The following is a 72,089-nucleotide window of genomic DNA, read 5'->3' as shown; positions in this document are numbered from 1 at the left end:
TCATCCTAACCCACAAAACCCTCAAGTTAAACAGGCAGATTGGCAAACTGTAACTACTTTGAATGAGTGCAAACATTATTAAGAGAGTAAAAGCTTTATATTCTTCTTGTTTTTTATGTTCACTGGATCTTTACCTTTATCTTGAATTATATGTACACTGAATTTGGTGTCCATGTTGTAAACGCCAAAAAGATATACCAAGTAGTTTAACTCACTTTAAATTGAAGAATCCTCACTTATTATTCATTTCCAAACAACAAAATGGTCAAGAAAACTTAGTTGTTCCCTATAAACATGAATTAAATATATTGCATTCAAATTTTGTAGGAGAAATTTCGTGATAATTCAATTTTGTTTTGTCACTTCCGTGGTTAAAGCCTATTTGCAAATTTTTTAAACTCTAAAATCACCACGACTCAAATTCAGAATAAACCTGAAAAAATGAGAATGCAATAGAAAGATCATTAGCACAGCCTTCGAAAGTCAAGATTACCTAATATTCGTGTCATGCAAATTCCATTAAAATACAAGGAAATCAATTAGCGACACGCTTAAAATAATTTCTAGTGTTACTTGTTTCCATTGGAATAAGGCGGATGAAGAACCTTGATCACTGAAATTGGTATTTCAAGAACAGAATCAGTAAGTAAAAGGTGAGAGAGGTGGGGAAAATCACCCAGGAGTGGCAAAAACACATCTTTTAAAGAGCTTATTAAGAAATAAGAAGTGACATTGTTGATGATGATATGATGAAAATCAAATAATCATTCAATAACCCAACAATTACAAGACAGCAACAAACATTACAAGAACATTTGAACAAAAATTTTAGAAATTAAAAGGAAGAAGAAAAACCAAGCATTCAGCAACCAGAGCAAAATTAAAAGGAAGAAGCGGAGGCGAAGAATTGAAAGCAGGGACACTAACCTTCGACAGAGATACAACGGCAACCGGCGAGAAGACGGCAAGAGCAGAGATGACGGCAAGCGGTGACCCGATGGCGAGCTACTCCAAGGCACGAACAGAGAAGCCATCAAGAATGTGGACGACATGCCAAGCTACCTGGGTTCCAGACAGGGGGAAGAGGAAGAAGCGGAAGCGCTGATAACCTGGGGACGGCGGCGGCAAAGAACCTAGGGCTAAGGTTTTACCGTTTTAATTTGGGTCTTTCATTACTTTGCTTCAGCGGGAGGGCACGAATGATTGGGGGAGATTGAATGAAATTGAGAGCAATGTGAGAAGACGAAAAACGATCAAAGAACAATTTTGATTTTTTGTTTTTTGATATGTTTTTGTTTTGTTGTTTAAATTATTTGAAACTATAAAATTAGTATTAGTTGAATTTTAAAATTTGATTAATTTAAAAGGTTATTTTTGTCTAATCAAATAAAGTAAGGATGTTTAAGACTTTTTATAAAATTGGATAAAAAATATTTTTTTATTTTTATTTAATTAAATAGGTGTATTAGTAAATGTGGTGATATAATATATATTTTAAAATAGAAAATTAAATGCTTATGTGAAAAATAAATTTTATGTGGCTTGTTATTACTTGTTCATATTTTAAACATATCGGTACGTATAAATTTATCATCGTACTGTAGCAAATACCAAAAAAAATTAACCATCTAAAAGCAGCTAATATAGGATGCTAATCTCTTTTCTGAATTCAAATTATAGTAAGATAGATTTTTCTCATTTTTCAACATTCAATTAGTCATTCCATTATAAAAAAATTAATTGGCGGCAACTCTAAATCTGATCTAATAGCATAATTTCTTTTAAGAAAACAATGAATATCATTTTCGAATCGATCGTCTACTCCGAATTGCACGGTCCCAGATGGAAACGTTACGATACTTTCTGGCTCATTTGTCACCATTAGTAGAAAAATCAATAATGAACAAACTCACGAACTTCTCTGATAATATAATTTCACAAGTGGTGAAAGAATCACTCTTCTCTGCAAGCTTTCATACTCAACGCACTATAGTGATGAGGCAAAAGCTCACACCTTGTGAGAAGGAGAAGCTCAAAAAATGAGAGTGGAAGATCCAAACTCTCCATCATTCATGTACATGCATGCCTTTAGCGGCATTGCTTATGAAGGGAATATGCTAACTGATTTCTGTTCGAACTAACTATACACGTCAACAAATAAAATTTACTGCTAAATCCCTATTAGATTTTCTAGTTCCTATTTTCGTATATCTATATATCACACTTTTAGTCACCTATATGAATAACACTATATACACACAACTTTTTGTTAAAAAATTATCCTAAAAAAATGAAAGCTTAAATTTTGTTCATGAGTTTAAAATAAATAAAAAATAAGTTTGTTTGGCTTAATAAATATTTTTATAATTTTATCCTTTATAAAAATATTAGAAATTAAAATTTAAATGGTAATAAAATAATTTATTATGAATTTTATAGTTTAATAAGATAGGGCTAATTAAAACAAGAATTTTGACACTAATTTTAAAGAATTTGACCCAAGATTGGGCAAAACGGGCCAAGCCGAGCCCAAAATAGGCCCAAGGCCCAACCCATCAGCCCAATAACTTAAAGAAGAGTCATTCTTCTTCCTCCATTCAGCCAAAAACACGCTGAAGCATGTCCATGGAGAGAAAAGAGCTTCCAAAAACACAAATTCTCACTCAATAATTCAGTCTCACATAACTTTTGATCCAGAGCTTTGACCACCGCACTATTTGCAGCCACGCATTCATCGCAACGAACTCTACAAAATCCATAGAACAATTTGAAAGTAACTCATTATTCTCTTTTCAGCCATTCTCCCCTAATTTTGAAAATAAATGAGTGTATGTGTTTAGATTTGGTTAAATTGTGATGTTTATGCTTAAGCTAGCTTGAGGAAAACGCTTAATCTATCTTGCTATATTAGTGCTTGAGTAAGGTGAGAATCTTTGAACCCTAGTAATTTTTTCTTGTTCATTATGTTTAAATAATTATTGGTATACTTGGATGTGGCAATATGAACTAGGTAGTGTATATATGTGAATTGGAGTTAAATTGTGAATGTTGGATGCTTGGTGGAGTCTTTGGTGCTGTTAGCTTGAGGATTGAGAACCTTGGGGACAGGTTTTGTGCCAACTTATGGTGCCTTTGACTTAGGAGAGAAATCGGCTAAAGTATGGTTTTGGTTTCTCATATATAATATATAATATTTTGTAAAAACTTAGGCTAGATGACCTTAGGATAGGTTGAAATGCATGATTGTGTTAAATATTTAGTATCCTTGATGAAAATTGTTGAATTGGGTTGACTATGAATTATGGCAATTGATATTTGTGGTGAAAATTAAATATATTGAGTCATGATGATTTTAATGATGAATGATGAGGATGCTGGGATTGAATATATATGTGATGAACTATTGATGAGTTTGTTGGTTTATTTGAGAAGTTCATGTATGAGATTGTTTAAAATTAACGTATGATTGGTTGTGGTAGGATGTGGGGCTGTGTTTCTATAATATGGTATGTTTTGGTGTTGTTTATGAGCATAGAAAGTTGGTTTTTGAATGGTGAATTGTTGAAAATAGAGGTTAGAGTATTTTTGTGAAAATCTTATTTTTGGCCAAATTTCAGTGAGCCATAACTCAGGTTCCGAACCCCCAAAGTATTTCAAACTTATTTCATATGAAAATTTGGTCCATGAAGTTTACGCCATTCGAAGAACGGATGAAAAATGTTTTAAAACGAGAAAGTTATGCGTGTCAGAAGTTCGGTATGTAAATTGAAATTATGTAAACTTAACCATTTTTTACTAATCTGCAATGCATGCGTACGCAAACCCCTCCATATGCAGATGAGCGTTTCTATTTGGCATGCATGCGTACGTGGGCATGTGCTGCGTACACATCATGGGCGAACAAAGACCCTTGCGTACGTGAGCATGGGGCTTTATACGCGGACGTTTGATTCTGTTGAGCGTACCTGCGTACGCAGACGAGGTAATGCGTACGCGAGCATGGAAAATTGCATGCCTACGTGTACGCATGGCCCCTATTTTAGCAAACATGAATTTTTGTTTTAAAGCTTAATTTCAAACATCTAAACCTCTATTTTCATTTTTTTAGCCCTAGATCTTAATAGTATGCCTAGTAATGAGATGAAGCTAGGAAGAGGTGATATTTTAGGAGTGAAGTAAGATTTTAAATGATGAATTATGTACAAAACTACAAAAATATGAGGTATATGTGTGATGCCATGGCTATAAGAAATGATTGTAAAGGAATGATGATGATGAATTTTGAGAATAAATGGATATAATGATGATATTGATGTGTTGGATGCGGGGAAGGTGGTAGGATGCTAATCCCTGGATTTTTTTTCCCCACATTCCTTGTGATTGTGTTTTGTGAGATGTGGGGAAAGTGATAAGGCGCTAATCCCTCAATTCATTTATTGTGATTGTGTTTTGTCGGATGTGATGAAGATGGTAGGGCACTAATCCCCTGACGTATTTTCTCATATTCTTTCTCTCTCTGTCTGCAAGGTAGTATGACACTAATCCCTCGACCAGTATGGAACGACCTCACTAGGGAAAGGTGGCAGGGCATTAATCCTCTGATTTATTCCCCATGGTAAAGTGCTAAAGAGGAGGGTGTATCAGCCACAGATATTTATGAAGTGTGTGGTTCATGACATGTTGAGATAGGTGCAACACGCGTGGTAATTACACCAAGCCTTGATCTTAGAACGGAAGAGGAGGAAGGAAAAGATGGAAAAGAAGACTGTGAAGGTGAAGAAGGCTAGTATGAATGTTAGATTTATGTGAGATATGATGAAAATTAGGAAAGAATAATGTTGTTTTTGAACAAAGGGGTCAGGGATCATTTTGTCCCTTATTAGAGTTGTGAGGGATCATTTTGTCTCTTATTAGAGTTGTCAGTGACAATTTTGTCTTTCGTTAGAGTTGACGGAGCTAAGGATCTAAGTGACTGACGGAATTAATTGTTAAGGATCAATTGAATAATTAATTTTAATTGAGAACTGAAGTATTTAGTCCAAAATTTTTTAGGATAAAAATGGATAAATACTCCAATTTTTAAAAATTTCAGTCTTATATATCTTTACCTTTTAAAAGTACTAAAAAAATTGATATTTTATGTCTCAAAATTAAAATTTTATTTAATTTTAATTTTTAACCACCAAACATAATATTAAATCTTAATCTCAATCTTAAAGATATCATATCAAACACACCAATATAGACATAGATATAAAACAAGGAGCTTTCTAGGATGGTAAAAGTATATTTGGGTGCTTAAAGGACTAAAAAAAATTAATAGAATTGGAGATAATGTTGGGGTTCTCTAAAAAATACAGATTTTTTAGCTTTTTATAATTTTATCATACGAACCCAAACTTTTGGTGACAGTCCACAACATTACAGCTTTATACGCAAATTTTTGTGTGCTCAAATCAATAATGATTTTTACTTGTATGTGTTATTGAGTCTCAATAATTTTTATCATTTTAAAAAAAAAAGTCTTATTATAGTCTAATGTTTTTTCAATAATTCAACTAAAAAATATGAGTATACAAATTAATTACGAGATATTTTATTCTTTTTAAAATTAAATTACAATTTTTAATATAATTAAATTTAAGATAAATTCTAATAAAATTATTTTAGTCTTTTAATGGTTAATTTTTTCATTTCTAATATAATCAAACAATTTTAATTAATTCTGTAAGAATAATTTAGTCGTTTTCATATTAAAGGATATTTTAGTATTCTAAATATAAACTACAAAGTATTTTAGTTTTTTTTAATTATATTTAAATTTTTAAATTCTAATACAATCAAATAGTATAGATTAATCTTATGATGATATTTTAATATTTTTTTTCAAATTAAGCTTCAAAGATTGTTTTATTCTCTTAAACATTAATCATATGAGTATTTTAGTTTTTTTAAAAATTTAAATTTATAATTCTTAGTATATATTAAACAAGTTTCATTATAAAAGCATATTTTAGTCATTTAAGATTAATCCTAAAAAGGTTAATTTAATCTTTTAAAAGTTTAGCATACGGTTATTTGAGTTTTTTTTTATAAAAAATTTCTAATTTCTAATACAATCATAGAATATGAATTAATAACTTCATTAATTTAGTCTTTTTAAAATTAATATTAAAAAGTTTTTTAATCTCTTAAAATAAATTCTATGAAAAATTTATTTTTTATAATAAAATTTAAATATTAATTTTCAAATACAATTAAACATCCTTAGACCTGAAGGGTTAGTATTTTTTAAAATTAATACCAAAAATTTATTTTTGTTTGAGTTTTAAAGATGATACCTTAATTAGTCATTTAAATTAAACTAAAAACATATTTTAGTCTTGTAAAAAGGGACAGGAACAACAAATAGAGACTAGTTATAATTAAATTAAATTTATCCGTCAGTTATAATTTATTTATAATTTGTAATATAATATTTAGTTCAACCAACAAAAATACTTACAATTAATTTATCATAAAATATTGAAATAAGCATATATACATAAAAAATTAGTTATCAATATATATTATATATTAAAATATAAAATACATATTAAAAATATATTTATACACACATATATTATGAATAATTTTATGATTGAACTTTTAAATACACATAGCTTTTTTTTTTTCAAAAAATATCCTTAAAAATTATATGCTCAAATCTTGTTCAAGAGTTTTAAATAAATAAGAAATAAAAGTTTGTATGACTTAATAAATATTTTTATAATTTTATTCTTTATTATTATAATATCAGAAATTAAAATTTAAATGGTAATATAATAATTTTTTAGAAATAAAAATATAATTTATATTTAGTTCTCATGAAACCTTCGATTTGGAGAAATTGAAAATTAAATGAAAAGTTTGAATGATTAATAAAAATAAACTTTCTATCTATTAGTTTTTTTTTTTAGATTCTGTTAGAATTATATTTATCAAAATAGTGACTGGATATTTTTTTTTCTTGAGCGTTTCTATTCTGTTATTTATAAAAAAAATAAAAAAACAAATAAAAATTTTCAATCTCTTTGTCTTCAGAATAATAACATTTATAAATACCGTTTAAATATTCAAAGTCCTTCATTCCCCTCCCAGCTCCTATCCAGCAAATTCCTCTAAATTCAAACTATTAAATGCAATTTTAATACGTATCTTAGGATAGTATTATCTATTTTCAATATCTAATTAATTCTGGTCTTCTTCTTTAAATATAATTTAAATGGTTCATTCTTTAATTTCTTAACATTTTTGGGAAAACAAAATAATTTTTTAGCAATAATTAATTTTATAGTAATTCTCCCAATAATAATTTTTCAGTCAAAATTATCTTATATAGTCTCAATTTTTTATTTTAAAAATTGATGCATTATTGACCAATTATATTTTAAAATTTGAAAATTCCTCACATTAAAAATACATGCACTGATCATAAAAAATAGTATCGACTCTTTAAAATCAAACGTTGGTCATGTTTTTCGGTAAAAAAATAGTATTAAATTAATTATTCTTTCTTAATAATTTCGATAAAAAAATTTTTATAATAACAGAAGGTTGAAAAATATCAAATTTGAAAAATATTTGTATGTTCTCAAATTTTGATTTTAAATATTGATAAATTTATAATATTTTAAAATTTGGAAATATGAGGAGTCTGTGATGATCACTAATTTATATGATCCTTTCACCTTGCAAATAACTTCTTATCACATTATAAAATAATAGCAAATTAGATATAGTTATATTTATATTAGCACCTCATTAAATGGGTCATATAGCTCATAATTAATTACTTGTTTTTCACGAATATTAAAAATTGACTATGAATAATATATTTAAATTTTATCATCTTTCCATCAAAAGAGAAACCCCAAGGTGATAAAGTTTTCCTATATAAGTAGATGATTGGAGCATTACTAACACATCAATTTGAAAAATGGAATTCACTCAACTTTTGTTTCATATCATTATTTGCTTTTTTTTTCTGTCACTTATTTACGACACTATAGATGCTACTAAACTTAATAACCCTGAGGTAGGTCTCAATCATGATTTTTTAGTTGGTCTCGACCATAAAGTTCCATCTGGTCCAAATCCAATCGGTAATAGAAGTCCTCCTCCTACAAAATATTCTTTTTCAAAAGATATAGGTCTCGACCGTATCGTCCCAGTTGGTCCAAATCCAACTCATAATGACGTGCCAACGCTGCCAAATCCAAATGGACCTCCTCCCAAAAAATATTACTCTTTCTCAAACGATATAGGTCTTGACCGTACCGTCCCAAGTGGTCCAAATCCAATCCATAATGGATTGCCGCCGCCGCCGCCGCCAAATGGACCTCCTCCCAAAAAATACTCTTTCTCAAAGATTATAGGTCTCGACCGTATCGTTCCAGTTGGTCCAAATCCAATTCATAATGACGTGCCGACGCTGCCAAATCCAAATGGACCTCCTCCCAGAAAATACTCTTTCTCAAAGATTATAGGTCTCGACCGTATCGTTCCAGTTGGTCCAAATCCAATTCATAATGACGTGCCAACACTGCCAAATCCAAATGGACCTCCTCCCAGAAAATACTACTCTTTCTCAAACGATATAGGTCTTGACCGTACCGTTCCAAGTGGTCCAAATCCAATCCATAATGGATTGCCACCGCCGCCGCCGCCAAATGGACCTCCTCCCAGAAAATACTCTTTCTCAAAGATTATAGGTCTTGATCGTATCGTTCCAGTTGGTCCAAATCCAATTCATAATGACGTGCCGACGCTGCCAAATCCAAATGGACCTCCTCCCAGAAAATACTCTTTCTCAAAGATTATAGGTCTCGACCGTATCGTTCCAGTCGGTCCAAATCCAATTCATAATGACGTGCCGACGCTGCCAAATCCAAATGGACCTCCTCCCAAAAAATAATCTTTTTCAAAAGATATAAATCTCAATCATGATATTCCATCTGATCCAAACCGAATTGATAATCCAGCACCACAAAATTATCCTCTAGAAATATAAATCATGACCATAATATTTCCAGTATTGCAATACTGGAAGGTCCTCCTTTCAGATATTTTCTTTGAAGAATATGTAGATCACCACTATATATATAGTTGAATAATGTCCACTGTAAGTATAATGCAACTATGCACGTTTATTAATAAATTTCCAGGTTATATTTTATTCGCATCTGTCTTACATTTTAGTTTTAATATATCGTTATGATCGAGTATGAGACTTTAATTTATTGTTGTTCTTATATATATTGCGTGATTATTTTATATTTAACATATTAAAACAACAAACTGGATCTAAAACAAACCACCATTTAATTTGTATGCCAAAATTTTTATAAATTTTTTCCAGGTTAGATCAGTTTCACGTATATATGACAATAACAGTAGAACCAACAAAATTTTCATGAATTTTATGCTTAATTTGTTTCTTAAAAGTCGTTCTCTTCTTTACTCATACGTATATATAGTACTACTACTCATATTATTATTATTATTATTATTATTATTATTATTATTATTATTATTATTATTATTATTGAGAATTCAAAAAATAAAAAAAACTCAGAGATCAACATCATCAAAATACAATTTAGAAGAGGCATGAAATTATAAAATAAATTTGGTAGATTCTACGATACTGAAATCTATTTTCTTCCTCAGCTGTAGAATTATAGTGACTCACTTTTATTAATTGCAACACATGTCCATGTAAAGCACTAAATTTTATATATGCAGTTTCTTACTAGAATTAGATTATTGACACTAATTAGAAATACTAATTATAGTATTAAAGATAAAAATTTTATAATTGAGAAATTAAAAATATTTATTTTATTTATTTTAAATCTTACATTGTTGATGTGTAAAAAAAATATGCTATATATCTAAAGTTCAAACCAAAGACAATAAAGATAGCTTGTGCATTAATTTCCGCTATGCTATTACATATTTTTATGAGTTCATGCGAATATATATATTCAATCACTTTAATGATTATTATGCTTAAATAAAATAATATATAATACATATTTTCTAATAATTTTTTTTAAATTTTATTGTTTTATATTTTTCAAGGAGTATTATTGTAAAAAATAATATATTATCATAATTATAAACATATATTATTATCATTTAATATACTTTATAAATTTTTAAATTGACTTATGATAGAAATTAGAAGAAGATTAAAGTATCAATTAAAACTATCATATTTCTTTTGTTCTAATATTTTTAAAGTTATATTCTAAGTTTCAATTATGAGCATTTGATTAAATTTATTTTTTATAACAAAAATAATAATAGTATAAAATAACTATTTTTTTTTTAAAATTGTTAAAATATAATATATTACTTCTCGCAAATTATATTAACAAATTTAGTTATCAAAATAACAAAAATACGAAAAGAATACACATATTTTTTTAAGGAAGATCAATAAAATAAAATTCACAAATAATAATGGATAAAAAATAAATGTTTAAGACATTTTTTTAGTAAGATTTAATATTTTCGAACAGATAATGGAACCACAACACAATAATAAAATTGTTTAATCCAAAAATCTTAGTAGCTATCATTAATTAACACTACTATTAATAAGGGAGGAGATAAAATTATCTTAATGAAGAAAAAGAATGATAATTATTCAATTGCAACCAGTTATCGGACAACATTTTAATTTAATCACCTATCAATTGAATACCTCCCTGAATTATTCCAAAATAAATAAATGTGGTTGAATCTCTGAAAATTGAAGTGCCAACTAAAAATAAAAAATTTTATTTAAAATATACTACACGAAAGTGTACCTGTTAAATAGAAGCTCCACACCAAGACCCCAGATGCAATTTGGTGGAGGAAACGGTTGTTCATTGCATCTGGATATGTGCAGACTTCGCAGAAGCCAGCCGGGATATTTCTGGAATCACAGTGCCGACCTACAAAAAAGAAGCATGAAAATGGTGGTTAGCAACCCAAAACAGAAGCAATCAAACAAGGCTTGCGAATGAAAGAAAGGAACTAGCAGCAAATTTATGCTAGCTGCTATGGAAAGCGAGGAACGAAATAGTATTTGAACAGGAACACATATCTCCATTGCACTATGTGAAGAAAAGCTCGAACATAAGTGAAAAAGATAGAACTTACAAGATGATTTTTTTTTTCAATTTTGATTGTACCCCTGTTCGAAGAGGACTTCCTTTAGTTATATTGGTGGATCATTTTCTAATCTATTTTTTTTATGCTTTCCAATTGGACCTTATTGCAATGAAATTTACTATCTTAGCAAAAAAAAGGTGTTTGTTATGGTATGATGATAAATTCATACGTACTGATATGTTTAAAATATGGACAAGTAATAACAAGCCACGTGAAATTTATTTTTCACATCAACATTTAATTTATTTTTTTAAATATATATTATATCACCACTTTTACTAATACACTCCTTTAATTAAATAAAAATAAAAAATATTTTTTATTTAATTTTATAAAAAGTCTTAAACATTCTTACTTTATTTGATTAGACAAAAATAACCATTTAAATTAATCAAATTTTAGAATTCAATTAATCCTAATTTTATAGTTTCAAATAATTTAAACAACAAAACAAAAAATATAAAAAAACAAAAAACTAAAATTGTTCTTTGATCGTTCTTCATCTTCTCAAGTTACTCTCAATTTCATTCAATCTCCCCTAATCATTCGTGCCCTCCCCCCCTCTCTGAAGCAAAGCAGTGAAAGACCCAAACCAAAACGGCAAAACCCTAGCACTATGTTATTTGCCGTCGCCGTCCCCAGGTTCTCAGCGCTTCTGCTTCTTCCTCTTTCCCATATCTGGAATCCAGGTAGCTCGGCACGTCGTTCCCATCCTTGCTGGCTTCTCTGTACGTGGCTTGGAGCAGCTCGCCGTCGTCTTTGCTCTCGACAATTGCCATCGTGTCTCCGTCGAAGGTTAGTGGCCCTGCTCTGACAAAAAATGCATTTTTCAATGAAACGATTGGTAAAAGGTGTTTCGATTATGGAAATTGAGATGCTTTTCATGATGTAGGTATATATATCTTGGGCTATTCGACAGCGAAGTAGAAGCTGCAAGGTATTAGTGATACGTGAATTACATTCTACCTGCACTGAATTTATTACCCTGAATTTTCAAGCTCACTAGGGCTCCAATCCAACATGTGTATCCCTTTTGATTTTCTGGAATTCAAGGCTTATGACAAGGCTGCTGTCAAATGCAATGGAAGGGAAGCAGTGACTAACTTTGAGCCAAGTACATATGAAGGAGAGATGAAATCTCTAGCCATTAATAAAGGTATAACAATTATCTATTTTGCTCCTCTTAATGTACAAGTGACTAATGTCACTGTAAAATTGAATTTGTGTTTGTTTTTTACAGGTGCAGTCTTAATCTTGAACTTAATTTGGACATAGCAACTCCAGGACATGGTCTGAAAGAAAACAAGGGGCAACTCTAGTTCCCCTGGGCCCCTTACAACATGCATGCTGGAAGAACAATGGTATAGTTGAACATCAAATCTACATTTTTTTTAATGTTCATTCAAAATTATGCTTTCACAAGCCTTCATTCAAATATGGCTTTCTCTTATTGAAGGTTTGTTGTATAGTTCTATTAATTCTTCACGTCTTTGTCCTACCTAGTGATCATAACATGTCGGGCTCACTTTCGTTTATAGGTGGAAACCAATGTTAATTCGGTAATTGGTAATCCATCTCTAGAAAGGCTGGTTGCAACTGAAGAGCATCTTTCTCCGTGAAATGGCGTGAATCCTAGTTTCTTTCCCAATCAGGTAAATTTGCTATCTGATATCTCGTTTTAGAATTGGAGTTGATTGCACATTTCCTTCAAGTTCTTCACATTAATGCGTTTGAATGATACCTAAAATTAGAAGTTGATTTTTATGTTCAGGTATAAGTAATGAATTTTGTGAAATTTTGGCCAAACGATCTTGTTATAATAAAGGAATCTTGTTAAAGGGCACAAGGTCATTAGTTTTCAATACGTAGATATTACATCTCATATTCATACTTTCATACTGTAAACTATGGTTAGCTAGGGTTAAAATAATACTTTATGAATAAATTTACTATGGCAGTTAGTCAATCCAGTCAAATTAGTAGAATGGAAGCTTAAGGCAAAAAATTAGTTTGATATGAGACATCTAAATTAGTTTGATATCAAGTTTATTTATCTTGAATCATGGGAACCCCAGGGAAAATTTTTCTCTCAATGGAAAACTATAAAGAGCATAATAAAATCAAAGCGCAAGTCATGGTTTAATTGTTTTCGCACCAATACCTAACATTGGAATAAAATTTCTGTCCTATGGGACCAACACACCTTCAGCAGGTGCCATGGAAATTTTTTTAATTTTCTTTCCAAACAAGATATGTATTGCAGCACATTGAACACATGCCTTCAAGTTTTATGTTAGCTTACTATTCCGAGGGTTACCTGAAACTGAAGGTCGATCTCAGATGAGATCTTTGGTTGTGGCCGGAGCTGTTACGTCCGACTTATTGGATATGGTAGTGTTGCTGATCCTTGATCACCGAAGGTTTTTTGTGTAGAATCAGAGTGTGAGTTATACCTGGTGCTCCAGTGTATTTATAGTAGTGTGGAGTGACCTCCCTTGAGATAAGTTAGTTATCTTATCTTATCTTTGTTAAGATCATCTATCTTGTAGCTAACCACCTCTGAGGTGGACTGTGTCCTTCTGTCCTGGGCCCGTTTTGGGCCTCAGGTGACTTGGCCGAACTCTTTAGGGAGAGGTCGGTAATGACCAACTTACAAGAGGTCGGTCGCTTTAACGTCATCCAAGCAGGGTAATGCAGCTCGGTCCAGGGTATGAACAGTGTCCTTGCTTGAGTTCGGACCTTTTCCATGAGATCGTGCTTTTTAGAGCTTCGATCTCTTTGGGAAAGTCATGCTCAAGCATCTTGGTTCAGTCCGTGTTTGCGAGTTTTTTGAACGCGAAGCGTTTTGTTTTTCAACTCCTTTATTGTCACGTTCGTTTCTTGAGGGGGGTTACTTCCTTGGGAACATGCACGCACTTTAAATGCTTCTTGATTGTGCCTTTATTTTGCCGTTTCTCTTTCCCTCTTTTGCAAAAGGATTTGAATTTTACCCCTTTCTTCCTCTTTTGCTTTCAATTCAGGAAAAAGAATCACTTTTGCCTCAAATCTTTCCTTCATTCTCTGAGTTTTTTTCTCTTGGACCATGCGTGCCTAGTAAAAAGGAGCTTCCTTTCTGCTTTTCCCTGGCCCAAGATTGCCTCTTTTTGGCGTTCTTTTTTAGGCAGCAGTTGTGTCTTGTGGCTTCGTGCGTTTTATCTTTCTGCCTTTTTTTTTCCAGGTTTGTTTTGAGCTTTCTTACATTATTTTCCTAATTTTACCTTCGATGATAGCTGTTGCATGGGTTGTTATGCGCTTGAGCTTTGATTTTGCTGAGCTTCTTTTTAGAAGTAATAGAACGAAGCTTTCTTTTTGGTGATCACTGTATGCTTTTGCTTTCTGAAAATTGTAATCTTTTTACTTGTCTGTTGTTGGTATTTGAGCTTCTGTTGTCTTCTATTTGAGAGAGTTTAGGGTTTGTGTCCTGTTTTATTGTCTCCAGAGGATGCCCCTGGACTTCTGGCATTTTGATCTCTATTGCCTTTGTGCGAATTCTAGGGTGTCTTTTGCTGCTGTGGTTTATTGTTTTACTGGTTGTTCCCCCACTTTTTGTTTCTGTCCGAGTTACATCTTAGTGACCTTTTATTTTTCTCTTTTTGTAGGGATAGTTGGTTTATGTCTTCGCGTAAAAACCTTGTCGAGATGTCCACCCGAGTTCCTGCCGGCATGGCCGATTGGCTAGATTCGATAGTCTTGATGTGTGTGACTGTGGCTGATCCCGAATACTGTAAGAGGCTTAGAACGTTCCATAGAATTTTTAGTAATAGAGAGGACGAGAAGAATTATGAGCTGGTGTTGCCCGATCCTGAGGAGAGGGTCAGTTTCCCTCCCTTAACTCGGGTAGAGCGTCCTTTATTCTATGTTTACGATTACTTCTTCAGCCAACTTGGTATTACTCTTCTATTTACTGCTTTTGAGACTGGCCTTTTGTGGTCTTGTAATGTGGCCCCTTCCCAGCTTCATCTGAATTCTTGGGGTTTTATAAAGATCTTTCAGCTGTTGTGTCGAGAATTGGATGTCCGACCTACCAAAACTCTTTTTCTTTATCTTTTTGTGTTGACTAAGCCCGGGGTGGCTAAGAAGAAAACCTCTTGGATTTCTTTCTGAGCTACCCAAGGGAGGAAGGTGTTTTTCATGTTTGATGAATCTTTCCGAGATTTTAAGAACTACTATTTTAAAGTCCAAGCTGTTGAGGGTACTCGTCCTTTTTTCTTGGATGAGAATGATGAGCCTACCTTCCCTTTATGGTGGCAAAAAGATGTATTAGTGGTCAACTATCCTTGGGAGAGTCTAAGTGAAGTAGAACAAACTTTTGTAGGTGTCATAGAGGAACATTGGGGGGAGCCTCCTCCGTGCTGAACTAGGTAGCGTCCGACTTCTTTCTGATAGTTTTCTTTACATTTATTTGTGATTTTATCCCTTTCTATTATTGTAACTTGTTTTCCTAGCTTCCTTTTCAGAGATGGTGAAATCTTCTGACTCCATGAAGGCCTTTCGGAAGGCTAAGAAGGCGACGGCTGCCCAAAATTTGACGGCAAAGACACTGGGGGAGGGATCTTCTCAGGTGCCCCCGAAGAAGCCAACTTCTGATTCTCAAAGCCCAAGAAAGATAATCCCGACCCCTAGAGTTTAGATAGTTTCTTCTGACCTTCCTGTCGATACTTCTGGTGCTACCTCTTCCCCTACCTCTGCTGGTCCTGTTCCTAAGAAGCAGAAGACCGTTGGGACTTACGATCTGAACGATAAAGACTTTGATGGCGTGGGTTTTGCTACCGAGTTGATAGCTCCTTATGGCAAAGTTCCTTTGAATGATGTGTCCATCCTTCATCATCTGGATTTTATTACTAGTAATAGTATTTCAGATGGCCAACCTGGGTGCGGCCCTATCTCGTGCTATCCGGGATTCTCCAGTTCATGCGACTAAGGCCTTTATAGAAGACGCCAAGTCTGAATTTGATAGAATTAAGGGTTTGAAGGATGAGCTAGATGCTAGGGTGGTTAAGTTGGAGTTTGATGTGGAGAAGGAGAAGTCTCGAGCTACTGCTGCTGAGGCAGTTGCAAACCTGGCTGAGGAGACGGCAAAAAAGTATAAGGAGAGCTACACCCGTACCTATGGCGAGCTGCTAGAAACTAGGGAGAGACTTCAGTTTGCCCATGCTGACTATGCCGAGCTCCAAGGTCATATGGTGGACAGTGTGACTGATGCGTATGAGAATCTGAAGGCCCAGGTCGGAGTTCTTATCCTTGAGCTCGACCTTACTTTATTTAGTCTAGATAATGTGGTGGAGGACGGCAAGATCGTGCCTGCCCTAGATGACAAGGATAAGGGTCCTCTTTTTGTGCCACCGACAAAGGCTTCTGTAGCTTCAGCCTCTTCAACTCCTTCTGCCAAGGTGGTTCCTCCTGGGTCCGATCCTGTTGTGGAAGTATTGAATGGCCTAGATGGGGTTGTCAATGCCACCCCTCTCGCAACCAGGCTGCCTTCTCCTAAAGATGTAGCTGTCGAGGCGACTTCGGATCCTTGATGACTCTTTATTATGCTTGTGTATTTGTATAGTCCGACCTGTGGACTTTTGCTGAACTTGTTGTTTTGTGGATGATTTCCTTGACACTTAGTTGCTTCTTAGCAACTTTTATTTTGAAAAACACTTTTAAATTTCTTGGGCTGCCCCTCAGCAGCCTTTGAGTCTTTTAATGTTTTAATTTGAAGGATGTGTTTCGCTGGTACGCTAGTCAAATGTGTTACCTTTGCGATCCCTGCGAATTTTTTAGAGATTTGGTACTTTTCAGTCCGACCTCTTTTGAGTGGCGATGTGGGTTTTCTACCTTCGCCCTTGTAGATTATGCCTTGCTTTGACTTGGTTTTGTCAACTCTTTGCTTTATTATCTTTGTAGCTAGGTGTCCGGGCTTTTGTCCGACGACTTTTTAGCGTTTCTTTATATAGAACCTTTTTAGTTTCACGCGACTTTTGTAGCCCTGTTTCGAGATTGTACTTTTGAGTGGGTCTTTATCCCTTTTTAGCCAAGCACTTGTTGAGCCTTAAGTTATTTTTTTTCAACCTTTTGGCGTTTGCTTCTTCGGGCTTCTTAGCCGGTCCTAGCGACTTTTATAAATAGTGTTAGGATCCTTTCTTGATCGTTTGTTGGGACGACCTTCTAGCTCTGTCTCTGGGTCGTGCTTCTAGCTTCAAGTAAAATCCTTTTCAAGGCTTTGTACCTTTTTTAGCTAAGCATTTTGACCTTTAGGGTTTTTTATCTTTCAGGCCTTTATTTATTCCCTTTGCGGAGATTGCGGCTGTCCCTTTGGGTTGCGCCTTATTGGTGCCGACCTGTTTGTCTTTGCTTATTCGGGCTTTTTAGTCATATTCCAACAACTTTTTAGGTAGTGTTTCGATAAGAAACCTTTTCTTTGTAGTTTGTTTGGATGACCTTTTAGCTCCGTTTCACTTTGTGTGTTTGCTTTTTAAGTAGTGTCTTTTTTCAAGACTTCGTACCTTTCAGCAAAGCATTCCTGGCCTTTCCTTGGCCTTTGCGAGATGTCTTTGTCCATTTTTAGTGATCTTTTCATTGGTTCGACTTCTCTGTCGGACCTTCTTAAGTTATTTTTAGTAATCCATTTTTAGTCAGATCTCGTCAAGTCGCTTTTTATGGCTACTTTTTATAACTTCTTGCATTAACTTGTCTTATCGCTTCACCTTGCCAACCTCTTTGTAATCGGATGATGAATTTTGCGTTTTATGAGCTTAGGTTAATGTGTCTTGGTAGGAAACTTTTTAGGGAATTGATAACTTTTATTCAAATAATAACGAGAAAAAAAGATCAAAAACATAAATAAAAGTATGTACATACAAGTGCTTACTCTTTTAGGTCGGGCAGTTTTGTAAATCTTGGTCTGACGCCTCATTAAGAAACCTTTTCAGGAAAAAGAGTGCACCTTGACCTAAGATCTTTACTATTGTTTAACTATAATACCTTCTTAGGTTACAGACATGCCATGACCTTGGTAGCTATTGCCCCTCGAGGTCGGACACCTTATAATAACCTTTCCCCAATACTTCTATAACTCGGTAAGGTCCTTTCCAGTTAGCTGCTAGCTTCCCTTCTCCTGATCGACCTGCTTCGATGTCATTTCGGATTAAGATGAGATTGTTGGTGGCAAAGCTTCGCTGGACTACCTTCTGATTATACCTTAAAGCCATTCGATGCTTTAGTACTTCCTCTCTAATCCGAGCCTTTTTCTCGAACTTTTGGAAGTAGGTCGAGCTCCTCCGTTTGAGTTTGAGAGTTGATATCTTCGTTGTAGAAGATCACTCTAGGGGATTCCTCTTCTATCTCCACATGAATCATTGCCTCTATTCCGTAAGCAAGTCGAAAGGGTGATTCTCCTGTAGTAGAGTGTGGTGTTGTCTGATATGCCCATAGGACTTGTGGGAGCTCTTCAGCCCAAGCTCCCTTTGCATCCCATAGTTTCCGCTTTAACCCGGCCAATATGACCTTGTTGGCGGCTTCTGCCTGTCCATTGGCCTGTGGGTGTTCTACAGAGGTAAATTGGTGCTTTATTTTTAAGTCAGCTATCAAGTTTCTGAAACCCATGTCGGTGAACTGAGTGCTATTATCTATGGTGATGGAGTAAGGAACCCCAAACCTTGTGATAATATTTCTATATAGAAATTTCTGACTTTGTTGGGCGGTGGCAGTAGCCAATGGCTCTGCTTCGATCCACTTTGTGAAGTAATCTATTCCTACGATGAGGAATTTGACTTGCCCTAATCCCTGGAGGAAGGGTCCAAGGAGGTCGAGCCCCCACATTACAAATGACCAGGGTGAGGTAACATAGATGAGCTCTTCTGGTGGAGCTATATGAAAGTTGGCATGCTTCTGACATGGTGGATATGTCATGACGAACTCTGTTGCTTCTTTTTGTAAGGTCGGCCAGTAAATACCAGCTCAGAGTACCTTTTTGGCAAGAGCTCTTGCCCCGAGGTGGTTGCCGCACATGCCTCCATGGACTTCCTCTAAGACTTCCCTTGTTGCAGAGGTCGGGATGCATTTTAGGAGGGGTGTCAAGATCCCTCTCTTATATAAGACATCATTTACTATGGTGTAGTACTGTGCTTCCTATACTAGCCTTTTTGCCTCTTTTTTATTTGTAGGTAGTGTCTCAAACTGGAGGTAGTTGATTATGGGAGTCATCCATCCTTAATCCCGACCTGATATGGTTAGGACCTTTTCTTCCTCCGAAATTGATGGACTTTGCAGTGTTACTTGGATGAGACTTCTATTATTGCCCCTTGGTTTGGTGTTGGCTAGTTTTGAAAGTGTATCAGCTCGGGCATTTTGTTCCTGGAGTATATGTCGAACATTATATCCATCGAATTGTCCAAGTTGTTCTTTGGTTTTGTCTAGGTATTTTTTCATGGTGGGGTCCTTAGCTTGATAACTTCCTTCTATTTGTGAGGTGACTACTTGTGAGTCACTGAAGACGGTAAGCTTTTAAACTTCCACCTCCTTAGCCAGCCTCAAACCAGCTAGTAGTGCCTCGTATTCGGCTTGGTTATTTGAAGCAGGGAACTCAAACTTTAATGAGAGCTCGATTTGGGTTCCTTAATCACTCTCTATAATTATTCCTGTGCCACTCCCGGTTTTGTTCGAGGAGCCATCCATGTAGAGATTCCATTCTGTGGGGATACCCGGGGTGTCAGTGTACTCTGCGATAAAGTCAGCTAGATAGTATGACTTAATAGCTGTCCGAGCTTCATATTTGAGGTCGAATTCTGATAGCTCGACTGCCCATTGTAGAATTCTTCTAACTAAATCTGTTTTTCATAGAATACCTTTTATGGGCTGGTTAGTCCGCACTCTGATGGTGTGAGCTTGAAAGTATGTGCAGAGTTATCGAGAAGTGAGTATAAGGGCGTAGGCGAACTTTTCTATCTTTTGATAGTTTAGTTCAGCCCCTTGTAGAGCCTTGCTGATGAAGTAGATGGGTTGTTGCCCACCTTCGTCTTCTCTGACTAGTCCTAAAGCTATTGCATGACTTTCTACGGCGAGTGATAAACCACTATTTTATGATTCATATTGTGTTTGATTGTGTGGCTTTATCAAGTCTTTGCCCACTTATTCATATGATTTGCATGTATTTACAATTCCTTCCTAAAAATATTCTATGATTGATAACTTGCTTCCTAAAGATCTTTTAGTTATATATTTTTATCTTTCTTTGTACCATTCGATGTCGTGATCTATGTGTTAAGTGTTTCAGGCTTCATAGGACAGGAATGGCGTAAGGAATGAAGAGGAAGCATGCAAAAATGGAAGGAACACAAAGAATTGAGGGGATGACCAGCGAGAAGTCATGCGGTCGCATGGACGACGCGACCGCGTGAAACGGAAGAAATCACATAACGCGCTCGCATGCCTGACGCAACCGCATGGATTGGAAGCTGCACGAACGACGCGAATGCGTGGACGACGCGCACGCGTGGTACGAGAAACGCTGAATGACGCGAACACATGGACGACGCGGTCGCGTGACATTCATGATCTGCAGAATTTCAGAAGTCGCTGGCAGAGTTTCTGGGCTGGGTTTCAACCCAGTTTTCGGCCCAGAAACACAGATTAGAGCAAGGGAACATGCAGAGACATAACAACATTCATTCCGCCTAATTTTTAGTTTTGAGATCTGAATTTACTCCTCCCCTAGGTTTTCTCACTTGAACATTCATAATTAGGATTTTGAAGATTTTGGCTTTAGCTTTGGAGAAGAGTCTACCTCCGGTACTAGTCACTATAGTTTGTTATTTACTTTTCATTTATTCTTCCATATTCTTAATTCCTCTAGAGTTGACATTGGATTATTTTCACAAGTTATTAATATAGAACTATTTTTATTTTTAATTAATCCCTTTCATTATTATTTATTATGTCTTCTTTTATTTTTCCCATTGATTCTGTGAATTCTATATTTATAATGAGTGAGTAGTTCCATAACTTGATTGGGAGATGATTGAAAGGAAACCTTGAGTTGAATTACTCAAGAGAGAAATTGTAATTGAGTTTATTATTGGATCACCCTCCAGTCATTGACACTAGTCCTTCCCAAGGGAGAGGATTAGGACTTGTGGCTAGAAATAGCTTTCCAACTTGCTTGACTTTCCTTTACCTAGTAAAGGATAACTAAGCAGAGCAACCTTCAATTATCAATTAATCTTGAGAGTACTTCAACAGGAATAGGGCTTCCAACTAATCTACTCCCAGTCAAGGCTTTTAGTTAAATTATATAAATTCTCTGATTTAATTTCCTGTTTATCAACTCAACCATTTTTTGAAAACACCCGATTAATAAATAGCACATCTTCCTGCAACTCGTTGGGAGACGACCTGGGATTCATACTCCCAGTATTTTAATTTCAATATTGTGACAACCTTTCTAAATTGATAACTGGATTTTCGGCTGGTTAAGGACTGTACTTGCAACGTATATCTTATAATAATTTCTTAACTTACCAATTTTTGCCATGTCAGCAAGATATAGTATGAGTTCTTCGCCTTTCCGTGGTCGGGTAAGGATGGGTGGTTGCCCCAAAAATTTCTTGAAATCCTGAAAGGAATGTTCACATTCCACGGTCCATTTAAACCTCTTTTCCTTCCTTAATGTTGCATAAAAGCGGAGAGATCTTAAGGCTGATCCAGCTAGAAATCTGGATAGAGCTACTAGTTGTCCGTTGAGTTGTTGTACCTCTCTGACGCAGGTCGGACTTTTCATGTTGAGTATAGCCTGGCATTTATCTGGGTTCGCCTCAATTCCTCTTTGTGTGAGCATGAAGCCCAAGAATTTGCCAGCTTCTACCGCAAAGGTGCACTTTATGAGGTTAAGTCGCATCCCATGCCTTCTTATGGTATCAAACACTTTGCTGAGGTCGGATAACAATAATTCCTTGCTTTGTGTTTTTACCAGCATGTCATCTACGTAAACTTTCATTAACTTTCCGATGTGATCGGCAAAGACTTTGTTCATCAATCTTTGGTATGTAGCCCCTGCGTTCTTGAGTCCAAATGGCATGAATATGTAGCAGTAGTTTGCTTTTGGGGTTAGGAATGAGGTCTTTTCTTGGTCGGGCAGATACATTGGGATTTGGTTGTATCCTGAGTAAGCATCCATGAAGGAAAGGTACTTGTATTCGGAAGAGGCATCCACTAGAGTGTCTATATTTGGGAGCGGGTAAGGGTCTTTTGGGCAGGCCTTATTGAGGTCAGTGTAGTCGGTACACATACGCCACTTTCCGTTTGACTTCTTTACCAAGACGACGTTGGCTAGCCACAATGGGTACTCGACTTCCCTTATGAACCCTGCCTCGAGTAAGGCTTGTACCTGCTCTTTCACAGCTTGGGATCTTTCTGGCCTAAGCTTCCTACGCTTCTGTTGTACTGGCCGAGATCCTGGATACACTGCCAATTTATGGCACATTAGCTTGGGATCTATGCTAGCATGTCTGCGGCCTTCCATGTGAAGAGGTCAGAGTTATCTTTTAAGAACTGTATTAGCAAAATTTTTAGGTCTCCTTGTAAGGTTGCCCCTATATTTGTTATTTTATAGGCATCCCCGATCTAGACTTCTTCGGTCTCACCTTCAAGTTGTAGACGAAGTTCTTCACGAGCTCGAACTCCCCCGAGTTCAATGGTGTTGATTTCCTCTCCTATAGGGTTGCCTTTAAGGTTCAGACTTTCGTTGTAACAACGTTGCGCAAGCTTTTGGTCTCCTTTTATCGTGGCGATCCCTTCTGGAGTTGGGAACTTCATGCACAGATGTGGAGTGGATACTACTACGGCGAGCTGGTTCAGCGTTGTCCGACCTATTATGGCATTATAAGTTGAGCTCACGTTGACTACGATGTAGTGTATGCTTAATGTCCTTGACCGAGTTTCTTTTCCGAAGGTTGTATGCAGTGAGATGTATCCTAGTGGTTGAATTGGAGTGTCTCCAAGTCCGAACAAGCTATTCGGATATGCTCTGAGCTCTTTTTCTTGCAGGCCGAGCTTGTCGAAGGCGGATTTGAACAAGATATCTGCGAAGCTTCCTTGGTCTACTAACGTCCGGTGGAGATTAGCGTTGACAAGTATGATAGTAAAAGCCATGGGATCATCATGCTCCGAGATGATGCCTGCGGCGTCTTCCTGAGTAAAGGTAATAGTGGGAAGGTCGGGTGACCTGTCCCCTTTTCTGACATGATATACCCCTTTGAGGTGTCTTTTGCGGGATGATTTAGAGATCCCTCCTCCTGCGAATCCTCCATTTATCATATGAACGTGTCTTTCAGGGGTGTGAGGTGGACGTTCAACTCGTCCGACCTCTTCATCCCTTCTTCTCTTTCTCGGTTCATCTGCTTTATTGGCTAAAAACCGATCTAGTCGCCATTCTCGTGCCAATTTTTCTATGACATTCTTTAGGTCGAAGCACTTGTTGGTGGAATGTTCGTATATTCGGTGGTATTCGCAATACTCTGACCGACTTCCTCCTCTTTTGTGTTTAATCGGGCAAAACGGTGGAATCTTCTCAGTGTTGCATATCTCTCAGTAAACATCCATAAGAGATACCTGATAAGGGGTGTAGTTGTGGTATTTTCTAGGTTTTTCAGTGGGTTGGTCTTCTTTCTTCCTGGATTCTTTATCATTTTCTCGTGGTGTGTAGGAGAATCCGGTTTTTAAGCTATCTCCCAATCGAGAGTTCTTCACCATATTGATATATTTCTCCTCCCTTTCTTGAACCTCATTTAGAGATGTTGGGTGCTTTTTGGATATTGAGTGGCTGACAGGTCCTTCTCTTAGGCCGTTGATGAGCCCCATGATGGCCGCTTCTGTTGGAAGACATTGTATGTCAAGGCAAGCTTTGTTGAATCTTTCCATGTAGCTGCGAAGGTTTTTCCGATCTCCTTGATTAATCCCTAGTAGGCTTTGAGCGTGCTTGGCTTTGTCTTTTTGGATGGAGAACCTAGCTAGGAACTTTTTGGCAAGGTCATCGAAGCTTGCAATCGACCTTGGCGGTAAGCTGTCAAACCACTTTATTGAGGTCTTAGGTAATTCAATTTTGTTTTTTTTACTTCCGTGGTTAAAGCCTATTTGCAAATTTTTTAAACTCTAAAATCACCACGACTCAAATTCAGAATAAACCTGAAAAAATGAGAATGCAATAGAAAGATCACTAGCACAGCCTTCAAAAGTCAAGATTACCTAATATTTGTGTCATGCAAATTCCATTAAAATACAAGAAAATCAATTAGCAACACTCTTAAAATAATTTCTAGTGTTACTTGTTTCCATTGCAATAAGGTGGATGAAGAACCATGATCACTGAAATTAGTATTTCAAGAACAGAATCAATAAGTAAAAGGTGAGAGAAGTGGGAAAAATCACCCAAGAGTGGCGAAAACACATCTTTTAAAGAGCTTATTAAGAAATAAGAAGTGACATTGTTGATAATGATATGATGAAGATCAAATAATCATTAAATAACCTAACAATTAAAACACAGCAACAAACATTACAAGAACATTTGAATAAAAATTTTAGAAATTAAAAGGAAGAAGAAAAATTGAGTATTCAGCAACCAGAGCAAAATTAAAAGGAAGAAACAGAGGCGAAGAATTGAAACCAGGGACACTAACTTTCGACAGAAACACGACAGCAACCAGCGAGATATCGGCAAGAGCAGAGACGACGGCAAGCGGTGACCCGACGGCGAGCTGCTCCAAGCCACGAACAGAGAAGCCAGCGAGGATGGGGACGGCGTGCCGAGCTACCTGTGTTCCAGATAGGGGGAAGATGAATAAGCGGAAGCGCTGAGAACCTGGAGACGGCGGCGACAAAGAATCTAGGGCTAGGGGTTTACCATTTTAATTTGGGTCTTTCATTGCTTTGCTTCAGGAGGAGGGCACGAATGATTGGGGGAGATTGAATGAAATTGAAAGCAACGTTAGAAAACAAAAAACGATCAAAGAACAATTTTGATTTTTTGTTTTTTTATATATTTTTGTTTTGTTGTTTAAATTATTTGAAACTATAAAATTAGGATTAATTGAATTCTAAAATTTGATTAATTTAAAAGGACATTTTTGTCTAATCAAATAAAGTAAGGATGTTTAAGACTTTTTATAAAATTAGATAATTTTTTTATTTTTATTTAATTAAATGCGTGTATTAGTAACGTGGTGATATAATATATATTTTAAAATAGAAAATTAAATGCTGATGTGGAAAATAAATTCCACGTGGCTTGTTATTACTTGTTCATATTTTAAACATATCGGTACGTATAAATTTATCATCGTACCGTAGCAAATACCAAAAAAAAATTAACCATCTAAAAGCAGCTGATATAAGATGCTAATCTCTTTTCAGAATTCAAATTCTAGTAAGATAGATTTTTCTCATTTTTTGACATTTGTAACACCCTACCATACAGAGTCTTATGCTTAAGTCATAATTCCGAGATGGCAAGGTATTACGACCTCTAAAATAAAAATTTAGTACGTATAGTAGTATGAATGATTGATTATAACTAGGAGCCTTTGTAGAAAAAGGGGTAAACAAAAATCGCGACTCGAAAGCGCAACACTCGGATCGATAACGTAACAAACAAGGATAAGCTAACGCGAGATTATATATATACAAAGGAGTGTCAAAAACAGGAATATCAAGACTCAAAATCCGGTTGCGAAGATAACCGGTCCGAGCATAGCAATATATACATAATAAAATAATAAAAATCCCAAGAAAATCCAAAGGGACACAAATACAGAAAACCTATTCTCCAAAATCTCCTCTAAGAGAAGTCATCACAGTTTGTATTATTTAATGGAGATAAAAGCATCTAAGCAAAATATATAAACCAAAACAGAGTCCTGAAAACAAAGGATCTTCGCTAATCTAGAAGTCTCCAGCATGCCTCAGCGAGAAACCTCACATCCTGCATCTGAAAACCATAAAATCTGCATGGGTGAGAACCAGAGGTTCCCAGCATGGTAACAGTTCCCACATATATAACATGTAATATTAGAGGAAAGCCGAAGACAATCCTAGAACTTTCTCCAGATAAAATCAAAGCTTATAAACAAGCTAAACCATAAGTGGCAACTGACTAAAGATCCTTCAGTCTAACTAATACTTCCCTTTCCAATTCCTTCAGACCTCCCAACCACCAGCAGGAGTATAATGTAGCAAACACAGTTATATCAAACAAGAGATATACAAATAGGAACAGATAAGGCATTTAGACAATTAGCAAGTAATATGCAGTCAAATAGGCAATCTCAAATAATTCATATAATATGTATATGATGAATGCCTGTCCCTAGTGGATGATGATATCATCTGTCGGTTATATAGCCAACCTAACAAGTCCTGGTAGCTAACTATTGGACTGTCCCTCTATCGTGTCTTTCCAACTCGAGTTATACTCAATATAAACTTGATCATAATCATGATCCATATCCATCACCCTCACTGGTGAATATTTATGGGGGTGAGCTCATCCAGGGCTTTCACAGTACCTGGCCACCCTAACGACATAGGGTCAAAAGAGTTTCGAGTCTCAACCTGGAGCACGTGGTGGCTAGCCACCGCTTTCTCCCAGGGAAACTCTTATCTCCGATAGTGGAAGTGAAACATTCACAATTCATTCAACAGCATATATGCATTTATTCTTAGCCATAATCATGGCTCCGCCATAACACGGCAATAATCTAGCCATCCGGCTCACGGTTAAATCCATAACCAGCCAATTTATTAACAATTACGGCCCTTCGGCCCATGGCATAACAAGCACTTCCACCGCCATCCTAATTGATCATTTATTTTTCCCTTGATTCAATCGCAAGTTACCACATTCACTAGCTCCTTTTTTCATTTCTAGGCATATCATAATGATTTAAGACATAAGTGGTGTGATCGGAGGCTTAGAAGTATGAAATTTGGCTTTTAAAACTCAAAAATCAACTTTGGGATGAAAACAGAGCCACGCGCACGCGTACTCCACGCGCACGCGTGGATGGCCACAAAACTCATCGATGCGAACGCGTGGATTGAAAAATAGCCAAAAGACGCGCACACGTCAACCACGCGTACGCGTGGGTGCATTTGCGCCCCAGGCACAAAACTAGCACAATTCTGGCACAACTCTCGAGAAAATAGCTGGGCATTTGGTGCAGCGCATCGACGCGTTCATGCACACCACGCGCACGCATGGATGGTGCCGTCTCATTCTGCTAAATTTTTTCTAAGTTAAAAGCTGCAGAATTCACAAGTTCAACCCCCAATTTTCCGACGAACATAACTTTCTTATTTTAAATCGTTTTTTGCCCGTTCTTCGAACGACATGGACATCCCGGATCCAATTTCATTTCTAAACAAATTTGGCACAAAATGGAGATCCGTAGTCCAAGTTATGTCCTGTCAAAGTATGCCCAAAAACCATGTTTTCATACAAAACCATAAAGTGCCATTTTTAAAACAAGCCACTTTCAACTCTTTTTCAAAATCAATCAAAACATGCCAATTTCATTCCTTTTCTTTGAAATCAATCAAAATATATCAAAGTCAACATCAAGCCTTCTCAATTCATACATTGACACTTTACCACAATTCACAAAATCACCATCCCATCATTTTAACCCACTACACCCAAGTGGCTCAAACTCAAACACACTCACATGTCATATACTCTTCCTCATGCCAATTTTTAACAACACCATTTCCAATTAACCAACATTATACATAATCAATATCATACTCACTATCAACATGGTTTTACCCATAATTCAACCTCAATCAATCATCAAGCATGTAACACAACATGCATATTTCTCATACATCATACCATCAAGGCATCAATAATCATCATCACATATATGACCACATCATATATCTCAACTATTCAAAAACATCAACAATTCAATGCCTATCTTAGGGCCTCTAGCCTAAGTATTTCCCACTATATTACATATTAGATACAAGAAACTGAGACCATACCTTAGCTGATTTCCCAAGCTCAACCGGAGCACTTCCAAATCACTTGTCCACAACCTCTCAATCATCGCATATACACAACCCAAGGAGACAAGATTAACCTTCTCCTTCAAAAGAGTTGGGTCTTATAACATCAAAGAACCCAAAATCTCAACATTTTTGCTCATGAAACTCGAAATCAAAGCTGGAAATTCGAAGAGAAAACTCTGGCTTACCTCAAGATTAATTGTATGAGTTTTGTAGATCTCTACGCGGTGAACGCGTGGCCACAAACAGTACGACAATCGGAGCTCTAAATCAAAAGTTATGGTGGTTTGAAGATCAAATGAGAGAAAGAACTTAAGAGAGTATTCTTCCCTTCTTCTCCACCATTTCAGCGTGAATTAGAGTGTTGTGAAGAGAGAGAGTGCTGAAATGAGTGTTTTAGGGTTTAGTTATGTTGGGACAAGGGCCCAATTTGGGTCCGGTTGGCCCGGTTTGGCCCGTTCGGTCCAATCTTGGTCTGATTTCAATAAAATTGATACCAAAATTCTCGTCTCAATCTCCTCTATCATATTAAGCCATAAAAATCACATTTTTTAGCTTTCTAGAATAAAGTCTCATTTATGGGTTAATTAGCTATTAATTAACCGGGTTTTACAACATTCAATTAGTCATTCCATTATAAAAAATTAATTAGCGGCAACTCTAAATCTGATCTAATAGCATAATTTCTTTTAAGAAAACAATGAATATCCTTTTCAAATCTCAGTCGTCTACTTCGAATTGCACGGTCCCAGATGGAAACGTTACGATACTTTCTGGCTCATTTGTCGCCATTAGTAGAAAAATCAATAATGAACAAACTCACGAACTTTTCTGATAATATAATCTCACAAGTGGTGAAAGAATCACTCTTCTCTGTAAGCTTTCATACTCAGCATACTATGGGGATGAGGTAGAAGCTCACACCTTGTGAGAAGGAGAAGCTCAAAAAATGAGAGTGGAAGATCCAAACTCTCCATCATTCATGTACATGCATGCCTTTGGCGGCATTGCTTATGAAGGGAATACGCTAACTGACTTCTGTTCGAACTAACTATACACGTCAGCAAATAAAATTTACTGCTAAATTCCCTATTAGATTTTCTAGTTCCTATTTTCATATATCTATATATCACACTTTTAGTTACCTATATGAGTAACACGATATACACACATCTTTTTGTTAAAAAATTATCCTAAAAAAATGAAAGCTTAAATTTTGTTCATGAGTTTAAAATAAAAAAAATAAGTTTGTTTGGCTTAATAAATATTTTTATAATTTTATCCTTTATAATAATATTAGAAATTAAAATTTAAATGGTAATAAAATAATTTATTATGAATTTTATAGTTTAATAAGATAGAGCGAATTAAAACAAGAATTTTGACACTAATTTTAAAGAATTTGACCCAAGATTGGGCTAAACGGGTCGAGCCGAGCCCAAAATGGGCCTAAGGCCCAACCCATCAGCCCAATAACTTAAAGAAGAGTCATTCTTCTTCCTCCATTCAGCCAAAAACATGCTGAAGCATGTCCATGGAGAGAAGAGAGCTTCCAAAAACACAAATTCTCACTCAATAATTCAGTCTCACATAACTTTTGATCCAGAACTTCGATCACCGCACCGTTTGCAACCACACTTTTCTTTGACTAAATTAAATTTACGTCTCAAAATTATTTGTATAATTGGGTCATTTTTTAATTTATTCATTATAATTTTATTAATTTAGAGGTGATCCATTGAATATGAAAAAATAGTATAAAAAATCATCACAGCCACAAAAATAGTATATTCTCTTTAAATCTTAAAGAACCACTTTATACCTTTTTTTCACTATAGACAAATCCAAACATTGCCATATCAATTTCTTACAAATCTCTTCTCCATTGGATTTTTATGTTTAAGTTATATTTTTTGTTGTTGGTTCTTTCTTTAGTTCTTGATGCTGATAAAAGGACGTGTCTGTTTCTAGAATAGTTATTTAATTTTTTTTTTTACGTAATGTCTTGTTGCATATTTAAAAAAACAAATTTATAAGATTAAAAAATTGCTTTTTAGGAGCTAAAAGTTTATGAAAATAAAATAAATAATAAAATCTAAATACTATAATCTTTTATTTTTTTTTAGGAATTATCTAATTGGCTATAATGTCTTGAGTTGAATCACTGTGGGGATAGCAATGACGGTGTCGACAACGACGACAATGATGACAATTATAATTTAGAATTTTAATAAGTAAAGCCTTGTTCATTTTCCTTTTCACTCAGAAATTAGCCTTATTTTACATCTTTAATAAGAGCTTTGAGTGTTTGGGTGAACTTTTATTTTGGATGTGTAACTGTTTTAATTGTGTGCAAATTTATGTAAAAAATTTTTGAAAATTGCTACGAATAATTTCAAAAATTTTCACTATAAAACTTCCACCAATCAATAAGTATCTTGTAGTTCTAACAGTTTAATTTTTTTAATAAATATATAACAGGCATTGGAAACTTAAATTTTAGTACTCTTTTATGCTATATTGATATATACTAAGTTTAATTATTTTATTGGTCTTTATAGTTTCACAAAATTTTTAATTAGGTCTCTATATTTTTTTTCTTTTTAATTGAGCCTTTGCACCAATTTTTTTTAATTGAGTTTCTATATTTTTTTATTTGAATCCCTATATCAATTTTTTTAAATTAGGTCCCTATACAATTAAATCAATTATTGTTAAGAGGACCTAATTGAAAAAAAAAATTAGTACAGAGATTCAATTAAAAAAAATTTAAAAATCTAATTAAAAATTTCACGAAATTATAAAAACCAACAGAATAATTAAACCTTAATATTAATACTAATATGGTACATGTAAATATGAAATTCATAGCCTAAAACAAATGATTTGACCAAATCAATAAGCTCGTTTCGATGAGCTCTACCCTATTTTGATATAATATTCGCATTTATAATCCTCCTTATTAAAAACTAATGTATTGACTAATTATTTACTAATTTAACCGGAGTTTACATCATACCCACCTAATAAAGAATTTTGTCCTCAAAATTCAAATTCAGTTACCTTAAAAGAGATGTGGGTAGTCCTTTCGCATATCTGATTCGAGTTCCCAAGTATGTTCCTCGATACCAGCTCGACTCCAAGCTACTTTTACCAATGATACTTTCCTTCCTCGTAATCGTTTAACACTGGTGTCATCAATTCTTACCGGGGCTACTGGAAGTGTTAGATTTTCTCTCACTTGGATTGGTTCTGGTTCTAGAATATGACTTGCGTCAGGAGTGTACTTCCTAAACTGAGACACATGAAACACGTCGTGCAAATTCGAAAGATATGGCGGTAAGGCAATTCTATAAGACACTGGCCCAATCCTCTTCAGAATCTCAAAGGGTCCAATATAACGGGGATTCAGTTTCTTAGTCTTAATAGCTCTTCCCACTCCAGTGGTTGGTGTAACTTTCAAAAAGACATGTTCTCCTTCTTCGAATTCCAAAGGCTTTCGCCTCTGGTCAGCATAGCTCTTTTGGCGGCTTTGGGCTATAAGCATTCGACTACGAATCTTCTTTATCTGCTCAGTCGTTTCAGCTATCATCTCAGGCCCTAACAAACTCCTTTCTCCAGTTTCATACCAACACAACAGAGATTGACATTTTCTGCCATACAGAGCCTCATATGGAGCCATTCCAATGCTTGCATGATAGCTATTATTATAAGCAAATTCTATTAATGGCATATACCGATCCCAGCTTGCTGGCTGGTCCAAAACACAAGCCCTTAGCATATCCTCCAAGGTCTGAATAGTTCTCTCTGACTAACCATCTGTTTGAGGGTGATACGCAGTACTCAAACTTAGCTGAGTCCCAAATGCACGCTGAAAAGCTCCCCAGAATCTTGATGTAAAACGGGGATATCTGTCAGATATAATAGTAGAAGGTACTCCATGCAACCTGACAATCTCTTTAATATGCATTCGTGCTGATTCCTCCATTGTGCAACTTATTCGGATACGAAGAAAATAAGCTGATTTCGTCCACAACCACCCAAATAGCGTCACAACCAGACCGGGTTCTAGGCAAACGTATCACAAAATCCATTGCGATACTCTCCCATTTCCATTGTGGAATCTCTAAAGGCTGAAGAATTCCTGATGGTCTCTGATGCTCAATTTTAACCTTCTGACACGTTAAACATTTAGATACATACAATGCCACATCATTCTTCATACATGGCCACCAGAACATTGTTTTCAGATCCTGATACATTTTAGTACTCCCCAGGTGAATTGAGAATCCACTCTTATGAGCTTCCTTCAAAATACTCTGTCGTAGGTCTCCGATATCTGGCACAATAATCTGGTTCTTGAACCTCCACAAACCATCCTATCCTTCTGACACTCTCCACTGTTTTCCCTGTTCAACTGCTGGTAATAGCTTACGTAACGCTTCACTGTCTTGATGAGCCTTCAGAAATTCTGATTTAAAATCACTTGAAATATGCAACTGACTCAAACACAAAATTCCAGATTCTTTTCTAATTTCCAAATTCAAACCTTGAAATGCCTTCAGTAACTCTTCCTCCTGTAGCATCATCCAAGCTGCATATAAAGACTTTCGACTCAAAGCGTCCACCACAATGTTCGCTTTTCCTGGATGATAATTCAATTCAAAATCATAATCTTTCAGAAGCTCCATCCACCTCCTCTGACGCATATTTAACTCTTTCTGCTAAAAAAGATACTTCAAACTCTTATGATCTGAGAAAACATGAAACTTAATGCCATAGAGATAGTGCCTCCAAATCTTTAAAGCAAACACAGCAGCAGCAAGTTTCAAATCATGTGTCGGATAGTTCATTTCATGCGGCCTTAATTGCCATGAGGTGTATGCTACAACATTCTGGTGCTGCATCAGAACGCACCCCAAACCCTTCGGAGATGCAGCACAGTACACTTCAAACGGTTCACTTGATTCGGGCAATACCAATACGGGTGTAGTAGTCAATCTGTGCTTCAATTCTTGAAAACTCTTCTCACACTCTGGAGTCTAGATAAAAGGTGTATCCTTCCTAGTCAACTTAGTTAAAGGTAAGGTGAGCTGTGAAAATCCTTTAATGAATCTACGATAATACCCCGCCAAACCTAGGAAACTCCTGATCTTTGTTACAGAAGTTGGTCGCTCCCAATTCATCACTGCTTCCACCTTAGCAGGATCCACAGCTATTCCCTGCTTACTCACCACGTGGCCGAGAAACTTCACTTCACTCTTCCAGAACTCACATTTAGATAACTTAGCATATAACTTCCTGTCTCTTAGAATTTGCAGCACAGTTCTCAAGTGTTCAGCATGTTCCTCTTCAGACTTAGAATAAACAAGAATGTCATCAATGAAGACAATAACAAACTTGTCCAGATACAGTCGGAAAATCTTGTTCATATAATCCATAAATACTGCCGGGGCATTAGTTAACCTGAAAGACATCACTGTATACTCATAATGACCATAACGAGTTCTGAAAGTAGTTTTCGGAATATCCTCGTCTCTAACCCTTATCTGATGATAACCGAATCACAGGTCAATCTCAAAAAATACACCGGCACCCTGTAACTGATCCATGAGATCATTGATTCTAGGCAACGGATATTTATTCTTCACAGTAATCTTACTCAATTGCCGATAATCGACACACAGCCGCATACTCCCATCCTTTTTCTTTACCAGTAACACTGGGGCTCCCCACGGAAAAACACTTGATCGGATAAAATGCTTACCCAATAGATCTTCCAGATGAGCCTTCAGTTCATCCATTTCTAAAGGTGACATCCTATAAGGAGTAATTGAAATTGGACCGGATCCAGGTACCAACTCGATGGCAAATTCAACCTCTCGGTTGGGTGGGAATTCATTAATATCATTCGGAAACACATCTGGAAATTCACATACAACCGGAATCTGCTCTAAACTCTGATTATCACCCGATACTCCCGCAGTTAATAACATAATACCCTGACATTCAGTTCCTGAACAATTTACTACCATAGAATTCAAATAGTAAATATTCACCACAACCGGTGCTTCTGACCCTACTGGCATAAACTGTACTGATTTCTCAGAATAATCAAGCAAAACATGATTCTTGGATAACCAATCCAATCCCAAAATGAGATCAAGACCAGTCATAGGCAAAAAAATCAAATCATGCACAAATTCACGCTGTTGTACTCGAAAGGGAACTTGTGGACATTCTATCCTAGTCACCATAGCTTCATGAGTAGCATTATATACTTTCAAATCATAACCTAAAACCACCATTCTCAATCCTAATTCATGGGCCTTTTCAAATGCAATAAATGAATGACTTGCTCCTGAATCAAATAAAGCATTTAAGATTTTACCAGCCATTTCACAATTATCTCTAATCAGTGTCTCAGATCCCTCAGCACCTATGGTAGAAGTGGTGTATACTCTCCCTGGCTGCTGCACCCTACCAGTCTCATACTTCTTCTTCTCCGGGCAATTAGTGGCCATATGTCCGGGCTGTCCACAGGAATAGCATACTCCAAGTCCTACTCTGCACGGAACTCCAGGATGATACCTTCCGCACCTCTGACAATTTAGATCCTGCTGTGGCTGCTTTCCAAACCTTCTTCCCTGATTAACATTGGTATTCAGCCTTCTGTAATTACCTTGACCCTGAGTCTGCTGTGGAATAGAGCCTCCACGCTTGAAATTCCTACCTCTCGGAGCAAAGTTCCTTCCTGAATGTCTCTGAAAAAGCACCCTCAAACTCCCTTTCTCTGCCGCCGCCTTTCTCACACAATCTTCAGCTACTCTACTCTTATTCACCAGTTCAGAAAATACCCTGATCTTCATTGGGGTAACAAAGCTCAGAATATCACTTCGAAGACCTCCCTCATACTTAATACACTTACATTTGGCAAAATCTTCTGGTGCCCCTTGACAGATACGAGAAAAGTGACACAAATCCTCAAACTTACTAGTATACTCAGCGACAGTCATCTATTCCTGTTTTAACTGCATTAATTCAAGTTCATTGGCATTTCTGGCTAAATTAGGAAAGTATTTCTTATAGAACTCTCCCCGAAAAACCTCCCAAGGAATCGCAACACCATCAGGCTGCAGGATACGTCGGGTTCCCTGCCACCAATACTGAGCTTCACCTTGCAATTGATAAGTTCCAAATTTAACCTATTGCTCTTCAGGAACCTACTGTGCCTGCAATGCCCTTTCCATAGCCTGAATCCAATTATCTGCATCAGTGGGATTTGAGGTTCCCCTAAAAGTCGAAGGGTGAACTTTCAGAAACATTGCAAGTGTTATAGGACCGTCCTCATCATTATGATTCCCATGAATACCCTGATTTATTTGATTATCCAATGCCTCAGCTGTCGCCTGCATAGCTACAGCCATATTTTCCAGGGCAGCCATAAAGTCTACTGGATCAGTTCCTATAGGGGCAGGAGTAACGGTGCCTGTCCTACCTCTACCTCGCCCGCGACCGCGTCCGCGAGTCGACATCTGGTCTCTATACACACCAAACAAGTGATATTAAGTTGATCAGTCTCAATATCGCAGGTCTAATGCTTTAAGTTCCAAATGCATTCTCGATGCGCGTGCATCATTGCCTACTTTTAGTAGTCATTTCAGTAGATTTCTGTTTAGTTTTCATACAAATATTGCCAATATATGAGTAATAGCATGAAAAATCTCTGCATGAAACAAAATCTCAAGCATAGGTGAATTTTAGCTAATATACAGGGTAAATATGATAAAATAGATCACACTAAGTGAAGTTTTGATTTTGAGTATTATTAGCACACTTAGTATCTAAAGATCATCTTGTATGTTACCTTGATGCACTTCGTTTGTTTGATTTCAGGACAAAAGAAGCAGAGAAGAGCCACGTTAGTGGCTACGTTAGTGCTACTAACGTGGGCACTAACGTGGAAGGAAGGAAAGTTAGAACGTTAGTGGGAACGTTAATGGCATTAACTTTGAAGAAGGGCCAACGTTAAGGGAAAAAGTGAGTGCCACTAACGTTTGCGAAGGTGCAAAAAGACCCACGTTAACAGCCACGTTAACTAAGTTAACGTGGTAGTTAACGTGGAAGGAAAGGGAGATGCCAACGTTAGTGGAAAAAGTGAGTGCTACTAACGTTGGCGAAGCAAAAGACCCACGTTAACAGCCACGTTAACTAAGTTAACGTGGTAGTTAACGTGGAAGGAAAGGGAGATGCCAACGTTAGTGGAAAAAGTGAGTGCCACTAACGTTGGCGAAGCAAAAAAAGACCCACGTTAACGTGGTAGTTAACGTGGGCAAAAGTCCCACCTGGCAGCATGACCATGCCTTCTTCAAACACGCATAACTTGAGCCACAAAGCTCCAAATGAGGTGATTCCAGTGGCATTGAAAAGTAGGATTCTAGAGATTTCCAAGCATATATGGCACTACATGATTGACACTAAATTTGAGGGAGAAAACCTTCCCTGAAAGTGCAAAGATGAACATGGTATCAACCTGTAGTAAGGCCAACTGACCTCTTCACCTTCCAAGAAGTGTAACTCGAGTTTTAGAGCTCCAAATGATGCGCTTCCAAAGATGTTGGAAAGTAGACATCCAGAGCTTTCCAAAAATATATAATAGTATGGGGTGGACATTGATTTTGAGCTCCAGAACTTGGAAATATTAAGCCCCTGGTCGCTAGCGTTATCGGGACTCACGTTTTCCATTAACGCTAGCGACTATGCCAGCGACCATGTCCACTTCAAAGGAGCATAACTTGAGTTACAGAAATCCAATTGAGATGATTCCAGTTGCGTTAGAAATCTGACATTCAGAGCTTTCCAACGATATATAATACTCTATAGTGGGCATGCAATTGGAGCACAAACAATAGGAATCTTTTAAACCCCCAAAACACCAATTGGTAACAAGTGCAACGCCACAATAACTTTGGCACTAACGCCACACTTGTAGCGTTAGTGTGGCTAACGACAGTACTAACGTTGCACCTGGACCTCAATTTGATTCACTTCTCTCTCAAGTCCACTTCAAAGCTCAAGCAAGCAAGCCCACAATTGTCAACCAATCAAGGCCACAAGAAGCATCTAGAATAGGAATTTTTATTTAATTTTAATTTGCTTTTAATTTTATTTTGTAATTTAGGAGAGCCTATATAAAGGCCTTAGTCTTTACATTCAAGTGGGATGAAAACATAGAATTGAAGGAAGGGGGAGAGAGTGAAGACCAATTCGAATTTCTGTGAATTGGCACACTCCAAGGGGAGTGGGTCTTTGGACCCCTCCCCTTAACCACTCTTCTTTCTTTTCTCTTCTTTTCTTCCTTAGGAGTAGTTTCTTTTCTTTGTACCTTCCATTTATGAATTTTAAAGTTTCAATTTCAATTTAATCTTTATCTTTATTTTTCTGCACTTTATTTCTTTTCTATTTTGGTAGAGCAATGATCAACTAACTCTTTTCATTGGGTTAGAGAGCTCTATTGTGATTCAATGGATCAATTGTAGTTCTTATTCTTCTTCTTCTTTCTTTTCTCTTGATTTTACTAGAGAGCTTTCGATCTTCATCCAATTGGATAATTGTCTTGGAAGAGAAATTGCCCATACTTGGATTTCCTCTGAACCTTGGAAGAGGAATGAGGAAATCATGCTAGAAATGCTCTCTCACATTGGATTAGGTTGGGGGTTGGATGGATATTGTGACATGTAATCCTACCAATACTTTGATCTATGAATGTGTGTGGTATAATCAGTGACCAAACTTCATCTCTTCCCATGAGCAATTAAATCAAGGAATTGGAAAATTGTTCAAGCTTAGAGAGATTGGATTGCCAAGGAATTGGGATCCAATCACTTAAGATTGCCAAGGAGATCAATGAATGCATTGATTGAGGAAGAGATGAGAATGAACTTGATCCGGAGGATTGCAATATCTCTTGATCCCAATGTTCATTTTATTTTTAGTTCTTACATTTACTTTTCTTGCCATTTTACTTTTCTGCACTTTATTGTTTTTTTTTTTACCTTTTTTGCTATTTACATTTCCTTGTTACTTATCACTCCAATATAATTCGTCTAACTAGGATAATCAATTACCCATTGATTGCTTATCCGTTGATCTCTGTGGGATTTAACCTCACTCTATTGTGAGTTATTACTTGACGACAATTCGGTATACTTGCCGAAGGGAGATTTGTTGAGAGACAAGTTTTCATGCATCAATTCTCACAAACGTTTATGCCATATATATCAATCAGATATCCTAATAGCACATAGACACATATACAGAGAATGTACAAAAGCACAATCAGTCCGTCTCTCAGGCTCTATAAGAACGAACTGCTCTGATACCATAATGTAACACCCTACCACATTAAGCTTTATGCTTAAGTTGTAAAACAAAGGTGGTGTGGTATTACGACCTCTAAAATAAAATGAGTACACATAATAGTAGAAGAATTATAATATGCTAGGAGCCTTGAAGAATAGAGGAAATAAAAATCGCAAAAATAAAAGCGCAACGCTCAAGGAACGGGTTAACTTGTGTGCTAAGAAAATCATAACTATTAAACGTAAGATATCAGAAGTAGGAATAGAGTGCCAAAGGTACAAAATAACAAGCTCCTGACTCAGCCTGTGAAGTCAAGACTGGCCGGAGAATATACACACATATATACATATATATACATATTCAAAACCCAGATGTACATAAACAAAATCCTGCCTCTCCATACACCTCTAGGAGGATCAAAAAGAATAAGTTATATGGAGAGAAAGCTAAGTACATATATACACATCAGAGCATAACAAAATAACCCAGTAACCACTCCGCTTCAAGAGTCCAGACGCCTAACGAGATGCCTCTCGACCTGCATCTAAAAAACAACAACATAGTATGGAATGAGAACCGGAGGTTCTCAGTATGGTAAAGGTGCCACACACATAAGATATAAGGTCCTGGAAATGCCAGAGGCAATCCTAGAACGCCGAAACTCAGATTACAGAGCTTAAAGTATTAAAAAGAAGCCATAAAAGGTGGTTTTTTAAGAGTATCTAAGCCTAACTAGCTTAATTTTACATCTAAATCTCATGCTGCCATTCCTCCATACCTCCAACTCCATCATGCATTTCACAGACATTTAAATAGATAAAGGCAAGCACAAGAAGGTTACAAGTACTGCAAGTAACAAATACACATTTAACATGGCAAGTACATTTAGACACACCCAATTAAAGCACAAGCAAGTAATTCAAGTAATATGCATATGATGCATGCCTGTCCTATGGCTGATGAGGCTCATCTGTCGGTTATCTAGCCAACCTGACAAGTCTGAATTGTACTTAGACTGTCCCCCGACGTGCATCCCCATGAGTCTATGCATAGCTTTATCTCAAATAATCAATATTGCTCAATGAGGGTAACATTCCTGGGAATTTATATAGTGCCCAGTCACACTTACGTCGTAGGGTCAACAGAGTATCGAGTTTTCTACCCGGTACACGTGGTGGCAAGCCACGGCACTTTATCGAGGGAATCTCGTATCTCAGATCATTCAAATTCATAAGCCATATAAATAATTCCATTATAATTCATCAACATCCACATCATTCTCAATTGCATCTCATTCATCATCATACATTAAACATATTCAATCCTTATCCTTCATTATCACACCTCTCATTCCGTCCATCAATAGTTCCAATTCAAAACATAATTCATTCTTTTCTAAGAATCAAACTTCAAACTTAAAACATACTCATTTTCTTAATAACTCTAAATCAAACCATATAACCTTTGAATCTAAATCTTTTTAGATAATTATATAAATAAAATATCTAATTTTTATAAAATTTTGGTAGCACCTCCTCTAAAACTCGGACTTTGCCACCCTTTTCGGGTCCAAACTTGCTTTCTTTTCAATTCAACACACCCTTCCTCATCATCATAACAGTCACCACAATAAATCTACCTCAGATCAATAATTATACTCATACAATATTCAAATCCAACAACCAAAATTCAACTAAGGATCATAGTTCACTAATCTTAGGCTTCTAACACAAAATATCTCAAATCAATAATTCACCAAATTATTAGTTAATCAACAAGCACCAAACCAACCATGTTCATCAACAATAACATTCAACCATAATTCTCTCCAAATTAACATAACAACATTCACCATCCAAAATTAATAACTAATTATCCAATGAACTTCAACCAAATATATTCATCGACAAATTACTAAACATTCTCTACAAATTAACATAATAACATTCACCATCCAAAATTAATAACTAATTATCCAATAAACTTCAACCAAATATATTCATCGACAAATTACTAAAGATTAAACATACACTTGCATTCCAACTTATCCTATGGTCATTTAGCCTAAGTTTTCACAGAACATTATATATTAAATGCAAGAAACCTAAACCATATCTTGGTCGATTTCCATGTAACGACCAAAGCAAATTATTTAAAACCAAGGTAGCCCCTTCAAAATTCAACTAATCAGCTTCCTCCAAGTTCTAATATTCACAATTTCAAACTCCAATTATTTATTCACAACCTAATACACATTCATAACACATATATATCCAATTTAATACTCAAAGCTCAAATTCAAAAAAAAAAATAAAATAGAATTATCGTATCCTCACCTTATCCAAGTTTCACATAAACAAGAGTGAACATTTCCTTCAAGCTAATTGGATCCTAAAACATCAGAAATCAAAGAAATTCAACATTCTCACTTAAAATTTGAAAATTGGGGGAAATGAAGGTTGAGTGTAAAATAATGAGTTACCTATGAAATTGTTCCGGTAGAAACGTAAAGCTCGACGCGGTGGACGTGTGGCCGCAAATGGTGCGGCGATTGGAGCTCAAACGGAAGAGTTACAGGATTTTGAAATTCACCGTAAAGGTTCGGAAAACTTTCGTCGCTCTTCTCCCCTGGAAGCTGAAAGCTTCGTTCTTGTTGGAATGAAGGGGATGAAGGGCTTGGGTTCACTTAAAAGGGCTGGTCCGGTTGGACCGACAACTCGGTTTGGATCCGATTCAACTGGTTTGGTCTTTTCGGTCCAATTTTAGACCTTTTTTTTAAATTGGTGTCAAAATTCTCGTTTCGATTAGCTCTATCCTATTTTGATATAATATTCGCATTTATATTCCTCCTTATTAAAAACTAATTTATTTACTAATTATTTACTAATTTAATCAGAATTTACAAATATAATAATTTTTTAGAAATAAAAATATAATTTATATTTAGTTCTCATGAAACTTTCGATTTGGAGAAATTGAAAATTAAATGAAAAGTTTGAATGATTAATAAAAATAAACTTTCAATCTATTAGCTTTTTTTTTCAGATTCTGTTAGAACTATATTTATCAAAATAGTGACTGGGTAATTTTTTTTTATTGATCGTTTCTATTCTGTTATTTATAAAAAAATGAAAAAATAAATAAAAATTTCCAATCTCTTTGTCTTCAGAATAATAACATTTATAAATACCGTTTAAATATTCAAAATCCTTCATTCCCCTCCCAGCTCCCATCCAGACAAATTCCTCTAAAGCCAAACTAATAAATGCAATTTTAATATATATCTTAGAATAGTATTATCTATTTTCAATATCTAATTAATTTTAGTCTTCTTTTTTAAATATAATTTAAATGGTTCATTCTTTCTTAACATTTTTGGAACAAAATAATTTTTTAGTAGTAATTAACTTTATAGTAATTCTTTCAATAATAATTTTTCAGTCAAAATTATCTTATATATTCTCAATTTCTTATTTTAAAAATTCATGAATTGACCGATTTTATTTTAAAATTTGAAAATTTCTAACATTAAAATACATGCACTGATCATAAAAAATAGTATCGACTCTTTAAAATCAAACGTTGGTCATTCTCTTTTTGGTTAAAAAAAATATTAAATAATTAATTATATTTTCTTAATAATTTTGGTCAAAAAATTTTTATAATAACAAAAGGTTGAAAAATATCAAATTTAAAAAATATTTGTATGTTCTCAAATTTTGATTTTAAACATTATTGATAAATTTATAATATTTTAAAATTTAAAAATCTGATTGTTTTAATTGTGTGCAATTTTATTTAGGAAAATTTTGAAAATTACTACGAATAAATGATGTTAGGGAGATTTTCAAAAACTTCCACTATAAAACTTAACACCTCCACCAATCAATAGGTATCTTGTAGTGTTAAAAGTTTAATTTTTTTAATAAATATATAACTGGCATTGGAAACTTAAATTTTACGTCTCTTTTATGCTATATTAATACTAGATTTAATTATTCGGCTAGTCTTTATAATTTTGTAAAATTTTTAATTAGGTCCTTATAATTTTTTTTTAATTGAGTTCTTGCACTAATTTTTTTTTAATTGGGTCCTTATATTTTTTTCTTTTATTTGGGTCTTTACACTATTTTTTTTAATTGGGTCTATATACAATTAAATTAATTACTGTCAAGAAGAATTTAATTGAGAAAAAATTAATATAAAGACCCAATTAAAAAAAAAAAAGTTTAAGAACCTAATTAAAAATTTTACAAAACTATAAAAACTAATAGAATAATTAATCTCATTTCTAATACTAATATGGTACATGTAAATATGAAATTCATGGCCTAACAACAAATGATTTGACCAAATCAATAAGGAATTAAATATGGTGATTTGGCTTTTTAAGTATTCTTTTTTTCTTTTTCGTTCCCCGTAGAACTAGATTTGCTTAAGAACATAAATGATTGATTTTCAAAAAAAAAGGGAAGAAATGGCTGATCGATATTTTTTTGGTTGTTAAATGGTCGATCTTTATTCTTGTTACTTTATTTTCTCCCTGTGTATACAAAAAAAGTATAATGTATAAGCATTACAAATTTTCATTTTCCTGTGTAATTGGCTAATTGCAATCATATTGTATTTATTTCATTTTTAATTTTCTTTATTATCTATAATTTGAATAAAGTACACACATAGATCTCTAATCTTTTTTTATGGATATTATAAGTTGTTAACAAAAATTAATGCGTAGAAATGCCCCAGACTAATAGATATTTAATTTAATACAAAGAAACTTATTTATTATTTATTCTTATAGTTCTTTTTTGGGGATGGGGCAAAAGGGACAGGAACAACATAATTTTTTATCCGGCAGTTATAATTTATTTATAATTTGTAATATAATATTTAATTCAACCAACAAAAATACATATAATTAATTTATCATAAAATATTGAAATAAACATACATAAAGACTGCCAATGACAAAAAGAGTTGGCACGCACAAGAAGCAAATATACATAAAAAAAATTTAGTTATTAATATATATTATATTTTAAAATATAAAATACATATTAAAATTATATAAAATAATATATATTAATACACATATTATATTATGAATAATTTTATGATTGAACTTTTAAATACGCATAGCTTTTTTTTTCAAAAAATATCCTGAAAAATTATATGCTCAAATCTTGTTCAAGAGTTTTAAATAATATGAACTAAAAGTTTGTATAACTACTTAATAAATATTTTTATAATTTTATTCTTTATTATAATATCAGAAATTAAAATTTAAATGGTAATATAATAATTTTTTAGAATTATATTTATCAAAATAGTGATTGGGTAATTTGGTTTTTTTATCCTTGAGCGTTTCTATTCTATTATTTATAAAAAAAATGTAAAAATAAATAAAAATTTCCAATCTCTTTGTCTTCAGAATAATAAAATTTATAAATACTATTTAAATATTCAAAGTCATTCATTCCCCTCCTAGCTCCCATCCAGCAAATTCCTCTAAAGCCAAACTAATAAATGCAATTTTTAATATCTAATTAATTTTGATCTTTTTCTTTAAATACAATTTAAATGATTTATTCTTTCTTAACATTTTTGGAACAAAATAATTTTTCAGTAGTAATTAACTTTATAGTAATTCTCTCAATAATAATTTTTCAGTCAAAATTATCTTATATACTCTCAATTTTTTATTTTAAAAATTGATGAATTGACTGATTTTATTTTAAAATTTAAAAATTCTTAACATTAAAATACATTGACTGATCATAAAAAAATAGTATTGACCCTTTAAAATCAAATGTAGGTCATTCTTTTTTTGGTAAAAAAAAAATAGTATTAAATAATTAATTATTTTTTCTTAATAATTTTGGTCAAAGTTTTTATAATAACAAAAAGTTGAAAAATATCAAATTTAAAAAATGTTTGTATGTTCTCAAATTTTGATTTTAAACATTTTTGATACATTTATAATATTTTAAAATTTGAAAATCTGAAGAGTTTGTGAAAATCACAAATTTATATAATCCGTTTACATTGCAAATAACTTCTTATCACATTATAAAATAATATCAAATTAGATATAGTTATATTAGCACCTCATTAAATGGGCTATATAGCTCATTATTAATTATTTTTGTTTTCTACAGATATTAAAAATTGATTATGAATATTTAAATTTTATTATCTTTCCATCAAAAGAGAAACTCCAAGGTGATATAGTTTTCCTATATAAATAGATAATTCGAGCATTACTAACACATCAATTTGAAAAATGGAATTCACCCAACTTTTGTTTCATATCATTGTTTGCTTCTTTTTCCTATCACTTGTTTACAACACTATAAATGCTACTAAAATTAATAACCCTGAGGTAGGTTTCAACAGTGATGTTTTAGGTTTTGACAGTATCATTTCAGTTGGTCCAAATTCAATTCATAATGAAGTACTAGCGCTGTCAAATTCAAATGGACCTTCTCCTAGAAAATACTCTTTCACAAAAAATATAGGTCTCGACCGTATCGTTCCGGCTGGTCCAAATCCATTACATAATGAAATGCCGGTGCAGCCAAACCCAAATGGACCTCCTCTCAGAAAATACTCTTTCTCAAAAATTATAGGTCTCAACCGTATTGTTCCAGCTGGTCCAAACCCATTACATAATGAAGTACCGACGTTGCCAAACCCAACTGGACCTCCTCTTAGAAAATATTCTTTCTCAAAAATTATAGGTCTCGACCGTATCGTTCCAGCTGGTCCAAACCCATTACATAATGAAGTACCGGCATTGCCAAACCCAACTGGACCTCCTCTTAGAAAATACTCTTTCTCAAAAATTATAGGTCTCGATCGTATCGTTCCAGCTGGTCCAAACCCATTACATAATGAAGTGCCGGTGCTGCCAAACCCAAATGGACCTCCTCTCAGAAAATACACTTTCTCAAAAATTATAGGTCTCAACCGTATCGTTCCAGCTGGTTCAAATTCATTACATAATGAAATGCCGGCGTTGCCAAACCCAAATGAACCTCCTCTCAGAAAATACTCTTTTTCAAAAACTATAGGTCTCGACCGTATCGTTTCAGTTGGTCCAAACCGAGTTCATAATAAAATGTCAGCGCTGCCAAATTCAAATGGACCTCCTTCCAATAATTAATATTTTTCAAAAGATACAAACCTCAACCATAATGTACTATCTGGTCCAAATCTAATCGATAATCCAGCACTGCAAAGTTATTCTCTAGAAACATAAATCATGACCATGATATTTCCGGTAGTCCAAATCCGATTAGTCATAAGAGACCGGCAATACTGGAAGGTCCTCCTTTCAAAAATTTTCTCTAAAGAACATGTAGATCATCACTATATATATTGTTGAATAAGTTTACCAGGTTATGTCCACTGTTAGTGTAATGCAACTATGCACGTTTATTAATAAATTTCCAGGTTATATTTTATTCGTTGTCTTACATTTTAGTTTTAATATATCGTTATGATCGAGTATGAGACTTTAATTTATTTTGGTTCTTATATATATTGCGTGATTATTTTATATTTCACCTATTAAAACAACAAACTGGACCAAGCATTTTTTTTTCTCTCTCGAGATTGCTTTATTTTTTTCACCTAAAACAAACCACCATTTAATTTGTATGCCAAAAACAGGTTTAATAAGGTAAGATCAGTTTCACGTATATATAACTATAACAATAGAACCAAAAAAATCCTCATAAATTTTATGCTTAATTTGTTTCTTAAAAGACGTTCTCTTCTTTAATCATACGTATATATAGTACTACTACTAGGGTATATATGATGAATTTATAAAGAATAAAACATTTATTAACAAAAATCTTCATTAAAAAAAAAAAAAAAACTCTACCAAGAACATTTTAAACTCTACAAAGAGGATATTCTGTTTTATTAAGACATTGCGATCAATATTATCCTTAAAATTAAGTTTGCATTCATGCACTTCGATCTGAATGCCTATACTTTTTCATAAAACGAAATCTCCACATCAACACTCAAACCCTATTTTTTCAACTTTTCTATTGCACCTCTTGTACCTTTTCTTCATCTCATTCTTCTTCTAATTATTATTATTATTATTATTATTATTATTATTATTATTATTATTATTATTATTATTATTATTATTATTATTGAGAATTCAAATAAATAGAATTCAGAGATCATCATCATCAAAATACGATTTAGAAGAGGCATGAAATTATAAAATAAATTAAATTTGGTAAATTCTACGATACTGAAATCTATTTTCTTCCTCACATGTAAAATTGTAGTGACTCATTTTTAATTGCAACACATGTCTACATAAAACACTAATTTTTATATATGTAGTCTTTTATCCGAATTAGATTATTGACACTAATTATAAATACTAATTATAGTATTAAAGATAAAAATTTTATAATTAAAAAATAAAAAATATTTATTTTATTATTTTAAATATTATATTGTTAATGTATAAAAAGATTATGCCATCTAAAGTTCAAACCAAAGACAACAAAAATAGTTTGTGCATTAATTTCCGCTAAACTATTACACATTTTTATGAATTCATGCCACTACTAGAAAACTAATTATTACAGACGGATATTTCTAATGGATTTTATCCTACGGAAATACAGACGAAATTTTAGAGAGATTTTTTGTTGGAAAACAAAAAAAATGAATTAGCATAAATTACAGGCAGAAAAGAGAATCTATCGATAATTCTGTCGAAAAAATTAATTTTTTTCGTGGAAAATGGTTACAGACAGAAAATCCGTCCGTAATTAAATGGACAAAAACGTTGTGTATTATTAAATTATTACAGAAAAAAATCCGTCTGTAATTCAAAATTTTCCGTCGAAAATATTAAAATAAGAGTTTAATTCTTGTTCCTCTCTTCATTTCTCAGAACACCCCATCCTTCGCGGGCTCCTCACCCATCCCCTCCAAATCCTTCATCGGTGGCACCTCTCACCGTTGCACTGCCGTTGTCCGAAACTCCATCACACCCCTTTCCCAATCTCTCCGTCACACCCGTTCACCAGTCTCTCTCTTTCAGCTTCGACGCCGATGAATTTCGCAACCCTCTCGACACCGTTTTCTATCGCTGCTCATTGAAGCTCGTCAGCGTCGTCGCCGCTTCTACATTTTCTTCTTATCGCCGTTGATTCAGGTAGGCTCCGTCGTCCCTTCCGATAACATTGATTCTCTTGCCATTGTATCTGCTTTGTTCTAAAAACAATTTAGGATTTTGTTACAGACACAGAGATGGAAAGCTTTATGTGAAGGAACTCCAATTTGTTGAGCATTGAATTGAATCAGATTGGGTATATTTTGGAATGAACTTTGTTGAATATGCATTCTACCTGTTTGTTGTTTTGTCTATTTCTGACTCTCTGTTGTTGTTGTTGTCTCTTTGGGGTTAGCCTCATTCTTCGGGATAAATTAGGAATAGATTTTATGTGTGTGAAAGTGGAATGGACTTGTAAGGTCTCGAAATCCATGGAGATCAATGGTAAATTAATTTGGCATAAGAAAACATGCTTGCGCTTTTCAATCAAATAATGAGCCTTTCAACCTTCAAGTCCTTATGTTTATTTGTTAACATTCTCTTAAAATGCTGATTCTGTAGCCGTTTCTAATGTTCTACTTCAATTTCTTGCAGAATTGGTTAGTTTAGTTTTGGAGCATCCGTTTCTAAAGCTGTTACCAACAGTCTTACTATTTTCATTTATTAAGATATATGCTCCCACCATTTCTGATCTGCAAGTGAGTGTGTATTGCCAATAGTCCTTGTATTATTGAATATTTGAATTGTAAGATATGTTCAATGATGTGTTGTTTATTTTGGTCTCTTCAGAGATTTATCCCAGCTGAATTTGGAGCAGACCCTACCAAAGTTCAAATATATGACTTGGAGGATGGCCACAATTTATACGCACCCAAACTCAGAATTTGCCAGATGGTTGAGGCCGAACGCATTCCATATACCTGCATTTGCTGCAATTTCTTCATGAAGATTTTGCTCCATTCTCTTGTTCAGCCAGGCTTAAATGCTCCTCCTAGTGACAAGGTTACCATATTTGGTGATGGGAACAAAAAAGGTCTATTTGATCGAAGATGATTGCTAATTTCTAATCACATAATTATTTTTCTTTTTGTTTGATGCTTATTCATGAAGGGTTTCTTTGCAGGCGTATTTGTTAAGGAAAATAATGTCGCTACCTTCACTATTAGCACAGTTGATAAACCCCGCACCTTGAATAAAGTGTTGTACTTGAGACCCTCAGAAAACATTTGTTCTCTGAATGAACTAGTCGAGATGTGGGAAACTAAAATTGGGAAGAAGCTTGAGAAATCACACATCTCAGAAGAAGAGCTGATCAAGAAAATTGAAGGTAATACTTTGACTTCAAATTGATTGTGACTATGTTGCTGCTTCTTGTCACTTTTGTCAATTAAGCATCAAGATTCTAGATGGCATGAAAAATCATCTCATGTTAAGACTGACAGGGATATGAAGTTTCTACTTAGATATAGAGAAAAGTAAGGCAAACTTCTTGTCGCTTTAGTCTGAAACTTTCAAACCCTCAAAACTTAAAGGGGTTTGGTTTTGTTTCGCTTCCATTGTGTTTCACTCACTCTTCGCTTTCAATTCATCCATTCCCAATCAGAATCAAAATCAGAATCAGAATTAGAATCAGAATCAGAATCAGGTCTCAGCTTCGAACCCTCTTTCCTTACTTATAATTTGATTTTCATTCTAATCGTACCCTAATATCTCCTTCTCTTTGTTTCAGCTGCTTCTTCCGCTATGGCTTCCACTTCCCAAAAGGAAATTATTTCTGGTTATACCTTAATTCCTATTCCTATTTCATTTCTGTATTGTTCGCGGCGCACCGCGGTTTCTAGATTTGTAGCTGTAATTACATCTGTATCAGTTTCTAATTTCACACTTTGTTGTTGGATTCGTTTCTTTCTTCCCCCAATTCCGTGATATTTTTTTAATCTATTCCAAGTTGAACTTTGCTCCATGATTTTTCGATTCTTTGTTTCTATGTAGATTGTGAAAATCAATTCATTATGCTTGTTGTGCATCGAATTTAAGATATGGCTTTGGTAAAAGTTTTCTTGCGTTATTAGGATACGATCATACGAAGACTGGCAATTTTGGCATTTACTTTGGTAATTGAAAGTCTCTATATATATTCGCACATTCTTTTATGAAATCAAAACTAGAGAGGAAATTAGTATTACCACTTGGTTCCTCTGGCTCCCTTCTCGTTTCTTTCATGATTTTATAATACTTGCTCTTATTACTTAGGATTTGTTTTAGTCTACTATTTCCTTTTAGTGGAAACCACCATGTGAACATTCTATTCCATTTTGTTAATTTTTTTGTTATTTTGTATGTGTATGTGTGTCTAGTGTATCTTTTTTGTTTGTATATTTCCTAGATTGTTATCGTTAATCTCTTCTCACCATTCAATTGCTTTTGTACTTACAATGTTAAATAACTATCTTAGGTTCTTCGATCTTAAATTGCATTAGTTTAACATGGGTGAATATTTTATTAGATGGCAAGGCTGCTTTAGCAGAGAAAAAAATTCCAAGGATGAAACATCTTCGAAAGATTCACAGGGAGAACAAAAAGCTGCTTCTGAATCTTTTGTATGTTTAGATGACAAGGCTGTTGCAACAGAGAATAAAAACTCCAAGGATGAAACATCTTCGAAAGATTCACAGGGAGGACAAAGAGCTACTTCTGGATCTGCACCTGGGTTTCCACCCAACCCTTTTGATTTCTCCACAATGTCTGGTTTGCTCAATGTATGTCATTGTCTCTTTTATTTTGATATTATACTATATATATTATGTCTGCTAGAATTTGGAAAAGATTGGCCATGTTATTGTTAATGAGCATTTTCATTTCACCTTATGGGCATGTTCCATCTTATAGAAAATCTTATTTTTGTACGTGCTAGTTTTTTTCGATCTTAGTGGTGCATTGTTTTAAAGCAATAGTGAGACAACAATATAACCATGCATTTTAAGTCCATATTACTAATGCTAAAATCCGGAATGCATAGGATCCAAGTATCAAGGAACTGGCTGAGCAGATAGCAAAAGACCCATCGTTCAATCAAATGGCTTGGCAGCTTCAGAAAACTTTTCATGGTGCAACACAGGATAGTATCCCTAGCTTCGATAATTAGCAACGTTATTCTACCATGCAGCAGGTGATGCAGAATCCTAACTTCATGACCATGGCTGAGCGCCTGGGTAATGCATTGATGCAGGTATTTATAAACTTCTTGTACTTTGTTATATAAAATAGCTATTGGTTGATAACATATCTATATTATCTATCTCAGGATCCATCTATGTCATCCATGCTTGAAAGTCTTACTAGTCCTTCAAATAAAGATCAGCTTGAGGAGAGAATGGCACGCATAAAAGAAGATCCATCTTTGAAGCATATTTTAGATGAGATAGAGACTGGTGGTTCTGCTGCTATGATGAGGTTTAGATGGCAAAATTTCTTATCTTTTTGGCCATTTTCAAATTTCTATCAGTTCACTGTTTTCTGAATTTTAAATAGTTTCTGAAGTGTTTCTCTTTTGTGCAGATATTGGAATGATGAGGACGTTTTGCGGAAGTTGGGACGGGCCATGGTTCCATCATTTGTAGTCTGGTTATTCTTTCTTTTAGGCCGCAAATAAGTCAAGAAATAATGAATGGTACCGCTATATTGGGCAAGGAGTCCTTTATAAGAATTTGCACGAGTTGTAGAAAAAATAGATATGGTAGTGCTTACTACTTCAAGGGAGCATCTTCTGTCTGCTGAGAGCAAGGGTATGGTAGTGCTTACTACTTTAATAGTTTTATCAAGATAACCGTGTTCTAACTTGTGATCTTGGTTGAATCTTTTCAGGTTTGCTATGCAGAGATATAAGTCCAGATGGATTTCGTTTCTATATTAACCTGACTTTAGAGATTGCTAAGCAAGTAAAAAGACGTGCTGAGGTTGCAAGGTAAGCTTTCACTTTAGTTCACTACACTTGTATTATATAACGTTGATTAATGATTGAATAAAGGATAAATTTAAGATGCCAAGATCGGGTTCTACTTAGTTTTTTTTAACACATTAGTTGTATAGTTGATTTAACCAATTCAGGTTTTAATTCTATTTTAGTCAGAAGATGCCAAGATCAACTTTCAATGTGGAGCTTGATGCTGCCAATGCAACTTAGTTATCCATTAATATTTTAGATTATCCCATCTTTAGGTGCTAACTGTAATCTGTGACATCAGTTAATGAAGAAGATCCATGTAACTTTGGGATGGTCATCTTATTTTTTGGGGGTATCTTTTTATTGAGATAGTGAGATATTGGATAATGGTGTTGAAAAATAACTGGTGCACGAAATTGTGATCATCAATGGCGCCATCAACATAGTACGCTCAATTGCAATCTCAACTCTTTATCACAACTTCGCACAACTAACCAGCAAGTGCACTGGGTCGTCCAAGTAATAAACCTTACGCGAGTAAGGGTCGATCCCACGGAGATTGTTGGTATGAAGCAAGCTATGGTCATCTTGTAAATCTCAGTCAGGCGAATTCAAATGGTTATGGAGGATTGATAACTAAAACATAAAATAAAGATAGAGATACTTATGTAATTCATTGGTGAGAATTTTAGATAAGCGTATGGAGATGCTTTGTCCCTTCCGTCTCTCTGCTTTCCTACTGTCTTCATCCAATCCTTCTTACTCCTTTCCATGGCAAGCTGTATGTTGGGCATCACCGTTGTCAATGGCTACAGTCCCGTCCTCTCAGTGAAAATGTTCAACGCGCTCTGTCACAGCACGGCTATTCATCTGTCAGTTCTCGATCATGTCGAAATAGAATCCAGTGATTCTTTTGCGTCTGTCACTAATGCCCCACAATCGCGAGTTTGAAGCTCGTCACAGTCATTCAATCCCTGAATCCTACTCAGAATACCACAGACAAGGTTTAGACCTTCCGGATTCTCAAGAATGGCCGCCAATGGATTCTAGCTTATACCACGAAGATTCTGATTAAAGAATCCAAGAGATAAACATTCAAGCCTTGTTTGCATGTAGAACGGAAGTGGTTGTCAGGCACGCGTTCATAAGTGAGAATGATGATGAGCGTCACATAATCATCACATTCATCATGTTCTTGGGTGCGAATGAATATCTTAGAACAAGAATAAGCTGAATTGAATGGAAAATAATAGTAATTGCATTAATACTCGAGGTACAACAGAGCTCCACACCTTAATCTGTGGTGTGTAGAAACTCCACCGTTGAAAATACATAAGTGATAATGGTGATCATTGGCTTCGGCCCCAGAGAGGGAGCCAGAAGAACCAAGATGAAAATACAATAGCAAAAGGTCTTATTTATAGAGAACTAGTAGCTTAGGGTTTACAGAAATGAGTAAATGACATAAAAATCCACTTCCGGGCCCACTTGGTGTGTGCTTGGGCTGAGCATTAAAGCTTCCATGTGTAGAGACTTTTCTTGGAGTTAAACGCCAGCTTTTGTGCCAATTCGAGCGTTTAACTCCCACTTCTGTGCCAGTTCCGGTGTTAAACGCCGGAAATTCTTGAGCTGATTTGGAATGCCTGTTTGGGCCATCAAATCTCGGGCAAAGTATAAACTATTATATATTGTTAGAAAGCCCTGGATGTCTACTTTCCAACGCAATTGAGAGCGCGCCAATTGGGCTTTTGTAGCTCCAGAAAATCAACTTCGAGTGCAGGGAGGTCAGAATCCAACAGCATCTGCAGTCCTTTTTCAGCCTCTGAATCAGATTTTTGCTCAGGTCCCTCAATTTCAGCCAGAAAATACCTGAAATTACAGAAAAACACACAAACTCATAGTAAAATCCAGAAAAGTGAATTTTAAATAAAAACTAATAAAAATATAATAAAAACTAACTAAAACATACTAAAAACATACTAAAAATAATGCCAAAAAGCGTATAAATTATCCGCTCATCAATAACATCCAATTTTATAGGTATCGTGTAATGAATATTATGTTTATCTATGTGATTTTTGGCTTTCTTTTTTCAATTTACAGTGTGTTTGATAGAGTAAATTTAGAAAATAAATCTAAAGTATTTATTTTGCAATGAAAAAATTTTAAAAAAAATTCTATTTTACCTTACTGACAGATTTATAGATAGATTTTCTGTCTGTATTCAGAGTATGGGATGATTTTCTAAGGTTCAAATTACAGACAGAAAATCTGTCAGAAAATCTGTTTCCAATTATCGACGAAAAATCTGTCAGAAAATCTGTTTATAATTACAGACAGAAAATCGTTCAAAAAATCCGTCTGTAATTACAGAGAAAAAATCCGTCAAAAGTCCGTCTGTAATTACCGATGGAAAATCCGTCGAAAAGTTTGTCGTCTTCAGGAAATGGATGGAAAAGTTACAGAGAAAAAATCTGTCGGTAATTTCGTCGGTAACAAAAAATTCGTCTGTAATAAAGACTAGATTTGTAATATATATATATATATATATATATATATATATATATATATATATATATATTCAATCACTTTAATGACTATTATGCTTAAATTAAAAAAAATACATATTCTCTAATATTTTTTAATTTTTATATTTTATATTTTTTAAAGAATATTATTGTAAAAAATAATATATCATCACAATTATAAACATATATTATTATCATTTAATATACTTTATTAATTTTTAAATTGACTTATGATAGAAATTAGAAGATTAAAGTATCAATTATACTAAAACTATTTCTTAGCTTTCATTCTAATATTTCTAAATTCTAAAGTTATATTCTAAGTGTAATTATGGGCATTGATTAAATTTAATTTTCATAACAAAAATAATAATAATATAAAATAAATATTTTTTAATAAAATTATTAAAATATCATATATTACTTCTCAGCAAATTCTGACAAAATTTAGTTATCAAAATAACAAAAATACAAAAAGAATACATATATTATTTTAAAGAAGATCAATAAAATAAAATTCACAAATAATAATAGATAGAAAGTAATTGTTTAAGACATTCCTTTTTTAGTATCAGATTTAATATTTTTGAACAGACAATGGAACCACAATATAATAGTAGATTTATTCAATCCAAAAGTCTTAGCAGCTATTATTAACACTACCATTAATGAGTGAAGATAAAATTATCTGAATGAAGAAAAAGAATAGTAGTTATTCAATTGCAACTGACTATCAGACGACGTTCTAATTTAATCACCCATCAATTAAATGCCTCACTAAACGATTTCAAAACAAACAGATATGGTTGAATTTCTGAAAATTGAAGTGCCAACTAAAAATAAGAAATTTTATTTAGAAGGTACTACACGAAGGTATACCTGTTAAACAGAAGCTCCATGTCAGAATTCAGAGGTCAACCTGCTCTACCCTAGATGTATCCTGGTGGAAGAAATAGTTGTTTATTGCATCTGGACATGTGCAGACTCTACGGAAGTCTGGGATATTTTTGGAATCACAGTGTCGACCTGCAAAGAAGAAGCATGAAATAGTGGTTAGCAATTCATAACAGAAGCAATCAAACAAGGCTTACTACGGATGAAAAAAAAAAGACCTAGCAGCAAATCTATGCTGGTAATTGTGAAAAACGAGGAATGAGATCGTGTTTGAGCAGAAACACAGATCTCCATTGCATTGCGTGAAAAAAACTCAAAGATAAGTGAGAGAGATAAAACTTACAAGATGAATTTTTTTTCAATTTTGATTGTACCCCCTGTTCGAAGAGGACTTCCTTTAGTTACATTGGTGGATCTTTTCCTATTCTTTTTTTTTCTTTGTATGTTATTCAATTGGACCTTATTGCAATGAAATTTACTATCTTAGCAAAAAAAAAAATAACCATTTAAAAGCAGTTAATATAAGATGCTAATCTCTTTTCTGAACTCAAATTCTGGTAAAATAGATTTTTCTCATTTTTCGACATTCAATTAGTCATTCCATTCTTATAAAAAATTAATTGGTGACGACTCTAAATCTGATCTAATAGCATAATTTTATTTAAAAAACAATGAATATCCTTTTTAAATCTCAGTCGTCTACTTTGAATTGCACGGTCCCAGACGGAAATGTTACGTTACTTTCTGGCTCATTTGTTGCCATTAGTAGAAAAATCAATAATGAACAAACTCAAAAAATTCTCTAATAATATAATCTCACAAGTGGTGAAAGAATTACTCTTCTCTGCAAATTTTCATACTCACCGCACTATGGTGATGAGGCAGAAGCTCACACCTTGTGAGAAAGAGAAGCTCAAAAAATGAGAGTTGGTTTAGAGTGGAAGATCCAAACTCTCCATCATTCATGTGAGGCATTTATACGCGTACATGCATGCCTTTGGCGGCATTGCTTATGAAGGAAATATGCCAATTGATTTCTTTTCGAACTAACTATACACATCAGCAAATAAACTTTACTGCTAAATTTCCTATTAGATTTTCTAGTTCCTATTTTTGTATATCTATATATCACACATGAGTTATGTTACGTGTATATTAAAATCAGCCACTAAAATCAGTCATCAGTATAAAATACATACTAGAATACAAATACATATTAAAAATAAGGTGAAAATTCAGGTGCAGTTAACTTCACATGAAGTTGATAGTTGAGAATTGTAAATGATTTGATAGATTTTGACTAAATTGTCATCTAACGGCTATCAACTATCAACTTCACATGAAGTTAAATGCACCTGAATTTTCACCTAAAAATAAATTAAACTACACATATATTTATATACAAATACATTAATGACTAATTTTAGTAATTGATTTTAATGTACAAATAACATTTTTTTTATCACACTTTTAGTCACCTATATGAATAACACTATATACACATAGTTTTTTGTTAAAAAATTATCCTAAAAAAATGAAAGGTTAAATTTTGTTCATGAGTTTAAAATAAATAAAAATAAATTTAAAATTATATTTTTTAAAATAGTTGCTGTGTAATTTGATTTTTTTATTGGATATTTTTGTCCAGTTATTTATTAAAAAAGAAAATTTCCTGCTCATTATCTTTTGAATAATAAAATTTATAAATACAATTTAAATCTTCAAAGTGTTTCTCTTCAATTCCCATTCAAAATTTTCTAAAACCAAACTAACAAATGCAATTTTAGTATGTATCTTACGATAATATTATCTATTTTAATATTTAATTAATTTTGAATTTTTACTTTAAATATAATTTAAATAGTTCATTATTCTTTCTTAATGTTTTTGGAACAAAATATATTTTTTTATAGTAGTTAACTTTATAGTGATTCTCCCAATAATTAATTGATACACATGCCATGCATATTGAATATATGAATAATAATAATATTAATTAATTAATTATAGTAGTTAACTTTATAATAGTCTCCCAATAATATTTTTTCGGTGTTTTGAAAATTGATGCATTGACCGATGATATTTTAAAATTTGAAAATTCTTAGTACTACTAAGATGCATGGACAGGTCATAAAAAATAATATTGTCTCTTTAAAATTAAATGTTCGTCATTTTCTTTTGGTAAAAATAGTATCAAATTGTTCTTTCTCAATAAATTTGGTCAAAAAGTTTTTATAATAAAAAAAGGTTGAAAAATATCAAATTTGGAAATGTTTGTATGCTCTCAAATTTTGATTTTATTAAACATTGATGTATTTATAGTATTTTAAAACTTGGAAATATGAAGAGTTTGCAAAGATCATGGCAAATTTCTAATCCTTTCACCTTACGAAGAACTTCTTTTCACGTTGTAAAACTTAGACCTAGTCATATTATTAGCACCCTATTAAATGGGTCATATAGCTCATCGTTAATTATTTTTGTTTTTTATGGATATTGAAAATTAACTATGAATATTGAAACTATTATATCTTGGATACCACTTTAATAAAGACACTAAAAATATTTTTTTAAAGATGTTTATATGTGTCATGTTATTATTGGACATCTTTATTAAATTAGTTAATAATTTATTTTTAATAAATCAGAACAAAATCGGTTTATTATAACAACAATAATAAACCAAATTGTCTGCATTATAATTATTAGACCCGATTTGATCCGATCGAATTACACAATCTAAATCGAATATCTTTCAATTTTTTGATAAAATAACAAATATATATTTGACTTTTTGTTTGCAGACATTTAAATCCCTAAAAATTTAAAAATACAATTAGATCCCTAAAAAAAATGGGTTTATTATTATTATTATAAAAAAATTGGTTTTATTCTAATTTGTTAAGAAATTTAAAAATAACCAGTTCATTAATACGTTCAATAATAATGCAGCACGTAAGCGTCTTTATAAAAAGACGTTTTACGCATCTTTATGAAAGCATTCCATCAAAAGAAAAACCCAAGGTACTATGGTTTAACTATATAAGTAGATGATTCGAACATTGCTAACACATCAATTCGAAAAATAGAATTCACTAAAGTTTTATTCTATATCATTGTTTGCTTTTTTTCTCCTATCACTTGTTTATGACACTATAAATGCTACTAAAATTAATCATTTTAAAGAATTTGTCGATCGTGATGTTCAAGTCGATGCAAATTCAATCAAATAGTAAAGTACCATCATGGTCAATTTTACGAGGACTTCTTTTTATAAAATATTCTTTGTCAAAAAATGTAGGTCTTGACCATAATGTTTTAGTTGATTCAGATCTAATCAACAATAAAGTGTTATCACTGTTAAATTCATATAGACTTTTTCTTACAAAGTACTCTTTTTTAAAAATGTAAGTCTTGACCATAATGTTTCGATTGGTCCAAATTCAGTCAGTAATAAAATGTCGACATTGTCAAATCTACATAGACTTCTTTCTGCAAAATACTTTTTTTTTTAAAATGTAGGTCTTGACTATAATATTCCAGTTAGTTTAAACTCAATCGATAATAAAGTGTTGCTGCCAAACCAACATGGACCTCCTCTTGCAAAATACTCTTTTTCAGAAAATGTAGGTCTTCGATCATAATATTCTAGTTGGTCCAAAAACAATTAGCAATAAAGTGCCATCATTGTCAAATCCATATGAACCTCCTCCTACAAAATATTCTTTCTAAAAATATTTAGGTCTCGACCATAATATTCCAGTTGGTCTAAATCCAGTCGGTAATAAAGTGCCGCTGCTGCCAAATTCACATGGACCTCTTCCTGTAAAATATTCTTTTTTAAAAATTATATATATATAGGTTTCAGCCACTTGTGTGAATCCTTTGGTAACAAGTCTTACCTTGTGCACTCCACTGTGCCATCCACGTGATATTTGGTACGAAACACCCATTTACAGCCAATCGTTCTCTTTTCAATTGGTAAAAAAGTTAGCTTCTATGTCTTGTTTTCTTCTAACGCAGTTATTTAAGCTCTTATTGTCTCTTGCCAACAAGTTTAAATGATTGCATCCTTATAGGTTTTAGGCTCTAAATTCTGAATAGCAACAGAAAATGCATGTATAGGAGAAAGCCTAATATAAGACAAGACATTGGAGAGAAGATACCTTTGAGTAGTGAACCGCGATGAGGGTGAAACAATGTTGACGATTTGGCACTCATAGTCCTGCAAGTATGCAGATGGTTTAGTTTGCCTAGTTGATCTCCTTACATCAGCAACTTCGAGGCATGATGGAGGATTTAGGTTGAGTAGAAGAATTATGAGTTGAAAACTCTTCATGTGATGCAGACGTGGATTCCAAATGATCATGAATTTCAGGAGTGGAGAAAATTTCTTCAATTTTATTTAACTCAAATAAAGCATCATCATGTTGATGACTGAGATTTGGGTGATGCAAGCTTGGTTGAGAGGCTGCATCATTAGTGTTTAAAACCTGGATCTAAGTCCCTTCCAAAAATTCATAATCAAAAGGATGAGATGCAACATGAGATGAATTAGAAGAATTTGAAAAATTGTTATCATTGGAATTATTGGAGTGATAGTAGGAAAAACAATTCTCATAAAATTGGATATTTCGAGATAGGAAAATATCTCGAGTTTGCAAATCAAAGAGCATGTATTCCTTTGTTCCCTCCCTGAATTCAAGATGCAAACACTTTCTTGCTCTTGGATCTAACTTGCCTCGTTGTCTTGCAAGGCTGCTAGCATATGCCAAATAGCCAAAGACTTTGAAGAAGGAAAGATTTGGCAGAGTCTTATAAAGAACTTGATATGGAGACTTATCATGGAAAAAAAATGTTGGCAATCGATTAATTAAATAAACTGCATGTCTAACTCTGTAATTCCAAAAAGGTTTTGACAAATGTGCATGAATCATGAGAGTTCTAGCCACAGCAAGAATATGCTGATGCTTGCGTTCAACAATGTCATTCTGCTATGGAGTTTTCACACAAGTTCTTTGATGAGATATGCCATTAAAACTGTAAAAATTAGGCATTAAAAACTAAGGCTTATTATCTGTGCGAATTATTTTAACCACCACATTAAATTGAGTTTTAGCAAAAATGACAAAATTCTTAACTAATGAAGAAGCCTCGACTTTAGTAAGAAAATAATATTTTTCACTTAAAGAGGGAACAGATACATGTCCCCAAATATCAACATGAATGAGATCAAGTACATTGGCTGCAGTACTAGAATTAACAGAAAAAGGTAATTGCTTTTGTTTGCCACGATAGTAAGAATGATATGGTTCTGTATGTTTTTACAGTCATTAAACTCAAAATTCTTTTGTAATGCAACAAGCTTATCATGAGATGGATGTCCTAATCTAACATGCCACAAAGACTGTGAAAAATGGCTACGGAAAGTTGTTGTGATGTGAGGGAGAGCTTTAAATTCTTTGTGCAGAATGTACAAACCATCAACATTGCTAGCTACACCAATCATCTTCAAAGTGTGCAGATGTTGTATCTCACAAGCCTTGTCAGTGAAACTCATTTTGAAATGTAAAGATGTAGTAAGTTTTGAAACCGATATGAGTTTGAAGTTAAAAGTATGAATAATAAACAATGCATTAGTGAGGAAAAGATTGTTAAAAACATAATAGTACCCATGATGCAGCTAGTAATGAGTGTTCCATTAGGTAATTTGACAATGATTGGATCAACCTTGAAGTAGTTTTGAAAATTAGCTAGGGTATATGATACATGGTCAGTAGCTCCAGTGTCAAGAATTCATGGCTTGTGTTTATTAGTTGAAATATTTAGAGCTTTCACATGAGAAACAAAATATAAAATATGTACCATTCTATCTTTATAAAGAGAGTGATTGGTTGTGGCTGAAATTTAGTTGACATTATGAGATTGAGGCACATCTTGTTTGCTAAGCAAGGCTAAAAGAGCTTCTCGTTGCTCTGGAGTGAATTTATTAATGGTTGGTTAACTTCTAACCAATTCTGGAGCATTGAGATCATTATTTTCATCTTCAGGAGTGTCTGTTGCAGTCATGCAATTGAAGACAGGAGACCTTTTCTCAAATCGGAATTTGAAGTTAGGTGGATAGCCATGCTTCTTATAGCAATTATCCACAATGTGTCTTGATTTTTCACAATGAGGGCATTGTAATTTGATGCGATTTTGTCCATTTTTAGACTGACTTCTACCTTTGCTGCTAGGTTGAGAAGAAGAAGCTGCCTTTCTTGTTGAGTAATCATTGACAGGATTTTGTTCACACTAGGCAAATCATCCATTAGCATGACCTGTGACTTAACAGTAGAATATTGCTCTCCAAGACTACCAAAAAATTGGTAACTTTGTCCTCTTTCTTGTGTTGCCTAACAATGCTTAAGCCACATTCACATTTAACACAATCATGGCCAGGTATAGTTCTAAAATCATCAATATCTTTCCAAAGATTTTTCAGTTTGGAAAAATAAGCAGTAACAAACAAGTCCCCTTGCTTTAGTGCATAAACTTTCTCATTTAATTTAGCTACTCAAAACCTCTATCACCGTGATAATAACGATGCTTAAGATTATTCCATAATTTGTAGCCTATATTGTTTCAAAGAACACTCTGATAGATGTCTGGACCAAGAAAAAGGTTAATCCAAGCAACTATATAGGTATTGCACCATTGCCATGCCTTAAAATCAGGATTAGTTTTCTCAGGCTTTAGGATGGTGCCATCAACAAATTCAATTTTACTTTTAGATGTAAGAACATTAATCATAGCTATGCTCCAAGCACTATAATTGGAACCAATAAGAATCACATTGGTACTAGGTATACTTGAATTTTTAGAAGGAAGTATATAATAAGAGCTTGAAAGAACTTAATTAGGATTCGTCTTGTTGATATGCCTCTGAATCTACGCCACTTGACTGAAGAACGTTACTGTTGAATTTAGAGAACTAAACTATGATTAAGATGATGACTAAACATTATTAGGTTATTATCAAATTGGTTGTGTAATTTATTTGGTTTAGTGTGCAGAAAAATAAGTTAAATAAAAATGGACCAAGAAGCCTAAACTCCGTTTTCTTTCTCGGTCACCAGTGGCGGAACCAGAAATTTCATAAGAGGGGGGCCAATTAAATATAAAGTATAACAAAAAATTAACAAAATAGGATTTGTAGCATATATATAAAAAAAGTAATTATATTATATAAAAGTCAATGTTCAACTACATACTTTAAGATTTTGATATTTTTAAACTTGCTCGACGATGCTTCATGGAACTAAAATCATCAATTATCATCTCTGAAGTGAATTTTGAAGCAATTTCCTTTTCAATATATACAATCATACAATTTGCTAAAAATTCATCTTCCATCTTGTTTCGAAGCCTTGTTTTAATAATCTTCATAGCTGAAAAGGCCCGTTCAGTTGTTGCTGTTGTCACAGGAAGAGTCAAAACAAGACAAATTAATCTATCTATTAAAGGATATATATTTGATTTTTCTGTCTCTGTCAATTTTTGACACAATTCAGCAAGAGTAGATAAATTCTGAAAATCTGGAGCTTTAACCACATCAAGTTCATAATGTTGTAACTCATAATCCAATTGAATCTTTTCTTGCTCAGAAAAATCTAAAGAATAGAAATTCTTTGCAAGATTGCATATGTTGCAAACACTAAATAACTTGAAAGCATCTTTAGGATCTAAAGATGTACTCAATATAAGGAGCTCGGTTGCTTGCTCACTAAATCTACTATTTAGCTCTTTCAATTGAAAATCTATCACGCTAGTAAAAATGTCAACACGATAGTGGTGTTCAACAGTGACAACATCCTTTTTACGACGAGACCGAATTATGTCACTAAAAGAAGCACCCATATCAGGTATCTGAATAGCATGATTATTGCAGAAGAACTAGCTTTCTCCAAAAGTGCTCCCCAACTACTATCTCTTAACTGTTGAATCAATGACTTTGTACTAGAAACCAGATGCATAGCATTCAAAATGTCTTGAGATTTTTGTTGCAATGCTTGACAAAGTTTATCAGTGATTCCCATGATTTCTTTCATCATATGCAAAATGAAAACAAAATCAAATGATAATAAAGATTTAAGAGCATAAGTAGCATCACCACGTTGAGAATATGTAGATCCATTAGTAGCCAAATCTTCCAGAACTGAAGTTGTTGCTCCAAATATACGTAAAAGGCTACAAATTGAGTTGAAGTGAGAGCTCCACCTAGTATCTCCTGATCTTTTTAATGTGCCAATTTGATTTGCTCCCCTTCCTGTTTCAATTTGATTAGTTGCAACTAAATGGGAAATTTCAGTTGCATAAGCAGATCGTAATTCATCATTGCGTTTGTAAGAAGAGCACATAACATTGATAATATTACTCAAACTTTGGAAAAAAGCATGAACATCAACAACTTCTTTAGCCACGGCAACAAGAGCTAGCTGTAATTGATGAGCAAAGCAATGAACATAATATGCATAAGGACATTCTTGAATAATTAAAGCTTGTAACCCTTTCTACTCTCCACGCATATTACTAGCTCCGTCATACCCTTGACCTCGAACATTTTGAATGTTGAGATTGTGATGAGATAATGCAGAACAAATCTCTTGTTTTAGAGTAGTAGAAGTAGTATCTTTGACATGAACAACATCTATTAGCCTTTCTTTGACAAATCCATGCTTATCAACAAATCTAACAACAAGTGCCATTTGTTCTCTTCTAGATTCATCTCTAGCTTCATCAACAATCAAACAAAATTTTGCATTACCAATCTCATTGCGAATTTCATTTTGCACCTTTCTAGCAAAAACAAGTAGAATTTCCTTTTGAATAGAAGGTGATGTGTATATTGCATTTTGAGGAGCATTATCCAAAACAACTGCATCCATTTCTTTATTATAAGAAGCTAACAATTTTAACATTTCAAGAAAATTTCCTCGATTCTGAGACTCATGACTCTCGTCATGTCCCCTAAAAGCACAATCTTAAAACGTTAACCATCTGACAGTATCAATAGAGGCTTTAAGACGCAATCTATTGCTTAAAACTTGTTGTGAGCTTTGCTTAGCCAATACTTTGTCAATGTGACATAATTGATTAAGCAAATCTTTACAAGACTTAACAGCAATATTATGAGGAGAATTAAGAGATTTACCCACATGAGATCAAAATGTACAATCCTTTCCATTATTCACTTTTTTCCCATTGCGAAATTCTCCTGATGTAAATGGACTTGATTTTCTAGAAAATAAATAGCATGGAAGACAAAATGCAGCATCCACTTCTGGCGAATATTCTAGCCAAGAAAAACTCTTAAACCAATGAACTTTGAAACGACGAGGATGACTTTCTAGACCAGAAAGAGGGTACTCATCCATAATAAATTGATATGGTCCAAACTTTATGTATGCTCTACGGATTTTATCTTGTTGATTGATAGGATAATTCCAAATTTGCGGACGCTTTCCGGGATCACGCATCAATGTATCAATATTAACTTGATCTATTTCAGTCCTTGTTATTTTGGAAGCAGAGGGTTGAATATCTTGCTCAACAAGTTGTGTCACAGGTTGTTCAATAATATTTTGAACATTACTCAAAGAATCTTAAGCTGAATTTTGTTCATCATATATTCTCTCTTTTCTCTTGAAAAATGAGTGAATTGTTTTCATCTTTGACATTTTTAACTTAACTTGAACTATCTAACAAAAAAAAAATAATTGCATATATATTATTTTCTTTAAAAAAAATATTAAACCTATTGAGCAATAACAAATAATTTTAGAAACACAAATATATAATAACCAAAAATAAAGTTATTGATTACCTGATTATTTTTTTGTTCCAAGTCTCACCCAAAAATAATTCTATTGAATTTTGCCCTCATTTCAATCTTTGAACACTGTCCATTATAAAAAAAATAAATTAATTATTTTAAATAAATAATATAAATAATACTTGACATTGTTATTAACTTAAAAAAAATTGAAATATACCTCTTTAAATCTTTGTTGTGTATTCAATGGTTAATATTTTGCTGTTCACTTTTCTTCAATAGTTTTTCTTCATATGTCTTGTTTTAGTATGGAAAGAAAATTAGAATGAGAAGAGTAGAAGACCAAAAGTTTAGAAACCACTAAAAGAGAGAAAAAAGTGGCGCTGATGCCTCTGATGGTTTAAAACAAATATTTGAAAAATATACTAGTGTTACTTTAATTAATAGTATAGGCTTGAGCTAGTATAATAGAACTATTTTTATTAATTATTAGAATGGGCTATTTATTAACAAGAACAACAATAATTCAAATATTTAATATATAGTGTAATTTTTAATTATTTTAATTTATAAAATTTTATAACTTATATTTTTTTTAATATTATATATAAAAATAAATTTAATATTATTAATTATTATTATTTACTATTTTTTTTTAATTTTGGGAGACCATGATCACCTTAGGCCCTGTAGATCCGCCACTCTTTTCTCTCTCGCCATTTTTTTTTTCTTTCTTTCTCTCCCATACGCTAATCATATATATATATATATATACACGTACGATTAATTAGTAAGCCGCCTTGGCTTCTTTACTGTATATATACCTTATGATATATATATGCAACGTAATGCATAATGATAGTATATATATATATATATATATATATATATATATATATATATATATATATATATAATTATTATAAAATTAGTTCAATTATTAATAATAAAATAATTTTTTAAAAATAACGAACTCTAATTTTATAAAATAAATTATAATTTATTTATATTTATATTTTTAAAATTGAAGGTTACTCTAAATGTTATGATATATGTTCAAAAAAAATGTTATGACAAAGATCGAAAGAATTTATCATACAAAATTGCAGCAATAGATCCTGTAAATTTAATGTTTAAGTTATTTACTTTTACTTTTACTTTACTTTATAATCCTTATTGTGTTAAGATTTAAGAGAAAAATTGTTTACTTAAAATTTTTCTTTTTCTTGTTTGTATTTTTTTTAGCTTACAATCATTTTTTTATTTAAAAAAATGTATCATTTAATATTATATATATTAGTTTTAAAAAATAATATCAAAATTTATTGAGAATTGTAGTAAGTTTTTATTGACGTTATCAGTTAAGGCTGAAAATAATATTGGAAGCTTATAACCTATTTCATTGTGCCATTCTATATTTTTTTTTATCTATAGTATTTTTCAATTCGACAACAAGTTAAAAATTAATCCATTTGTCTTTAGTGAAAAATGAAATTGACACTTGTGAAAAGGCTTCTAAGGCTTTTTTTTTTTTTTTAGTAAAAGTTCATGCGAACCAAAGCTATGTAACGTGTATTCTTTCTAAAAACGGGTCTTTGAAATTTTCAAAAATATTAGAAACAATATACATGTATTCCTTTTTATTCTGTGCATGCAATAGTACGCAGAATGATTATACAATTATTTCACTAACAATTTTAATATAAAAGGCTGCGAAATTGCATGAAATTAAAATATAATAATTTATACGTATATATTTGCTATTCATACTTAGCTTATTTTGCTTTATTGAGTTTTTGAATAATTTTAAATAAAGACAACGTATAACAATTAAACTAAGACCATGACAATCGCACTGAAATTTAAACTTAAGATGTCATATGTGTTATCTAAATTTTTTCACTACAAGTATTATTCATTTTTTATTTAAATTCAAATATATATATATATATATATTTGCATAAATTAACTTGTGCATGCTGTGACAAATAATTTTTATTTTTAAATATAAAACATAATTTTAAATCATGGAAATATTTTATTCATATGCTCAAAAAAAAAAACATAAGAATGGTTAATTATTTTGTTATTAATTTGTCTTTCAATATATTAGATAATTAATAAAAAATAAACCAACATCAATTAATAATAAAAAATTCAATATTCATTCATAATTTTTTTAAAGTTATTCTTTTATTATTATTTTTCTTTCTTCTTTCCAAAACTTCAATTTTACCTATCACTACAAGATACCTACTTCCACCACCAGTTATTATCGTCGCTACTGGTCACCGCCTTCGGTGACCACCGTATCGCTGTCGTCGGCCACCAATCACTGATCACCTTAAATTATAATAATCTCATATTATAAATCCTTAATTCTAAATCCTAAATTCTAAATTCTAAACCATAAATATTTATTCCTAAATAATAAATTCTAAATTCTAAATTCTAAATTTTAAATCTTAAATTCTAAATCCTAATTTTGTTATTTTAGTTTTAAATTTTTTTATTTTTAATTTTAGATATTTTATCATGCATGAATTATTTGCTATTTTGTTGGCTAAAAATAGTTGGTAATCAATACTTTGTCTTTGTCTTCACTTCTGATGGTTTCAGTGGATAAGAGAATGGGGTTGAATCTTAGCCCCTTTTTCACTTCTGAACACTTGCTGGTCTTTGTAACACTTTCTGGAGACTTTTTTACTTTTGTCTCGTCCCTAGCCACAAGACTTTTCTTTTTGTCTCGTCACTTGGCACGAGATATTTTTCGGTTTTATCTCCTGTGCAGCAGAAACAGAAATAGAGTAGAAGAGAGAGAAAATTACACCCTGATATATCCTAATTCAGCTGCTAAGTGCAGTGCAACTTACATCCAGTCTCCATCACAAAGATAATGAAATTTCACTATAATCATTCTTGATTACAAGCACCAATTCTCCCTAGGAACTATCCTTCCTATCTGGGACAAGTCTAGAATCTAATCCCAAACTGAACTTGACTTGGTCACTGCCAAGATTTCAACTGTAAAATGCTAATCCAACTTACAAGGAGATTTCCACAGAATCATGAAACACAACATAGATGAACAAAGGAACTCTAAGGACATCTATGACTTTTTCTTTTAATTTTGCACTCTGCCTTTTTCCGCTCTATGACTTTTTCATACAAACCTCACTGTTTGTCTTTTTTCTTGAGACTCAAGACATGACAAAATTAAATAGAAAAATTACAAAATAGAATACATTGAAGGAGAAGAAAAATTGTTAGCTCAGGTAGCTCTGAGAACTCTGTGCCTTGTACTCTCACTTCTTTCTCCTTGCTTCAAACCCTAACTGTTCACTCTTACTTATAGAGAAAAGCCTTCACGGTTGAAACCAAACAAACCAAGCTAAACTTCTTCTTCTTCAAAAACAAAAACTGGTTCGGCCAGAGAGAGAGAGAAGAGATAACTCATGCAAAACCCAACATGCAATTACCTCTAGTCCTTCCTTGGTCATCAATCTTCATCAATCCGAGCGCTCCATCCTTGGCTTGCTCTCCAAGATGAATTTCTGGCCCTTGATGCTTCAGGATGATGATAGCTTCATCTGCTCCAATCTCTGCCTCCTCCATCACGTAGCCACTATAGCTACCTCCTGTAGTGGTTGAGCAAAATCAGAGACAAGCCATCCTTCCAAAGATCTTCTCCTTGCTGGCCGAGATCTTCTTCTTTCTTTTTGGGTATGAAGAGCTCGAGATTACCTCACCAAATCTTACCATTTTTGGTGAAAATCTCAACCACTACATACTTTATGTTTTCTTTTTCTTGCCATCATTGTGATGGTCTTTAGCTTGCTTCTAGTTTCATCTTGATTTTTACTGATAACTTGCTTCATCCCTCCTTTTCTGCGAGACAAGACCGAAAGAGAGAGGAGAGAGAACAGAGAAAAACTTGCAATGTAATTAAAGAAGAAAATGAAAATGAGTTAGGTTTACATTACCCATGCCTAGCCTCTGCTTCCTTCTTCAGATTACTTGCTTCTACCATCTTCTTCTCTGACAGTGAGGTGACCGAATGCAAAGAGAGAGAAGAGAGAGTAGAAAGAAAAGCAAAGCTATGGAAGCAATGAATGTTGTCAACTAAAATCAATTAAAATCAAATTCCCATACTTTTGCCTTGTAACGTGCCCAACTCAATAAATGCCATCAAATCAGATTTTTCTGTTACATATACCAAGGCATTCATTAAATCCATTTAATTCAAAGTTTGAATTCCAACCATGGAATGAGTTGGTGTCCGTGGGAAGCATTCATCTTTTACTTTCTCTTTATTTTCAACTTTGGACCTAACCCTTGTTGGTCTTGCAAGGATTTTAATTGGGCTTGCTTCTTAAATTTTTGGCCCAATTATCATTTTAATAAATCAGCCACTTATATTAATATTTTACATAAAGGCTGATTATTTTTGTCAATCAAATTGGACTTCATGCATTCTTTTGTGCCCATTTATGAAATATGCATATAACAAAATTATTAATTAATAAGTGTAGATTAAAAATTAAATTAATAATTTTGTAATTAATTATTTTAATAATGTTTGATCATCATCAAATTAATTTGAAATTTTTCAAACTCATCAATCTCCCCCTTGATGGCAAACATTATTAAAGCTGAATTGAAAAGGATTTGGATTAGAAAACTCTCTTGATGATTTGGCCAAATCCTCCCCCTTTCAATTGTTCAAAATGCTCCCCCTTAATGTGTGCCTGATTAACACAATATTCAAGAAAGCAAAAACTGTGTACAAGCTCCAAAGGATTCCTAAAAGATAAAAATTTCAAGAATTTGGATCCTTTAAGACCGAGCCATATTTTCACAAGAAAATATTTTTCAAACACCTTAATAAAATTTCATATTCCAGTCAGCACACATGCATTTGAGCAAATGATTTTATCAATGACAATCAAAGCTCAAGTCGATTAATCCACTAACACAAAGTGCTCAAAACAGAGCCAGATCAGAGCATAAAATAGAGCAAACTAGGGCAACAAATTATACAAAGCAAAATAAGTTAATGAAACATAACAGTTTTAATTCAGCCCTTTTTCTCTTCTCCCCCATAATAATTCAAGCATAAAACAAAACAGCATCAAGTTAAGTTTGGTACAGTCATCCAAGACAAATGAAAATAGTTCCCCTAAGTCAAATACACATAGAGCAAAATAACAGAGTATTTAGCAGCAGCAATAGGTAACCAAAACTCAACATGTTCAAAAATATTTCCTGCCAAACAATTCAATCAAGCAAAAATATCCAGCAACATAAAGTTCAGCCAACATATCAGATCAAATAAAATTGGCAGGCAATAAACATCAAACGGCCCAGAGTCATGGAGTGGGTAAAAGAAATTGGTTGGGCCCATGATCATTAATATCAGAATCTGTCTCCCCCTGTATCAGTGCCAGTTCATCACGTCCTCAATTTTGTCTCTTGATTTCCTACGAGCCAAAAACGAACAGAATAAAAAAAATTTATAAATTCTCAACAGAACTTAATTCTATCATTCCCAAACTATTTCTCAAGGTGCAGAATCTGTCTTCACAGAGGGGCTTAGTGAAAATATCTGCAAGTTGATCTTCGGATTTTACAAATTGAATATCAATAGTTCCCTTTTGCACATGTTCTCTAATGAAATGATATTTATTTCAATGTGCTTTGTTCTTGAGTGCAAAACAGGATTTTTTGAAATATTTATGGCACTCATGTTGTCACAGAACAAGGGTATACTATTGAACTTTAATTTGTAATCCTCTAATTGTGTTTTTAACCATATTAATTGTGAACAACAAGTAGAGGCAGAGATATATTCAGCTTTGACAGTGGATAGAGCTATTGTGGCTTGTTTCTTGCTTGACCACATATTGAGTGAGCTTCCAAGGAAGCAACACATGCCTGATGTGCTTCTTCTATCCACCCGATCTCCCGCATAATCTGCATCACAAAATCCTACTGCACAAAACTCATCAGATTTTGGGTACCATAAACCATAATTACTAGTTCCCTTAATGTACCTAATGATGCGTTTAACGGCTGAAAGACAAACCCCTCAGCAGGATTAAATTGTCTCGCAAGAATTTATATACACATATTAAAGAACATTGGTGTTTTGATCATTTCCAAGGTCATGTTACATCATTCACCTTCTTGTTGTGCAAATCAAGTAGAGATGCTTAAACAGCACAGGAAACTAAGCATGTCTGTGCGTCGTACAATAGAGAATAACGAGGAAGCCGGTATCAGACCAAGCAAAACTTACCAATCATTTGTGGCAGCAACCGGGGGTCCTCGCGAGTTAAATTTTATCAAAAAAGACGTCAGAAATTACATCACGAGAGAAGTGCGGAATGTTTTAGAACTACAGGATACAAAAGAACTCGGGAAATACTTATTAAGAATGAAAGAGAAGAATCATAATTTCTTTTTTGAGCTCAAACTCGAGGATGATCAATCGATTAAGCTTGCTTTTTGGATGGATGCAAGGAGCAAGGCTGCCTGTGAGTATTTCGAAGATGTTATTTCATTTGACACCACCTATAATACAAATAGGTAATATGCTGTTCTGGTTTATGATGTTGAATTAATGTTGTTTTATAAATCTGCAGCAGAGGTGTATATTGGATGTTTCTGGGTGTAGACAGTTATTATTTGGTGTATTTAACGAATTTAATTCTGTTTTGTCGTAATCTGTTTCAGGTATAATATGGCTTTTGGTTATTTTATCGGGGTGAATCACCACGGTTAGTAAACACTTCTAGGATGCGCTTTGATGAAAAATAAAGATATTCAATCATTCAAATGGTTATTTGAATGTTAGCTTCGTTGCATGGGAGGAAATGCTCCCAAAGGGATTCTTACAGATCAATGCGCATTGATGCAAAGGGCTATTGATGCTTATATGCCCACAATAATTCACCATTGGTGTATTTGGCACATCATGAAAAAGATTCTAAGCAAATTAAACGGCTACAAGAGACACCTAGAAATTGAACAAGACATGAGCCATGTTGTTTGGAACTCTCATACCAAAGAAACATTTGATAGAAATTGGGATGATTTTTTTATGAAGTATGGACTTGTGGACAACAAGTGACTTTCAGGTAATGTCTTTTAAAATCT

At 33.7% G+C, this 72,089-nt stretch overlaps 1 protein-coding gene and 1 pseudogene across 1 annotated transcript; one reads left to right on the top strand and one right to left on the bottom strand.

Annotated features, from left to right (window-relative positions):
• Nucleotides 1–7,978: 7,978 nt before the first annotated feature.
• LOC130957619 (uncharacterized) lies at nt 7,979–8,956 on the top strand. The gene has a single exon (XM_057884468.1). It carries the CDS (start codon nt 7,979–7,981, stop codon nt 8,954–8,956), a length of 978 nt encoding a protein of 325 aa, XP_057740451.1.
• A 53,415-nt stretch (nt 8,957–62,371) lies between these two features.
• LOC130957618 (uncharacterized) lies at nt 62,372–64,635 on the bottom strand (annotated as a pseudogene).
• Between the last annotated feature and the right edge of the window lie 7,454 nt (nt 64,636–72,089).

Source organism: Arachis stenosperma, chromosome 10 (assembly GCF_014773155.1).
Source record: "Arachis stenosperma cultivar V10309 chromosome 10, arast.V10309.gnm1.PFL2, whole genome shotgun sequence".
Lineage (NCBI taxonomy): Eukaryota > Viridiplantae > Streptophyta > Magnoliopsida > Fabales > Fabaceae > Arachis > Arachis stenosperma.
This window is presented reverse-complemented; position numbering and strand designations above follow the sequence as displayed.

Coding starts and splice junctions, on each gene's coding strand:
- LOC130957619 (XM_057884468.1), top strand. CDS start 7,979: ATGGAATTCACTCAACTTTTGTTTCATATCATTATTTGCTTTTTTTTT.